General features: G+C 37.0%; 1 protein-coding gene across 1 annotated transcript; it reads right to left on the bottom strand.

Annotated features, from left to right (window-relative positions):
- Positions 1–43685: 43685 nt before the first annotated feature.
- Positions 43686–59375, bottom strand: slc7a11 (solute carrier family 7 member 11). The gene is made up of 13 exons (XM_058798905.1): positions 59361–59375; positions 54806–55341; positions 51244–51370; positions 50591–50706; positions 50343–50468; positions 48705–48804; positions 48582–48626; positions 48336–48459; positions 47666–47769; positions 46727–46823; positions 46250–46399; positions 45347–45524; positions 43686–44925 (listed from the first exon to the last, which is right to left on the bottom strand). Exons 2-13 carry the CDS (start codon positions 55089–55091, stop codon positions 44870–44872), a joined length of 1509 nt encoding a protein of 502 aa, XP_058654888.1. The 5' UTR covers positions 55092–55341; positions 59361–59375; the 3' UTR covers positions 43686–44869.
- Positions 59376–72089: the final 12714 nt, after the last annotated feature.

Raw genomic sequence — 72089 nt, 5'->3', positions numbered from 1 at the left:
GTCATGTAATACTGAAAATTTATTTCCATACTGAAATCCCAGATGGCCAGACAGTGATTCAGCTAAAATATTAGTGTCTGAGACACTGTGAGCACGGAGACTGTAGTGTGCACAGCAAATTTTTAAATGCTTAGCTTAAATATGTAATGTTAATTAAATAGTGCTCATAAATGGTTGTTGAGATAGTATTCTCAAGTGAAATAAGTAGAGGCATGGACCCGGAAACAGCAGTCCTTACGTCACGACTTAACAAGAGGATTCTCCCCAAGCCTTCAAACTGACGTTAACAGAGCGAGAACGCCATTCCAGAGTGGAAGCAAATTTTTCAGTTTTTTATTAAAGATTACGACTGCAGACAATTTTTTTCCCCAGTGTATTGCAGTTAAATTGTTCACCACAAGACTAGTAATGTGCATTAAAAAGTTGTTTCATGACAACTAATCATTTTCAATACCATTGGCAAAACTACAACATACTGTATACTGCCATATAGATATTTTAATATTTAAAAAAGAAAATTGTCCATCCATTTTTTCAAGGCAATCATTATTTCAAGCTTTGAAACTGGTTTAATCCAAGTCTTCTAAAAAGACACATTCACTTTATATGATGAACAGCTTTTAATATAGGCCTTCATGTACATACATATAAATATTGATCAATTACCATTACAAAAATGTAAATCTTAAACATTTGCTCATTCTGTGTATTTGTGTCTTTAAAATAGGGTAACTTTGTTGCAAAAGCTTACAACACAAGGACGCTTGATTTCAAATTTGATTTCAAACTGAATTGAATTTACAAAAAAATGACAAGTACAGTCAGTAATAAAATTATAAAACAAATGACCTCAATTCAGTTGAGGTATTCGAAATATGACATTACATTTTTATTAGCAGTGATTTAAGAGCCATATATTTTAGGCCTATTTATTTAGGCTAGATAAATGGAACATCAGATGGCTTTGACCTATAATGTCTGTACAATGTAGTGATGCAGTTAGACAGACTAGGATATTTATATGTATAAATCAGACAAACATCCCATTCCAAAACATTTCTAGCATAAACTTACATTGTAAAGAAATTAAAGGTCCATCTTTGATTGTTGGAAGACTTTCTGGTGCATTTCACGTACAGACAATAAAATTTCTAGTAGCATTTCCATCGGTCAGGCGTGGATCTATTCTGAATGGGTAATAACTTTCGACTAAGTCTAATCTAGGAGCAGAGAGAAATAATTTCTACTTTAAAAGCACTGAGAGATCGCGATAGCACACAGTCTGCGCACAATATCGGAGTGAGAGGACAAGCAGTTAATTTGTATAAATTAGGCCTATTTGAAACCTCGCATCCAGTTTTCTGTGACTACATGACTGTTCTCATGGTACAATAAAGCGCTCGCCACATTTGCGTGGAAATGATTAAAACTATGCGGAATACCTGCAATCCCGCGCGGATATTCAGACTCTGTAACTGACAGGAGGCTGATGCTGTCAAACTCGCTGTCTGAGAGGATGTGTATCGGTGTATATACGGTAGATACTGTGGAGAATGAGTAATGGAACCGTGTCAGATAGTTAAATATCGATAACAAAATATAGATATTTATGATAACGCTACCATGTAGTTTGTTTCTCCAAACTTTGAGTCCATAAATCACGCTATGCTCCCTCACTGTCCGATCAGCTGCTCTTCACCCGCTGCAGCGGCGGCTTTTCCCGGGACTCGGTTCAGATATCAGGGCTTTTATTGGTCCGTTTACGATCGGATATCTTTATTGGCTACTGAAGTTTCGTGAAAGGTTTGAATATCAATTCAAATTGTGGGCGTACTCAGTAACGAACTATGATTTTAAAAGTAATGAAGTAGATTATTTTGCTTAATTTGTACTTAAGTACAAGTAAAAGTACAGCTTTAAAAATATACTCAAAAAAGTACAAGTACCCGAAAAAACTACTCAATTACAGTAACGTGAGTAGTTGTAATTCGTTACCTCCACCACTGCCCGTCACACTCAACCCCATAATTTCTCATTGTTACAGGGTTGTAAACTTGTGACAGGGTTGAGTTAGTTGCTTCATTTATTAATAATTTTAATGAAAAAATATAAAATAGTCATGGTTTCAGTAAATATATATACTTCAAAATCATGACAAATCATATTTTTGTTTTAAATCGAATTTTTGACATAATATGTCCACTTAAACGTGAACAAGCATCATACATCAGAAATTGTGCCCATATTTTCAGCAGAAGTGTTGGCCATCCAGATATGTTGACCCAGAAACAAGCGGACAATATGAGAGAGAAACAAAACCGAAAATTAAAATTTAAGGCAATGTATCCCTTCAAATGTGTTACAGTCTTCAACCCCATCACGCGTGTCACATTCATATTTTTAGAAAAATATAGGGAAGACAATTAAGAACAAAAGTATTTCTTGCTGATTACCATCTGACATGTTAAGGGCTAAAACAATAAAATTGTGGTTTTAGTCAAAATTTTAATTTAAAATATTTTTTACAAAAATAAAGAGACTGTAGACAAACAATTTATGTATTTTTAGGTTCAGTCCTATAAAATCGTGAAAATGATGATAAATGTTACATTTGTTATTAAATTGTTATCAGGGACACAAGAGCAGTTGGTAGATGTTTGTTTTATAACGATTTCTGTGTAAAATCCTTTTTAAACCAATCCCAATTTTGTCCGTTACGGGGTTGAGAAAAAAAAAAAGCTGGAAAAAAACTCAAATTGATAAAAGGTCTTTAATGCCTGAGGTAGGAAAATATTATATTTTGAATATGATATATTAAAATATGAGGAATTTTTTCTTTGGAGGTTTGATATGTGCCTAATGATGTGGGGTATTTAGAAGTTGAAAAACATGTATATTCCAAGTTGAAATGTTACCGAATCCCAGGAATGACCCTCCTGTCATTGATCAGAAGGTCTGTTCCTATTTATTTATTTTTTTTAAGTAGGAGCACTAGTGCTCCTGAAAAGAAATGTAAACATAGAGTCCTCAATGTAATATTAAAAACTAACTGCAAACATTTGTGCAATATGTACAAATTCACACACAACGTATCTGTAATTTGGCCAGAATTGCAGGTGCTTGTCTAAATATACAAGAAAGTGCACCCCCCCACCCCCCCCACCCCCCCCAGAGCTAGAGTCCCCCCAGTGAATTCTGGCCATTTCCACCACTGATTAAATTATATTAATTATATTATTGTCACACCTTTGGACTGTCAGTGTGTTTGCTTTCCTCCTCATGTGCTACGTGACCCAGTTTCTCCCTTGTTTGAATGTGTTCATTGATTCCAGGTGTGTCTTGTCAGTTTCCCTCGTTTAGTCATGTATTTAAAGTGTTGTCTGCCCCATGTTTCCTTGTTGGGTCTTGAATGTCAAGTTGTGCTACGTGTGTCTCCAGCCAGCCCTGTGTTACCCTTGGTTTGTTTATTAAAGACTTTTGATTGTGAGAATTTTCCTGTGTCTCCGCATTCCTTGCTCCTTCGCTCCAACGCAGTAGCAGCATTGTGACAATTATATTATATTATATTCACCACAGTTATACTGCATATTCATTATTGCCACTTAATGTTTATATTTTTATATGATTTATGTAATTTTATTTTTATTTATTATGTATATATTATTCATCACTGCTACTTAGTGTTTTAAAAACAATATGTGAGTTTTAAAGCTTTTCTAGAGCGCTTGAATCTGTGACTGAACATTATTCTTTTATCATTTTTATATGTAATAATACATAAATATGTTATATATTATCTGTACCACAGTTATACTGTATATTCATCACTGTCAAGTCAAACTTTATTTATAGAGTACAACTTTAACACAGCCATCGTTGATCCAAAGTGCTTTACAATAAAAGGTTAGATAAAAAGCAACAGAGACAAAAAAAAAAAAAAAATGTAAATCAAAATATGTATATATACACAAAAAAACAAACAAAAAAAAACCTTCCATCAAAAGTACCGTACACAGCATCACTCAAATGCAAGGGTGTAAAAATGAGTCTTTAAATTTGATTTTAAAACGCCGAGCGATGGAGAGGCTCTGATAATGAGGGGTAGACTGTTCCAGAGTTTAGGGGCGGCAACAGCGAAAGCTCGGTCACCTTTTGGATTTACAGCGAGAACGAGGGACAGATAAAAGAAGCTGCTTACAAGATCTTAATCACCTAGTGGTGATATCAGATATAATCAGGGGGTGACTTTTGCCATGCCTTGTATACAAAAAGAAGAAAATCAACTCTGAATTTGATAGGGAGCCAGTGCAATGAAGCAAGAATAGGAGTAATATGCTCTTCCAGCCTGGAAGAGATTAATGCATGATTCTAGATCATTTCAAGAGAGAAAATGTTTTACTTTCGCAACAGATCTGAGGTGGGAAAAGCTACTCTTTACAACCGTGTTTACCCGCTTATCAAATTGTAGTAATGGATCGAAATAGACCCCTAGATTTTTTACATGGTGTTGTAAGTTGTTACTAAGGAAACCTAACCTACCTGTAAGAGTACTATTGAGTGCAGTGGGGCCTAGCAGAAGTACCTCAGTTTTGTCAGCGTTTAGTTGCCAAAAATTATTAGCCATCCAAGTTCTCACATCGTCAGAAAAGATGTTGTAAAGAAGAATCATTTTAAAGTTTGATTGGAAGGTAAAGTTGGAGATCATCAGCATAGCAGTGATAGTTAATTATTATATTTTTTTGGAGAATGGAGCCTAGGGGAAGCATGTAGAGCGAGAACAATAAAGGGCCAAGAATAGAACCCTGTGAAACCCCGTAAGGGATGAGCGCAGAAGGTGAGGTAAACGACCCGATATTTACTGAAAAAGTACCCTTTAAATGAGAGGTGAACCACTGTAAGGCTGTGCCTTGAACCCCTACAACAGATTTGAGTTGGTTCAAGAGGATGTCATGGTCAATAGTGTCGGAGACTGTACTCAAATCTAAAAGTATCTGAATGGCAGAAGCCCCCGAATCAATGGACAGCAAAAAATCATTCATAACTTTAAGCAAGGCCAACTCTGTACTGTGAAGTGCTCTAAAACCAGATTGGAACTTATCCAGAATGTTAAAAGCATCCAGGTAAGATGTAAACTGTGAAAGCACTGCTTTCTCTAAAACCTTAGAAATAAATGAGAGTTTAGAAACCGGCCTGTAGTCAGTTGCCACTTTTTTTTTTTTTTTTTTTAAACAATATCCAAGTAAATTTGTAATACATTTCTAGAGCGCTTGAAAGTCCAACTGCATCGTCGCCAGCTGTCTCCGATCACAGGTCCGTCATTTGAAAGTCATCTAGAGGATAATTAAAGTGGTCACCATTAACACACAGAAATCAGTGCAGTAAAAATGAAAAGGTAAAAATCTCCTAATTACACATCACAAGGAGGTACAGAGACATACGGTAATTTTCTGTAATCTCCTTGATCGCATAATCAACCCAATTGCCACAATCAAAATGAATCCAACCGTTATAATTATGATGTCTTTTTGTAGGGATATTGTTCATAATTTCGGTGCTAATAGCACGTCTCACCTCTGAAATTATTAGGGAAAAGAGGGAAGACAAAAGAGGAAAGAAAGGGAGACACTGAGATCTGGGTGGGTCTACAGATGACCTGCCACCTCTGCTCTGGGTAAAATCCCTAGATTCACTCACTGAAACACAACTTTGTGCTTCTAATTCCATAACTCAGCAGCGGAGCAGAATGCAAAAGCAGCTTGATTATGTTTGCCACTAATTTGTGCCTTTACTAATGCTGGCTGAATTTTTTATGACAAATTATACTTCAGTCACCAGGGAGACAAGCTAGCGAATCATCTCTTTCCTCTTATGTTGGAATGAGTATTTTAATTTGATTGAAAAAGAAAAAAAAAAAAAGAAACATAATTTAGTTGTTTTTCAGTGCACTGGCTTGAGAAATTACAATAAATAAATAAATAAATAAATAAATGAAGAAAGAGGTCCCCAGCTGAATTTTAATCACGGATGTATTTTAATCATTTCTGTTACAAATTTAAGATCACAATAACCAAGGGTTGTAACAAAGTTCTCTGGAGAGAGAATTGAGTTATTTCTATTTCAGACGTAGATTAAAGTACTGTATATGTGTGTGCATGTTTTTTTTTTTGTTTTTTTTTTGTCTTTCAAATAAAACAGGCTTGACACGACAACTTCTTAGAGACAATAACCCCCTCCCCATCTCTATTGCTGTTTCCTCAGTGAAGAGTAAAATAAATCAATAACTTCTTTTCTCTACTTTTCTCCCTCAGGAAACAAGGTCTCAAGTGAGCGATTAAGGAGGTTTAAGGTTCCACAATGAGCAGAGAGAGGGAGCACAGACTCACAGCTGGTCCACTAAAGACAGACATCTGTTTCTCAGTGACAAAAGGAGAGCTGGCTACTGAAAGATAGAGACAGATCGATCTGGATCAATGTTAGATTGGCTAAGAAATTATTTTACCATGATTTAACAGTGGGCATGTTTTATAGATCAGGGGTCCCTTAGGACGGAGTAGTTTAACCTTAAAGATGTAGTTTAGCCAAAATAAAAATTCCATCATCATTTACTCACCCTCGTGTCATTCAAAATGTGTATGGCTTGCTTTCTTCTGTGGAACACAAAAGAAGATATTCTTAAAGGATGACAAAAAAAATAAATAAATCTTCTTTTGTGTTGCACAAGAAGGAAGAACTTCATACAAGTTTGGAATAACAAGACATGAGTAAATAATGACAGAATTTTCATTTTGGGCTGAACTATCCCTTTAAGTAGAGGAGTTGCAGTAGACTGTGCTCTTATTCATTTAAGCAAAGGCTTAATTTAGAGTTTTGCTCTATTTTTAAGTTTAAATACTAAGTTAACTTGTTTACCGTGTCTACACAATGTTGAAGAGGAGTTTCACAGGCTCTGAATAAAGTGTGTGTGAAAGAGTTAAACAAAATTATAGGTAAGTGGAGGAGGAGAGTGATTATAGCAATTAGCTACTAGTTTTTTCTCGCTCTTCTTCTCTCTCTGTGTTTCAGGTTCAGTTTAAGTGTGACAACTTCTTTTAATTCAGAATAAAGCTACATTTGTATTGCTAACATTTTTATTTGAACATTAGGGGGAAACATGCAGCACACCCCCTTGCTAATGCAAAAGCATCTAGACAATGAAGAGTAGAAATAAACAGTATAAAATATAAATTATGAAATTAACTAAATTAGATTATATATAAATCATTATAAAATGATTATTATAAAATAAATAATTATTAAGTTTAGTGATTTAGTAAATAACAAAAAAAATAAAAATACTAAAAAGAATCAAATTAATAGAAAAATAAGATGGCAAGACAATTCACCTATGACAAGAAGGACCAACGCTATCTTACAACCAATTCATACGTATTTTACGAGATGGCTACTTCATACGAATTCATACGACCTAACTCGAACGATTTTGTACGATTTGTCTAAACCCCAGTGACGGGTAGGTGTAGGGGCGGGGTTAGGTGTAGGTAATTTGTACAAATTCATACGAATTGGCAACTTGTAAAATACGTACGATTTAGCAAAAATCGAATTAATTTGTACGAGTGAGGTCTTACAAATTAGCCACCTCGTAAAATATCTACGAATTGCCGTGAGATCGGGCTGGAAGGGCCAGTAATGACAAAAATGGCAGATTCCTCATTTACTGTGAGATTACTCTCTCTCAGTCCTGCGTCTTTAGCATTTAAACGAAACTCATCTCAAAGCATATTGTTACACCTGGCTCAAAGATGTAACATAAAGGGAGACAACACAGCGGAATAACTTCAAGCATAATATTTATTACAACAAAAATTAACCAAAAATGACAATCACAAAGTCAGTATCAGTAAAATTAATCAGTATGAAATGCAAGTGAATGGATGTACAAAGTGAAGTGTGGTCGGCGCTAGTGAATGGATGCGAAACAAAACATGCTACAAAATTGAAGCGCAGCTCTGGCAAACTGCTCAAGCAACAGGGGAGCAGCGGCCCCGATGAACTCTGGCACCATGTTTAAATAAGAGCTATGACAAGCATCAGGTGTGCTCAAGTCACGCCCCAATCACAGAACCTGCAGAAACAGAGAAAAGAAACCAAAACACCCAAACCAACACAACTCAATCCTAACATTATCATCCAGTGTTTTGCTGAACTCCATCAACAAGCTGATTAGGATGGAGATGATACCAGATTATCTAATAGTGTAATGAGCTTCTCTTTTAGCTTTAAACAGAGCCCTGTTTCCTGATAACAATGGATCTCAGCTCTTAAGTAAGCTCTCTATGTGCAAGGTTACTTCTTCTGCCTTCCCAAAAATGCTTGAGAATGTGGTTAAGAGTTGCTGTGTGTTCACAACTTGTTGAAATGTCAATTGCTTGTCATTGTAATTGTTAATTGGGCGTACAATCTTGCTTAACATTGGAAATACTTTTATGAAAAATAATTTACCTTGCTTGGAAAAAGTCTAGGTTATTTTCCAAAATATTCAACCTCATTATCTACATATTTACATATATGCCCAATTGTTGCTTCCATCATTTGCTGTGAGTTTGCAAATTCTCCAGGGTCAGAGAAGAGAGCGGTTACCCGCTGAGACCCTGGGATTGATTCTGCCAGTGACAAGAATATTGAGTATAACGATGTTCACAGTGTTGCAAAGGATTGCAGAGTGCACAACAGGGAGGCAGAAGCAGTGCTTCAATCAAGCAGTGATCTGCTACCCAAATTGATAACGGGTGTCAGCCGTACGGCACCATGGTGCAGGTGAGGTTGTAGGGGAAGGAAGACAGCGTGGGAAGATGTCTTGCCACACGGTATATGGGAGTATTTAATGCACAGCAGCAAGTCTGATAAATATGTTTATCAGCCTGGTAAGCACATTAAACTATTTTACCCCTAAATATATCACCTTTCTTTTAAATGTACCGTATTGACCCGAATATAAGACGATGTTTTTTTTCTTGGAAATACATATGAAAAAACGCGGTCGTCTTATATTCTTGGTCTAGACTTTGGCATGTCAGTAATACACCCACAACAATAGGTGGCGCCAAAAACGCATAAAACGAGTGTGCCATGAAATATGTAATGTATGTGTGTTGTAAAGATCGCAAGTGAAAACAAAAGAAAAAGAAAAGCTTACATCGGCACGAGTCCTGACTGTCATGTTAGCCTGATGGGAACAAACTTCCTCTGTAAGTGATTTTAAAACATAAGACAGTACCCAGATTTGAAGACTACAATAAGATTTCACTTCTACTGTTAATACAAATTTTGGTAGGCTACTACCAATGAGATGGATATCCTAAATGTTATATAGCCTAATTCAGATGGGCTACCTGTTATTTCAATGGTATATCAAAAAGTGTATATTTTTCAATGTCATTGTTGGTACATTTTACCAATATTTACCATACTTTCAAAACAAAAATTAAAATAGGAAAAATATGCAATTTGAAAATAATTTAAGAAAAAATGTTTTACAGAGAGAGAGAAAAAAAACAAGATTTGGTTTTCAAAAAGCCTTTTTCCAAAAGGTACATCTGGAAAAAGGGGGGTTGTCTTATAATCAAGGTCGTCTTATATTCGGGACAATACGGTAATTCATAAAGTTGTCTAAAACTGCTATACTGTTCAAATGGGTCAGTATGATTTTTTTTTAAAGAAAATAATACTTTTTTTTTTTTCAGCAAGAATGCATTAAATTGTTTAAAAGTGACAGTAATGACATTTATTTGATAAATAAATTTGCAGGTTCCTGCCTCATTACACTTTTATATGTATGAAAGTTTTCAAGTTTTTAAGCTGTGATGACTTTGGTGCCTATTATTCTACTATGATAGAAATATATATATATATATATATTTTTTTATATATATATATAATCTGTGCTAACAATGCTTTAGAGATTCCACTTTATAAAGCTACAATTTTTGCCTACATGAAAACCCATTGCAAAATGCTGAATAGTAATACATTCACATCCACCTCTCTGAGTTCAAATTTCACTACGGCAGACAAATGACATGACATCGATAAGCAGGCGCTAATTGCCTCAAAAGATGGAGAATAATTGGTGGATTTCGCAACATTTAAGCGTTTTCTTTGTACTGTAGCTTGCAAAAGCACAGCTAGAGAACAGATGAGCGCTCAGTGAGAAGCCGAACCCATCGCTGCTAAAAACCACTCAAATGGCATTCAGAAAGTGAAAACACACACGCATTCACACGCTCATTTTCTCTGTCGCTGTGTTTACAAGCCTTAATAGCAGCGAGCGTGTGAACACACCACAACGAGGACTTTACAGCCTGATAAAACGTGTTGCTTTGGCAGCGAGGCAGCTTTTTGGACTGAGTCTCATTACCAAGTACAAACCCCAAAGTAGCCATGATCCTTGGAAGACCACAACCAGAACAGACTTATCCGAGGTAATTAGCGCACCGGGTAAACACTCAGGGGGAATTACTCCGTCTAGCGCTCTCAGTACGGCGCGATGCAGCTTTGGAATGAACTCCAGGCCTTCTGAACAGCAAGGATTTATCCATACTTGTACAGATTTGGTTCCATTGCCTTGAAGCGTTTGACGAGAATGGTCAGAGAATCTGTAATTATAAGAAAAGATTGGTTCAGGCCGACTGAAACATAGCCCATGGGCATTAATTGAAGATTAACAGGCTCTACTATATAAGGTTGTGCAGAGTTGAAGTCAAAATAAAGCGGGAAAGGATGCAGAGAGGTGAAGTGAGAAAATAAAGCTGTTTTTTCATAGAAAATACACGTTATGTGTTGAAAAGCAATCGTCGAGTTTCAGTGCTGCCGAACCACAGTAGGTCTCATTAGTTGTTCTTAGTATAAGCGCTTCCCTCCACGTTACACCCCACTATGACAACACCATTACAGCAGCGCCGGTGATAGCAGGAGACACCTCAAAAGCTTGCTTTCCACCCCCTCCCTGCCAACTTTCCCCAGGCTGTCATTCAGGAGTAAGACAAAAGGAAGGAAGGCTTTAGAGAACGAAGGCAAGAGCTCCGCTTCTGTCGTTCTCCCCTCAGGCGGTGAGGGTGTAATTCAGTGTGAGGCGATGACACAGCCTCCCTGTGAGACCTGGCTCTGTCAGCATTAAGGGGTTTTCTGCAATATTCATAGCAGCATGCAACAGAGAAAGCTCCGCATTTCCACACAGCGCAACTTCATTTAATACACGACTCAAAGCGGCTCTGTACTTTGTGCAATACGGCTCAACATGTGGTATAGCTCTTTAGAACAGAACTGCGAGACTCTCAAATTGAGTGAGAAATGCTGTGGGATTGAGCGTATAGACCTTATTAGAAGAAGATGACACTTTTGTTTCGCTAGTTTTGACATTTATTGCATTTTGTATTTTGGTCATCAGTTTCAATTTACTGTAGTTCACAGATGTAAGCCAAAAGTCAACATTAAAGTTTAAGATAGCTGTCTTTGAAAACCGGTAATGACGGACCAGTGATCTGAAATTTGATGGAGATTTATTAATGGGGTAGTTCAGTCATTTACTCACCCTCATTGTTACATGCAAACCTGTAATTTAGATATTTTGAAGAATGTTAGTTGACTTCCATTGTATGGACAAAAACACTTTTATTTTTCCACAGAAGAAACAAAGGAACCTGTATATTGTGTTTTTGAGTGAACCATGAAATCAGACCTTCCAGCATTCATTGAAAATCTAAAGTTATTTTATCAGTAAATATGTGATTCAGTTTTTTCGATTTTGTCTTTTAATTCATTTTCTTTATTTTAGTATTTGTTTTTACTTTTAACTTTGTGACAATTTACATTAAAAATCATAAGATTTGGTAGCATTCCTAATTTTATGTAAACTGACTGATGGATAAAAAAGGTGGGTTTCACTTTATTTTGACACTCCCTTTAACACATTCTATTGACTATACCTAATGTTGTACCTACATTTCTACTAACTCTCATTAGAGTGTTAGTAGTGTATTAGTTGACTGGTAGGGTTAGGGTTAGATTAAGTTGACACGTTCTTGCAAAGTTACTTATAGTCAGTAGAATATCTGTTGGGAGACCAACACAATAAGGAGTTAGTAGATATGAAGCAGACAGTCTATTAATACTCTTATGAGAGTTTGTTGACATGTAGTTGCAACATTACTTAGTGTCAACAGAATGTTCAAAAGGGACCTTCAAAATAAAGTGTTACCAGGTGTTGATAATTGCAAAACATTGAAAATATGCATTTTCACAGATTTTCAGGGGATAAAAACAGCTCTTAAAAAACATTTGTTGTGAAAATTAGATATTCTGATGTTCTAGGAGCTTATGACTATTAAATATTCAATGGACTGCATTTCTATCACTCACAGCCTCATTTCAATTTGCATCAAATTAAATATGACATCTGCTCTGACTAAGCAACCATCGTAAACAGCAGCAAAACTCAAAATGCTGTACAGCTAACCCAGATCTCAACGACAAACGGCTACATCTCACTGCATTCTGCTTGTTCTGCGTGACACTGTTAGTTCCTGCATATCTGCAGTCTTCAACAAATGGTTTGGGTCACCAGATATAGATTCAGTCAGAGGCCGATGGGAGTGTGTTTGTTGGGGCATATTGGGGGCTAAATAAGGACGGCTCTTGGGACAGGACAGATGGCTATACTAACTCCCATCATGAAATGGGGTATTGAATGCATTCCTCCCGTGTATACGCTCTTGTGACCCGCCTACATGCACTCACATTTGACAAACACAAAGATTCTGTGGAGAACTGCTTTGGTATTTAGAATCAGATGAGTTGAATTATTAAAGCTATAAAAAGAAATACTCAAACTCTCAGCAACTCTTCAATGAGAGCGAGAAAGAGCTGAACATGTCAAGTCACTGATTTGTGAATATCACTATCACACTTCCTCTTTTATCGGTATTAGATACGGACATATATTTAATCCGTTTCAAAGCAGGAGTGCTGAAATTGTGTTAAACTTGATTAAACGTGTTTGCAATGGTGAGAACATGCCATACGCACACTGTCTTACACTTGAAGTGATTTGTGACTTTAAAAATTTACTTAGATGTTATTAATAATTCCAATTGAACCCAAATATCAGAGTGGACGTTTTACTCTGGGTTTTTGCACTGATTTTATCCACATGTATAAGTCATGTGGATCTGGTTGGCTACTGCTTTGACCAAACGAAATGTTGATGTATTATTCAAACACTATGTGGGCATGAATCTTCTCCCTTTTTTAGGTAAATGCAGCTCAGGTTAAAAGTATTTGCCATTAAAGCTGAATGACGCTGGTATACTCTCCAAATTCAACTCCACAGAGATCTGAACCACTCAAAAAAAGCCACATACTGGCCTGCCAGTTACAGATTGGAACTCTATGTGGTTCCTCAAGCTCACTGTGTTATAATTACGACCTGGACATTTGCACACACCCACTTAGATAATATAGACATCGGGATACTTCATCAATATGAGCCTGTCCCGGCCACTGATAGATGCATTCTGTAATTATACTTGTACCATCTCAAGTGATCCCGCAGTGTGTGACGGCATGCAGTGTGCATTAGTGAAACCTAATAGACATGCTGAGCTTTCTCTTCCTGTCTCCTGTGTATATTAGTCTCTCAGCAAGGTCTGTTTGTGATCAGACCAGCACTTTGCTTACATTTAGTTTCATCTCAGACCCTTCAGTATGTACCAGTGTCCCCTGACATGCAAACATTATACACTACACACAGGCATAGGGGAAAGTGGGGTAATTGTGCCAGTGGGTAAGTTAGGTCAGCCCTTTCTCTATGTAACATTTTTGTCATGTTACTATATTTCTAGAGAGTTTCCACCATATTGAGTCTAAAATAATACTCAAAGATCTTTTAGTAATTAACAAAAATTTAATTAAATTATAATTAATTAAGAAATGTATGAGATCATGAAGTCATGCTTATCTAAGAGAAATAAAATTATGATATCATATTATTTGAATATGCACTTTTCAAATTAATAGTTTATTATCCTCCAAGCTGGCACAGAATAAAAAATAATAAAACTAATAAATGAATAAAAAGACAGAAAGCATTGCACAACTTAGACTTTTTTTCTTTTCTGTAAATGTATACAAAAGGCAGGAAAAAAATGTTTTATTCCAAATTAAATTATATTTTAATAATGTACCTAATGTGCTTAATTGTAAAATAATAAAAAGGAATAAAAATATACTTAAAAAAAATTATTAATCATCATGATAATCATAAAAATGAATGTGAGGCAGTCCCAGAAAGTTTTAATCACTATGATTTCCAGAGGACTGACAGCATAAAACTTATCTCATTAGTAAACTGATTATATTCAAATGGCACAGTCATTTGCTTCCATCCACAATGCATCTCTGAAAAGGCCAAAAATATGATTTCTTGTAATGATTTTTGTTCATAGGGAGTTTCTTTAAATATAATTAAGTATATTTTACCTCCTTTTCTTCAAGCCTAGAGGACAACTTAAGTAAAAAAATGTCAGGTCTTGCCCCACTAATAAGTCTTACAGTGTTCAGAGATTAAAACAAGAAATGAAAAAGTCGTTAGAAAGAACATATAGAGATAAGGGTGAATTATTCTCATTATGCAGATTTGATGATCGCAACTCATTATGCTATCTGAGAATCATACTAATTATCCTTCAGCTGTCTCCCTCTCTCTCTTCCTTTATTCGTATCTCTCTATCTATCAGATACTGTCACAGTTTAATGCTTCTATGTAGGAAACAAGTTCAGGCTCATCAGCAGTACACCCCATCATGAAGCGCAACATTACATTTCTAACTAATGCTTACACACACAATCAGAGGGGTGCCTGCTTTACAACCGGCTTTCACACACTGACACACTGCAGTCTGACAGCAAAGCAGACGGTCCGCTCTGCAGGATATCCTGAAACACAGTCCTCGAGATAGAAGATGACTGTACGCTACCATGCGCACACATCCATTAATACACACAAAGACGCAGAAAACATAAACCCCAAAGTTTTACAACTCTAGCTGAACTATAAGTCTAATGGCAGAATCAAATCCTAATGGTGTAATTCCAGTTCTGAAAGTGGCAACTGGGCACTACACTTCCAAGTTTTGTTTAATTTGTTTAATTTTGTGTTCATTCTTTGGATTGGATTCAAAAAGAATGCATTCATGTAAATGCTTGAATCTGACTATTTCCTCTATCCGATTTAAAAATACCAGTGCCATGGTGTGTGCATGCTTGTGAGCTTTTCATGTCTCATGAGCGTGCATATGTTTATTATCATCTTACAAACAGAGCTGCTTGTCCCAAAAACATTGTAAGAATAAGTAGATCCAACAAATTATTGGCATCAATAATCTCTATGACCTATTTAGGCATACAATACTTTTGAGAGACGCAGGTCAGTAATCTGAAATTGAACTGGTATCATTTGGATTGACAAAAATGAATGCATGTAAACATGCACTTGCTGAGGCCAGTAGTAGACTTGGGAATTTTTTAGGGAGTTTACTGGAATGGTTTTGACAATTCCCTGAGCAATATTCTCATTACTGAACTAGGGAGTGGATTGAGACGCTCCCATATTTTTCACTTCTAAAATGCCTTTATTGTCCATTTAATGGCCTCTTTGAGTTTTCTTGAGTCCCTCTCTGCTTTCTCCCATACAATCTGTCCATCAGTGGAGAGGAAGGACATACCTGAGATGAGGGCCATGTTAGGGTGTGTTGTAAGGCTGAGCCCTGAGCAGAGCTCAGCAGATGGTACAGTCAGGACTGTCACTGCTTCTCCCCTGATGCGCAATCACTTCAAGCCACATCCCTCAACGGTGTTCACTCAGAAACCAGCCCGGCAGACAGCATTAGCATGACAAGATCATTACAACCTGGATGCATCTGCGTACATTTTCCAAGGACTTGTTATTTCTTACACACACACACACACATACATATCCCTGACCTTGTGCTTTCCGTTGTACCTAATTTTCCTGTGTCCTACTTTTTCTAAGGTCAATGTTTTCACTCTTCACACAATGTTGGGTCTTCCTTATTCATTTAAAGTATGAGTAGGGTTAAAAATAGACCATCAGGGTCCTTGAGAAAGCTCTTGTTCTAGAGCTGAAAAAGCTTCTGAAAGGCATGCACTTGACCATTTAAAAATGTTTAAAAATGTGTACAGTACTGAAATATATTTGCATTAATGCATTTAGTAGACACTTTTATCCAACATGTCTTAAAAACATATGCATTTTGTCAGAGCCAAATAGTGTACTATGCCAGGTTTATTAAACTAGCCTGCTTTGATTTAAAATACTGCCATTTTATAATGTCGAACCATTTAGTTGGGTTACGGAGGCATTTTGATTAGAAAGAAACCTAAGTTAAGGGTTTTTCTTAAAGTTTAAAAGGATTTGTGGCAGTGCAGTCTCAATATTTCAGAAGCATCATATAAGAGGCATCAGAGGCGCTCCATTTTGGAGTGCTTTGACATTTCCTTTGAAGTAGCGCCATGGGGAAGCCCACTCATAATGATGTAATTCCTTTAAAGTTTTATTTAAGGCAGAGCGCCATTCCATTATTGAACTTCTGTAATTTCTTGATATGCAGCAAAGCATTCACAAAGAAACTGGTCATGCTATAGCTTTTTATGAATTTCTCAGTTCCTTTTAACAAGACGATATTCACAGCATCTTTTGCTTTGGTTAGTTTTCTATTTACATGCTTTCTTTCATTAAAGGTCAGCATTTAGTTACACCTAAAAGCAAAACCTAATGCTAAGCCCCATTGAAGAGTTAATGGAAAAGGTTTTCACAGAGGTTCAGACATCAGTCTCCATTTAAAAATGTGGACAGGTCGGCTTATCTCATCTCCAAAGTAATTTCAACTTTCGAAGTTTGCTGATATTGAGGTGTTAGTCGCACTCCTTTGATTTCACAACTCTTACACTTTTCACGTGCAACACAGATTGCATTTGTGAATAAATTCACAGGGAATTTAGAAATATGTCAGCAGGAGTGCCACAGAAATGCACCGAAATGCTTTTTTCACAAAATTCCCATTCCTTCATCAGGGCTTTGGATCTCAGTTAAAAGAGTCTGCTTTATTATTTGTTCCAAAATGCAAGAACATGCTTAGATGTCTGTGACAGCCTTAACTTCTGTATATCCCTTGAGACTGATAGAGCAAGAAAAGATAAGAGAAATATAGAGACAGAGATGGCATAAAAGCACATACACACCTGTTTATTTGCTCAGTTTCATCAAAGAAGGAAAATGGGAAGTGTGAGAGATGCTGACTAACTTAAAATTTGCTCAAATTTATTTTTTTGACAAACTGTCAGAAAGGCACAGTTGATTTTAAGGACAGAAGTTGATGAGCACAACAACCTGTGCTTGGGTATAGAGCTTGGCAACCGACGTCACTGCGCAGTGCATTCTGGGACGTAAACAAGAGGGCGCCGCCATATTGTGAGGCCACATCGGGCGAGACTTAAAACAACCACATGAAAAACAATGTTGAAAAGTCGATTAAAAGAACAAAATGTACTATACAGAGACAAACTTCTAACGGACGCAAGAAAACGATACCTGGAAAAGATGGCCAAACACCCGCACCTATATTTTTGCCTGATTTTGATTTAGATAACCGCACCCGATCGTCACATTCAGGGTTCGTATACGGTCATGAAAAACCTGGAAACGTCATGTAATTTTAAAACAGCAATTTCCAGGCCTGTAAACTTTTGGAAAAATAAATAAAGCCAGAAAGTTTTGGAAAAATCATGTTTCACAATTCTATGTACAGTAGAATTATGCTTAATCAGGTCCTGAATTTCGGTGTGGGATTGCGCATATATTCCCGCAGCTTTCGACTTTAAAATGAGGGAAATTCCTGCAAAACATTTATTCAATATAGCGTGTAGGTTAGATGAGTAAATAAATTCACACAACCAGTCATTTAAAAACAGCGTGAGTGATTCAGCTGCACCTCGTCTTCTCTCTTGGACCTTCTCTTCACATCTGCTGCACGCTGCGATACAAGACTTTAGCTCGCGTTTCGGTCCAGCTGACAGAATTGTCAATTGCCTAATGGGTCATTGTTGCATCGTCACAGAAATGTATTATTTGCACGACTTTTTAAGTCTTTTATGAACAAACAAACACAGCTTGTTGCGCTTAAGTGGCCAAATACACACAAAATAATGTCAAAATGGTCGTCCTGGCGAGTATCCTCATAAGCATTGTCAGTTTTGTCTTAAGTTGCGAAAGAAAACGCATATGTATAAGTATTGGATCCGTGAAACAGGTCTTGTGACAGAAGCCTAATAAAGCTGTGCCGTCTGTCATTAATGTTAATCAAACAACAAAAGACAGAAGAAATCCCTCACTGCTCTTGACTAAATAATGTTTTGTTGAATAACTTTAATATGTTGATTTACACTTTATTCAATTTCTGTATCCTATTTAAAACAGGTTCATATTACAACTTCCTCGGCGCGTCTCAACAAGTGGCCTCACAAAATGGCGATTTTTCCCATCAGCCACCGCGGCGCTAGAGTAGTGACGTCACGCCCCCATCCCCTATTTTACAAAAGGAATTTCAAATGAAATTTCAGAAGGAACATTTCATCATTAACCAAATGTTGGACTTTCCACAGCCCTATACAAATTTAAACATGTAAACTCAAAACATTTAAAAACCATAATCATTTTTTTATCCTAAGCAAATAAATAAGCACAGTGTGTAATCACACTAGCAGGTGCATGTACAGTAATTGACTAAATAAATAAAAAAATTCACGAAACTGTAAAATGTGTTTTTCATGTTTTTCATGTTCATGTTTTCTTTCTGTGTAATATATTTGACTTTCTTTTTTATTTTCTATTTTATTTTTATTTTTTCTGTTAATGTACCCGTGGCTGACTGTATCTTTAAAAACTAATTAACCAAAAAAAAAACCTTTTTCCTATAACTATAAAAAATATTACTATAAAAAAAAAAAAACTCTCTTCGTTCATACGGTCATTCATGTGCGGCCCCTGACGTTGTGGATGTATGGAATGCAAATTACCGTAGCGTTTCACTGAAGAATGTCGGCGTTATTTAGCGGAAAATGCATAAAATTTACTTTATAAAGAAAGTAAACTTATGAGAATTAATTCATATTTCTCTGAATATGCTCACAGGCTCACAGTTTGGACTAAAAGCCCTAATGGAATTTATGACATGAAAAATTAATCAGAACTCGCATGACTGAACAGGTATGTGCTGCTACTTTATCACATTCTAAAAGTACTCAGTTGGGTTTTAATTTTGCATGCTGTGATTTGTAGGCTACTCGTGATACAAATTATTATATATGTGGCTGTACGATTTATGTCATTGATAATGTTTTTTTTGAAGATGTTATAACATCACAATGATGTAGGCCTATATTTGACGGTTCAGCATGGAGTAAATGTAAACAAGCCTCTTGTCTGGGGATGTAGATCATGTACAGTACGCTGAAAGGATCGCACCTTATATTGAATTGCAAGAAAAATACCTGTTTAGTCCAATTCACTAACTGTAACCTATGTATGAAAGCCCATTTCCGCTGCATAAATACATGCTTGGTATTCATAATTATTTTAATTTCTTTATCTCACTGTGACTTTTTATGTCATAATTATGACTTACCAAAGCATGTGGCAGAAATGTGTTTCCATATTTGCAGTAGGCCTATAAACTGGTTCTTTTTAGTGAATCAAAAACACACAGTGAGCCACCAGCTTACTTAGATTCACAAACAAATACAACTTGCATAGGCTTATACCAATGTAGTCTGATTTATGAACAAATGAATGAATGAATGCATTTGCCTCATTCATGACTCATATGATCTGCTTAATTTGACGTTAAACACAAAAAGACTCACAAACTCCAGTTTGAATCAGTCTGGCAAATTCTTCACAGAATGAACTCACTGTAGCCTATATGGGAATGAAATGGTGCTCTTGACTGTTTTCAGTTGGAAAGCAGTGATGAATATAAGGTTGTCAGATCAGTTTATCAATATGTTAAAAAATATTTAATTGGTTGAAGTATAGTGAATCTAGCTACATGTTAACGTTTCAACACTGCAAGCAATACATCGACAAGTGAATCTGTGGGGTAGGTGTTATGTTGTGGTAGTACTGTGTTTCCCATTCTGGCATACCGGAGAAATTATTCCATTCAAACAAAACATATGCAAGAAACAATCTGTAGCGACTGTCATTATGAATTGCAAGTTATCTAATGCATCAGTTTGTCTGTTTGTATAGCACTGCATGTCATTCCATCAGCCCCTAAACTCTTTTCTCTCTTTCTCTATCTCTCATTCCCTCCTCCTCACATACAAACATCCCCGACTCCTCCATCTTAAGTTGTCTCCCATTTTTTAATCGATTGCTCTATCACAGAACAGCTGTTATGTTGTGTGATCCATGAGCTCCTCTACACATTAGTTATGCCACACACAGACAGTATCTGGGTGTCCCTGAGAGCAAGACAGCCCAATCCATCGCTGCCGACTCAAATTCTCTCACTTCACTTATTCAGCAGAGCACATCACCGTGAGCTGAGCCTGGAATTGCAGATAAACCTTCCTCTGTTTGGATGCATTGTCTGTATTCCTGTAATGTCAGGTTGTTCTGCTGTGTCAATGCTGTGTACTGAATTAGTTGCTCTGTCTGTTTTGACTAGGAAGTCACTGCGAAGAAGACACACACATTGAACCTCAGTTGTGTACTTCAGATTCTCTGCAAGCAAACTGAATGTGGATTTTTTTCTTTTTCTTTTTTTTTTTTTTCTAATACTGATCAATTTTTGACTGAAGAATGCAACATGTATTCCCAGAGTGTCTTTCTCTCAAAGTTGATACGAGTTTCCTACTTATTTTGGAGTCGGTTCTGCTGTAGATTTTCATACAGAGTGTGTTTTCTTTGCTTTTTACTCTTAATACCACTTCTTGTGGTAAACATGGGCATTTGAGTTGGCTACGTTTTGAATCATGAATTCTTAAGTATGGAGATTTTCTTTTCAACTACTCCTCTGTGCTTTTGAAGAAGTGCAGGCGTCCGTCTTAACGCTCGCTCCCGGGGTACAGAGGTCTGGGGTTTTCTGTATTCTCCTGATGCCTAAGTCCTTACTTGGGGGATCTAACTGCATTTCTGCTGCCCTACTTTGCAAAGCTGTCCTAAATGTGTAATGATGCCCTCGTGTCCTGCAAGATTTCTGTTTAATTTAGGAAATCTTAAATTCATTTAGCACTGCATTGGGAGGAGGGAAAGAGAAAGGAAGGAGTATGTAAGTGCGTGTTTGTGTGTGTTCTGAGCAGTGTGAGCTTTTACCAAGTCAAATGTTCTTCAGTGATAAGCACATGTTTAGCTGCAGGACTGTGAGGGGGCAGAGCAACACTGGTGCAATCCTGATAGCGGAGACACACTCAGGGATGCAGCTGTTTCTCAAGAGTTTATGCATGTTTGTGAGGTAAAGAGAGAGTCTGTGTTATATGAGAGGAATTGTCGTTTACCAGATTACCACAGTCGAAAATCATCTTCCAACTAAATGTACAACTTCTGCAGAAAATATGAATGGTGTTTATCAGTGCGGAGCTCGCTACCATGATGCTAGACTGCTGTGATTGGTTGTCAGGGTGCTGGCAGGTGGTTGTTGTGCTATCTCTTTATTTGAATATTTCTTTTAATAATTTTAATTTATTTTAATGTCATTTATCGGTAAACCTGATATTTATTTAAATATTGATATTTAAATGATAGCCTATTAAATAGAAAAGTGTGAACATTTTAGTAAAAAAAAATATTGGTCAAACCAATTTATTGACCTATTGCTCTTTGGGCCCCTCGAGGTGAAAGTGACCTCTGTGCTTTATACATCGCTACACTATTCATAGTAGACAATTAACCTTTTTGCCTGCGAAATTTAAAGCTATAGTCCGTAAGTTTTTTCGGTAAAAATGATCTGAAATCAATAATTGAGCAAGTACATGACCAGCCAGTGTTCAAAACTATAGCCTTACTTTAGCCCGATTCACAACGGTTAGCTTATAATAATGTTTTCTAAATTTGAGCAAAAGGCTGGGCGATATATTGAACGTGATGATCATGAGCATCTCGTCAGGTCATAGCAGTAAAGCCGGTTAGCAGTTTAGCAGTAAATCTCCATCATCTGCTTTCAAATGGAGCGGCATTTAATACACAGAGCCGTAGTTCACTGACAAGCTACGCAATATCGTGTTCATTATCGAAGGCGATTCATCTGCGATAATGAACACGATTTTGCGTAGCTTGCCAGTGATCTACGGCTCTGTGTATTAAATGCCGCTCCATTTGAAAGCAGGTGATGGAGATTTACTACTAATCACGGAACTGGTTTTACTGACGAGATGCGCATGATCATCACGTTCGATATATCGCCCAGACCTATTCGAGCATGGCACTGCATCATTACGTCACGTCTGTAAACATAAAGAAGTTGTCCAGGCAATTAAGCTATCGCATGTGAGGGTCCTGCAGGTGGCGGATCGTTTAGCCTTTTCTCACAGCAGCTATAATAATTAAATATATCATTTTGATGGCAGATTGTAATCCAGAAAGGATTATGTGTTTATGAAACACATGTGAATGAAATTAAATTATATTCCAGTTTTAAATGTGCTTCTGATTACAGATAGCCTGGGATTACACAAGATTTGTATTTTAAAGAAAACCAGTTCGAAGGAAGCATAATCTGCTTTTTGGGTAAAAAGATTTTCTTAATATGAATTTCGAATGGCATGACAATTAGACTATACTCATAGTTACAAAATGCTGATGTTGTTAACATTAATAATTTGAGAATAAAGTATAACAATAATGATAATTTGCATCGTTTGCAAAAATAATAATTCATTTGTAAAAATCTCTCGTAAGTGACGAAAGAGGCAAAACTTACGGACTGCAGCTCTAAGATAAGTCTTTTTTTATTAGGATTCATTTATATAGCAGTTTTATTTTTAGCGTCTGTACCATCTCTATTTTTTAACAAAACTGTATAAATTAAAATATAAAGCTAGAATGTCTTCATAAAGGGCAGCGCATTTCCACAGACAGTAAGTTCTATGATGCAAGCCTGTGAAAATTTTAGTTTTCATTTTTCCTTTGGGTTGACCTTTCCAATGTAGTAAAACATTTAATGTGATCCACTCTTAAAAGTTCTCAAAGAAACATCAAGTGTCAAGTTGGTTAAGCTGGCCACATATTCCCATCCAGCCTGACTTCCCATTGGCCACACAGCCCAAGTTCCACTTAATATGAAAGGCATGCAGTTTTGAAGTGCAGATGTGAGCCTGTGAGGATCATATCCTGTTGTGTTTGGAGTTCTGTTTGTGCGCATTCTACATTCCTCCGGGGAAACTGCCCTGCGCTGCAGAAGGGCTGTGGAGAATGAAATACCGATGTTCTAGTCACACACATACAACCATATATTTTATGCGCTTACTTGTCAAAGTTTCGCCGGTCCCAAATTCATCTCCCCTCTGCCTTGAGTGAATTCTTATCTCGGGAGACTTGGGTGACTCTCTTGGCACATTTTTTCCACGGCTTCATGTTTCACAGTGACGGTTTGACAGCCGATTTCAAAGCCTGTAAATCCCCCAGAATGCCGTTTGCCTGGTGCTTTGAGTGGGCATGAAGCATCTGCACGCCGACAAACAGCCAAACAGACACTACAGCCTAGGGATGGAGAGAAGGAAGGAAAGATGAGGCTAGAGAGGCTCTGTTGGCGCTGGAGGGGATGAAGGGGTGATGGGGCAACGCATCACTCCCCCAACACTTCCTGACAGCTCACTTGCCGTAGGGACGTGGAGCAAGGTTGGAGGGTGCCCCACTTTAACACCCCCACAGAGCCCTAAACCTGAGTGTATGGATGTAAACACGCACACACACACTCACTCAGGGGAACACTCCTACTCATCTCCAGATCAGAAAAACAGTGAAAAGAAAGAACAAAATGAAAGAAGGGGAGAAAGGCTGGAAAGATTCAAAACATTTTCTGTCTCTTCGTCTGTCTGTCAAAAAGTCTGTGTGAAGGTTTGCCGCTCTCTGATCCCAGAACAGTTACTGTTAAAGGAATAGTTCTCTTGAAAATGAAAATCTGTCATTATTTACTCATCCTCACGTCGCTCATCCAAACCTGTATGCCTTTTTTTTCTACCATGGAACCCAGAAGGTGAATTTCTGAAGAATATCCAGGTCACTCTTTTCAATATAATGAAAGTAAAGGGGGATTGGGGGCTACCAAACTCCAAAATGACAAAAAATAAGCACTATAAAAGTAGTCCAGTTGACAAGTGTGCTATTGAAGTGGCTGGATTTCAGCCAAATTAATTTGATGAAACAATGGTAATTGTAACCTTCACAAAAAATATATCTGAATGATTAATTCATGAATCTGATTGATTGGGTTCTCAAGTTCAAACAGCAGACACAATGATCTGCTTGCAGAAGTTAACAGCCACTGAAAGGAAGCCACACAAAGCTATGAGCGATGGCAAACTATTTGTGTTTGTATGAGGGTTAGTCAATGATGACATAAATTCCATTTTTTTGGATGATTAAAGGGATTATTTTTGCTGTAGTGAACTGAAAAAAGCATAATGGACCAGATTATCACAAAATGGCCAAAATTTCCGTTTCGTTTATTTCTAAGTGATTGTGTAGCTCAAGCATAACTAGACACTGCTGATGTATGTCCGCACACAAAAGAGACACTGTATTGTGAATTTTAGTTAGAATGACTGTATTAATAATGTGACCTCAGGGGTCTTTCTTTTTCCAGAGAGTGCTGGTCAGTTTTAAGGTCAGTGGTTCCTCAAAGGGATTCACGGGATAAATAAATAAACTGCTTTTTTTGAGGAAAGATTGTTTTTTATCTAAAGCCCGGGACCTGGACGGAGGGTTTTCGATGTGTGTGTGTGTGTGTTGTGGATGTGTGGCAAAGACAGTGACCTGAGGGCTGCTCCCATCCGTCAGTCAGTGCCTTGTGAGTCACAGCCTTTTTAATGATGAGGGAAGAGGGCCTTAAGAGCTGTGGAAATGTCGCGTTTTAATGGCTGAACTCTTTTTGGTTGATTTGGCCCTGGGTTCTCTGGGCATGAGCATAATGATGTGAAATCCATTTAAGAGCTGAGAAAGAAGTGGCGCTCAAGAGGAAGTTCTGAGTGCCATGCCACACACACTTACACACATAAGCTCACACAGCAAGACTTTAACACTCCTAAAGCCAGTTTTCAGCCAAATAAAGGCTTAGCATGAGTCCACAGCTAGACAAATTGACCTGTATGGTCTTGATATTCAGATTTTACCAGATATCATTTAGTGCCAGCCATTAGAATGGTAATCCATGTTAAATTAGTTCATTCGGACTTCATGCTACTGTACTGTCTGGTCACTGTGGGTAATGTGTGGATGCATGCAGAATTGAAACCTTTTAGTCATGCTTGCTAAGCAGTGTGGTAGTCAGTTAAACTTTCTTTATAAATCCATTGAGGAAATGTCAGTGGAGGAAGTGGAAAACACCGTTAACGGTGCTTAAAGTAACCAAATTCCTTAAAGGAATAGTTCACCCAAAAATTTAATGTTTATCTGTTTACCCCCAGGGCATCCAAGATATAGGTGACTTTGTTTCTTCAGTAGAACACACACAAAAATATTTTTAACTCAAACCGTTGCAGTCTGTCAGTCATATAATGGCAGTCAGTGGGACCCACGGCTTTGAGAGTCAAAAAAACACATACACAGACAAAACCAAATTAAACCCTGTGGCTCATGACGATACATTGAGGTCTTAAGACACGACACAATCAGTCTGTGCAAGAAACTTTTTATCATTTTTTACCTCTGATCTACCGCAATGTCCAACTGTCCTGAGCACGTTCACAACAGCCGGCGCATGACGCGTCAACATGCTCTGGCATTGTAGATGCATGTGCGGAAGCGATCTGTTGTGCATATACAGTACATCAATCGCTTCCGCGCATGCGTCTATTGTGCCAGAGCATGTTGACACATTGTTGTGAACCCGCTCAGGACATTTGGACATTGCGGTGGATCTGAGGTAAAAAATGTTAAAAAATACTGTTCAGTTTCTTGCACAGTGTGATGGCCCACGAGGTGGCCACACATTAGAGAATGGTAATGTGTGCTTACGGGCGTACACATACACGTACCCACACATGTCAGTGCATACATTTTTATTTCCATATTAATTGAGTTAAATCCGACTGATAACAAAACCTTTAAATCATATTCTTAATTTTGTATTTCAAATAAGACGCAAATTCTGTTTATCTGTCATCTCAACACTTTATTAAATCACAGTACATGGTAGCTAATTGAAGTGCACACAATTTAGTTTGCTGTTCTGTGTATTTTGTTTGCTAATACCGTTTCTTTAAGTTGAGGTTGCCGTGCAGTGGGCGCTGTGGCAAGTTGTGGAGGTTCTCGAGCTTTCGGTGTTGGGTCCCGGGTATCTAAAGGACCATCCCACCGATGCCACCACTTGTGAGGGACCGAGCCAAAGCATAAGGGAGCATAGAAAAATAAGTTTCCAAAAAATGTATTATTTTAATCAATCAAACGAAAAGTTCACATTTGAAAAGAAAAAAAAAACTAACTTTTCACAAATCATCAAATAACTAGGCCTATTAAAGAAATAGTCAACAAAACACCACTAAACAAAGACTTGCGCTAACCAAACTGAACTCACTCCAAATGACACAACAGGACCACATTTATACAATTGGACTAGTCCACATTACTCACAAAAGGGGGGAAACAAGAAACCACAAACTACAGAGTACAATAACAAACAACAAACTTCTTAAATAGCTCGGTCCCTCACACACAGACCGATTGTTTCGTGTCTTAAGACCTCAATGTATCATCATGGGCCGCAGGGTTTAATTTGGTTTTGTCTGTGCATGTTTTTTTTTTCACTCTCAAAGCCGTGGGTCCCATTGACTGCCATTATATGACTGACAGACTGCAACGGTTTGAGTTAAAAATCTTCGTTTGTGTTCTACTGAAGAAACAAAGTCACCTACATCTTGGATGCCCTGGGGGTAAGCAGGGAACATCAAATTTTCATTTTTTTCATTTCAAACATCACTATCCCTTTAACCAACTGAATAATATAAAAATATTTTGGTTTTGAGAGAATATGATGCCAGTTGAACAATCCCTTTAAGTATAATAATGTAGGTCATTACAATATACTGTTGTTTTCAGTTTTCAGATATGAGTAACTATAAACAAAACAAAAAAAAAGAGAGATTGATTGCCATGTAGTAACAAATTTACTGTGAAATCTGCTCTGGTAAACAAACTATCATCTGGTGACAGTTTCATGCCCTAGGGACTAAGATAAATAAATTGACAAAATAAATGTGAAAAAGTCACTTGGTATAAACGGTATATTTAAAACATTTATATAGCCTCTAAAAGTAGAAATCAAATTACTGTCTTGTCCAATTTGTTTATTAATTACTTTATTAGGCTAAGATAATTTTAGAGTGGATGATTTGTTGTTTTAGTGTTCATAAGTTCCACACTTTTGGAATAAGTATCAAAACTAAAAAGTTTATTTCACTATATTAATAACTGGGTTCTTAATATAGTCTAGCATCACAGTTAGCCTTTGCGCCCATGGGGAATGGGCTACATTGCGGTGTAAAATTTACTTTATTCTTGATAATATTAAGGCAAATTACAGCATGCAACGAACTGCACATGCTAATCCAGGAAAAGCAATCAAACATATGAAAAAATATGTCACAGCTTATTAAGTTTTGTACCCTGAAGGCTAACATGCCACAATATCTTTGCAGCAGATGGCATGGTTCTTTAGGGTTTTATTAAAGCACGGAAGCAGATAACCTGTATGAAAAAAAAAAAAAAATCACAACAAACTCTGGGAGGAAATTGTAAGGGAATGGGTTTTTAAACTGAGGAAACAAATGAACATTTCTGATTTTCATTTTGACCAAGAGGCCTGAGGTGGACAAAATCCTGTCCTAAACCTGCTTCTATTGATGAAGATTGTTAGAAATGGTGTGGATCCTGTATGTCATTTGTATGTGAATTTCCATCATGGTTCTGGACCCCCTCGTCTTGGTTTGTTTTGGAGTAATGACCAGCTCACTAGACTACTAGATCAAACTCATGGCTACCTGAAATACTGATATATTTGAGTTTAGATTGAGTTTTTTTTTTTTTTTAATTAGGCCTATGTGTGAAGAAAGGAGAATGAAGCAAGGTGAAACATGGCTGTGTAGCATCTTTTTTTTGGAAGCTGGCTGAAGCTTTCTTTGAAGGTAGTTCTACATAAGAAATTATATATGTTTTGATAAATATCTGATATATGGTACAGTAACTGGTTAATGTAATGCCCCTTGAACTGTAATATGCCACTTTCAGTGACCACCAAAATAGCTAAAAATAAGAACCATAAAACCGTATTATAAAAATGAATAGGCCACATTCTATCCAACCAGTGAGAAATCACACAAAAATGCAAAATGCTTCTGATATTGTCAAAATGCTTCTTTCAACTTTGAACTCATTAACTCTGGTTACGTTTGAGCACAGTTGTAGATGTTTTGCTGTAAGGCTTTGTGATCAGAAAGTCCAACTGATGTTCCAGCTGCTATCATCTGCAAAGTTTGTGAAGTGATTTTGTTTGTTGAATCTTAAGAGAGGCTAGGCCCTGCAGTTAAACCTACCTTCTTTATCCCTAAGATCTGCACTCACATTCTGAGTAGAGTAGGATTTTGTTTAATTTACCATAATCCAAGATTAGCTTCAAAGAGCCGCGGGGCCTTCAAACATGGGAAGAACTGTCTGATGCTCATACTGTCAGACAAATGAAGTATTCAAATGAGTTTGATTTTTCGGAAATAAAACTTGTGCCCCCACCACATACACCCACAACCTCCTCCACTTGTTCTTTTTAAGCGTGCAGCACATTTTCATGCTCTCTCCTCAGTTTTAATTGGTGCCAGAAGAGAATCAAAGAGAACAGAGGGAGTGCGGCACGTTGATCGGAGGACCCTAGAAAGACTCCTTCCTGTGATCTGAACAATTGTAATTGTGTTGGACTTTTAGCTGCGAGTTTTGAAGAGACAGCTTCAGTTCAATTACTGCTGTCACAATGTCAAGCCTCATCCCTAGGTGTTTCCCTTGGCTCATGCTCTCTCTCTTTTTCTCTATTTCTTTGCCTGTCTCTCTCCGTTGCTCGCTTTATCTGTCTGTTTCTCTTTTCCTCCAACATTTGTTTCATCCTGTGTATTATTCCATATCCTGCGGCTGATGTTGTGCCTCATTTGAGGTGTGTCTTCATTCACATCCATGCTGACTTTTGCACTCTTTGACTTGCTATCCTTCTCATCAGAATGCTGATTATTAAAATATGCAGCATTTTTTTTTTAGTTATCTGCTCCCAGAAATGCAGCAAATAAAACAAAGAATTCCTTGCAATGCTTTTCAGTCACATCAGAGTTATTGAGAGGCTTTTTATTATTCAGATGTTGCACTAAAATCAAAACACAGGCTCTTAAGGGGCAACCGCTGAGAGCAAGACTTATTTGTTAAGATTCATTGATGATTTTAGAGCTCTCCAAATATCTGTAATTAAACTGAATTCCAAATTAGCACCGCAGCTTCTCGCTGAAAGCCGGATAAATACATTTAATAGAAGAGAAATGTGGTTCTCACAAGCATGAGTGGTAATGACCTTGTCTAACTGTAGTGCAATTTGAAGAATGTTCTAGTTTGCAGTGTTGTATAAAGTCATGGGTGTGAGACAGGAAGCCGCCACATTTGGCCATATGAGCAGTGACCCCTCAAAAGTGACACATTCTGGGCATTCCACTCCGCGTTGGATTCGCCCTCTCAACTTGTGAAGGTTATGACTAGATTCCAGGACTGCCTGTTACTGAGCGGCCCTTTTGGGAAGGTTAATTCTGTATCTGTGTTCGGAGTTTTTTCACCATCACAACACTTTTGAGTGCGAGTGTAAGGTCAGAAAGTCAAACGCAGGCAGCAGACAGTGAACATTTTCTGATGACTTTGGCTTTCCAGTACTCACACTTTTTTTTCCATGCAAGTTTACTTTAGATGTGTGATTACACAGCATTAAGTTAATTATATGTGATTTAGGAAATAAATCTATGTATTATTTTAGGGATTACTCAGTTTTAGTGAACTCGTCGTCCAAAATAGTAGTCACTGAGACAGTGTTTACCTTATGTAAATGGAACACCATGACGCGTCAGCTGGAGATTGAGTCCTGCGTAGTTGGGATGTTGGAGGTTGGAGTCAATTTTTTCACACATCTTCATTAAAGCAGCTTGGATTGTCAGCTGTTAAACATGTCCCACATGTTTCTATCAACATCTGGACAACACTTTTAGACCACTGAAGAGTTGGTTTCAGGTGTGTCAGAGTGACTGAGAAGAATGTTGGATTGCGTGTGAGTAAAGGGAAGTACACTTCCTTTCAACAGTTTGGGATTAGTAAGGTACATTTTTTTTTTAAAGAAATTAATATCAGCGAGGATGTATTAAATTGATCAAAAGTGACAGCAAATACTTTTGTAATGTTTAAAATATTTATCTTTCAAATAAATTATGCTCTTATTTTTCATCAAAGAATCCTGAAATAAATTTATCAAAATATTTTATACTTAAATATTTATTAGTGCTGTCAAACGATTAATCATGATTAATCACAAAATAAAAGTTTTTTGTGTGTGCTCTGTATATTTCTTATGTATGTGTACATATACTGTATGTACAGTGGGTACGGAAAGTATTCAGACCCTCTTAAATTTTTCACTCTTTGTTATATTGCAGCCATTTGCTAAAATCATTTAAGTTCATTTTTTTTCCTCATTAATGTACACATGGTCCTAAGTATTCAGACCCTTTGCTGTGACACTCATATATTTAACTCAGGTGCTGTCCATTTCTTCTGATCATCCTTGAGATGGTTCTACACCTTCATTTGAGTCCAGCTGTGTTTGATTATACTGATTGGACTTGATTAGGAAAGCCACACACCTGTCTATATAAGACCTTACAGCTCACAGTGCATGTCAGAGCAAATGAGAATCATGAGGTCAAAGGAACTGCCTGAAGAGCTCAGAGACAGAATTGTGGCAAGGCACAGATCTGGCCAAGGTTACAAAAAAAATTCTGCTGCACTTAAGGTTCCTAAGAGCACAGTGTCCTCCATAATCCTTAAATGGAAGACGTTTGGGACGACCAGAACCCTTCAAGCTGCAGGGACAGGACGACTGGTTGCAATCGAGGGAAAGATGAATGCGGCCAAGTACAGGGATATCCTGGACGAAAACCTTCTCCAGAGTGCTCAGAACCTCAGACTGGGCCGAAGGTTTACCTTCCAACAAGACAATGACCCTAAGCACACAGCTAAAATAACGAAGGAGTGGCTTCACAACAACTCCGTGACTGTTCTTGAATGGCCCAGCCAGAGCCCTGACTTAAACCCAATTGAGCATCTCTGGAGAGACCTAAAAATGGCTGTCCACCAACGTTTACCATCCAGCCTGACAGAACTGGAGAGGATCTGCAAGGAGGAATGGCAGAGGATCCCCAAATCCAGGTGTGAAAAACTTGTTGCATCTTTCCCAAAAAGACTCATGGCTGTATTAGATCAAAAGGGTGCTTCTACTAAATTCTGAGCAAAGGGTCTGAATACTTAGGACCATGTGATATTTCAGTTTTTCTTTTTTAATAAATCTGAATTTAAATGATTTTAGCAAATGGCTGCAATATAACAAAGAGTGAAAAATTTAAGGGGGTCTGAATACTTTCCGTACTCACTGTGTATATATATATTTATATATATACTGTATGCAGTATATATTTTGAAAATATTTACATGTATATATTTATAGTCATATAACTTGTATTATGTATTATATATATATATATATAATGTATGTATGTGTGTGTGTGTGTGTGTATACACACACAGACACAATAAATATGCAAAATACACATACTATGTAAACAAAAAACCTTTATTTTGGATGTGATTAATCACAATTAGTCATCTGATAGCACTGCTATTTATACAAAAAATATGAAGCAACACAACTCAGTTCATCACAACAGTCAACAGTTATTGTAAAGAGTATTCACAATAATACTGTTTTTCTTGTATTTTGATCAAATAATTGCAGTCTTGGTGAGATAAGAGACTTAATTCAAAAACTTAAAAAAACAAAAAACATACCCAAGCTTTTGAATGTTAGAGTAACTAATTTTAGTGATGGTACTGTACTTTTCTAACAAGTAGTGGTGTTTCCATTTTATTTTGTCGGCAGTTTAAACCCAGTTTTCTTTTTTTTTAACCAATATATCTTATGAAATGGCTCAGTGTAGTTTTATTAGTTGAATTTATTGCTACATTTTAATGATTTTTTTTTTTTTTTGTGCCTATTAAGTGCTCTAAATCGAGAATTAAATAATCTCATAGTTATTCGTGTGGTCGAACTAATCGAATAGTCTTCACTAGGGATGTGCGGGTCTAGTCGACTAGTGGACTAAACGGTACAGCTCCTGCTAGTCGACACTGAAATCAATAGTCGATTACACGAGAGAGACAAAAATTACCATAATTTTAACGTTACATTTAAAGCATTTTAACAACAAGCTAAAATAAAACTTTTGAAAAATAATAAATATCAAAATATTTAAATAAATATTTTTAAAAGCGTATCTGAGTATTCAATACAGGCATGCGTTAGCTTGAAGACAAAGCCAGCTATACACTACAACCCATCGCTGCGGTCAGCGATCCCATCCTCGCCGTCTATTCCTCTAATGAAGACCCACTTCTGCGGTGGTGCGGGATTTCCAGGCTCTTTTCGAAACTGTCTGCTTGCTTAGTTATCTCTCTGCGTGCCTGTGACTTCAGTTCCTGCCGAGCGGTTATTTTTTTCAAGTGCAGAATCGCAGTCCCGTTTTTCGCCAGACCACGTTAGCATGTTAAATTCACTGAACAAATGTGCATGGTCTGAGTAAGTAAAACGAGCATTGTTTTGTTTTTAGACAATATAGCCAACATGAAGTACATTTTTAAAAGCCGTTTTAATGCTATTCCTTGATAAACTTTTTTTTTTTTTTTTTTTTAAATATGTTGGCTAACTTTATATGAAAATGAAGAATTCTGTCAGTCTATTTTCCATTTCTGCATTGCTCCAGCTGATCTGAATGAATAAGCTATGCACTGGTTCATGTTGAGTGTATGCTCTTCCTTATTTTCTGTTTAACGACCGCCTAAAATTAAATGATGATAACGCGAGGCAAGCATACGGCATAATCGTGGCCTATTTTTAGCAGATTTAATTGAGGGATTTGACAGTGTGATGCAAAGATCAAGTATTTCAAGTATATGCTATACACGCACTTTTGTTTTTTTTTTTGTTGTTTTTTTTGCCATTTTTGGGGGGGTTTCTAGCTTTTAGACTAGTGGACTAGTCGGATACAAAACTTCCTTTTAAACGACAGTCAAATTAGTCGTAGTGCACATCCCTAGTCTTCACAACCCTTGTTTACAAGCTCATTGTGTGCCACAGCCATAGAGCTGCTTTCCAGTCCACACTCAAGGATCATCCGCATCAGTCCCATGATCATCATGGATGTGGCCATCGTAAATCCCAGATGAGCCTCAGACACACAAACAAACCAGCAGCAAAGCGAGCAGCACAGAAATCTTCGACTTCTGTAGACGCGCATCAGAATAGACGGTGTGTAATGGCATTTAAGCAGTGACTCTCTTACTAGACGATGCATTTTTCATGATATTTTTGTGTCATTAGAATCAAGGTTTGTTTTCAAAGTGCCATTTCAGTGGTGTGTGTGTTTGTTCTTGCGGTCGAGCTCAGGTGGGCTGATCATTTGGAAACAGGTAACTAAAGCAGACACGGGGCAGTTGGGGGGCAGCAGAGCTGCACTAATACTTTCGGACAGCCAGGTGAGGGCCAGCCAGCCAGACTGCATCCCCAGGGTGGGCTAGAACAGAGAAAAGTGCAGGACAGGGACCGATAGAAGCACAGAACATTAAAAGTCAGACAGATAGCATATTAATATTATTTTTTAATGATATTTTCATAAGCTTGGATGTTTCGTACTTCCCTAGTGATGTGAGTGAGTGTTTGCTCCATGACAATAAGAATCTCTGCACTGATATCTTTTCTCATTCTCCAGAGGTCATCCATATAGTAATATAATTTCTGCATCTGACATTTAATCCATTCAAACAAATAACCCGAGTGGGCAAATCTATTCCTACACATCTTCATCTATATGTAGCAGTAAAACACACTCACACAACAAAAAAACACACAGAGAGACACATTACAGATCAAACATATCTCAAATGAGGCCTGGGGTATTTTAATGACCCCCCGATAAACATAAACCTTGTTTATCATCTTCATCACATTTTGTCTGTGGAGAGAATGAATCTGTAAGCACACACGCATTCACAGTTTCACAAAGAATCTGTAAGTATTCCGGGGATCTCGTTAGAATGTGTGTCTGTGCAGTATTTTATCACACGCTAAGAGGAGTAAATACCTGTGGTGTGTCATGTATGGAGTATTCAATTCATTACCTCTGTAATGAATATAAATCTGTGTATTTGTGTAGGAGTCATAGATGTCTAGGAATAGGCATTTATTAGAACTGTCAGTTGATTCAAATTTTAGTAGCACTTTACTGTAGGGTTTAGTTTTATTAGTAGGCCTATTCATTAGTATCAGGTATCCAGAACATTAGTATCAAGTATAATGAACTTACAATGAACATTTGTGTAGTGTAGGTTTAAGTTAATGATAATTAATAAATGTTAAGTTTAAATAATTCATCATGAAGATTATTTATTGAAATTTTAGTTTATTCAGCTTAATGTTAAAATATTATAGTACATGTAGAAATTAGAGGGTTAGTTCACCTAAAAATTTACATTTTGTCATTAATTACTCACCTTCATGTCGTTCCAAACATGTAAGACCTTCGTTCATCTTTGGAACACAAATTAGAATGTTTTTGATGAAATCCGAGAGCTTTCTGACCCTCCAGGCCCAGAAAGGTCATAAGGAGGACATCGTTAAAATAGTCCATGTGACATCAGTGGTTCAACTGTAATTTTAGGAAACTACGAGAATACTTTTTGTGCACAATGAAATCAAAAATAACAACTTTATTCAACAATTCCTTCTCTTCCGTGTCAGTCTTTGATATGCGTTTACCAGAGTACCACGACGCATGCATGTGGTGCTGCTGACATAGGGGCCGGCTATTTTAATGATGTCCTTTCTACCTTTCTGGGCCTTGAACGTGGTAGTTGCGTTGCTGTCTATGCAGGGTCAGAAAGATTTCGGATTTCAACAAAAATATCTTAATTTGTGTTCCGAACGAAGGTCTTACAGGTTAGGAGCGACATGAGGGTGAGTAATTAATGACAGAATTTTCATTTTTGGGTGAACTATGCTTTTAACAGAAGGGCTGCAACGATTAGTCGACATTATCGACAACGTCGACGATAAAAAATTATCAACAAATATTTTTGTAGTCAAGTAGTCGTTTGATCTCATATGACCTAATGCAAGAGTCTGCAAGACTGTAATTCAGCTCTCCTGGATGCAGTTCAAGAGAAGAAGACACAGCACTTAAGAGCAAACGCAGCCGAACAAACCTGAAGCTGCTTAGCGGCATTTGGATGAATATGGCTGCATCTGAAAACTTAGGCAGCTTACTTGCTGCCTCGCTGCCTTATGAGACAATGACTTTGCAGGCAGCGTTTTTGCACAAAGGCACCTCACGAAATTGATTTCGGACAGGCTTCTGAGGCAGCGTTTACCTTTACAGTATTAAACATGAAAAACCAGAATCATTGTCGATTTCAGTTAGAATTAAAACTTGATTTTCTGTTATAAAGCAGCTCTCCAGTGTGGAGCTAGCTAGTGATAAAATATTTTTATTAGTGGGGAAAAAATATTATTTCATTAGAATGATTGTTTGGTTTGCAAAGATCAAAGTTTGATCTAGCTCAGGACTGTTTTGATTATCATAACCCTATAAGGTATTTTAAAAGAGATTATTTAGTGAATAAAATAGTGTATCCAAAAATAAAACGTCATATCACTTACCTTTATTTAGTTTCTTATCCATATGACTTATAAAAGGAGATGTTAGGCAGAATGATGTGTCTATACTTTTTCATATAGCTAATTAAATGGTGAATGAGACAGTTTCTCTGTCGGTCATCTATTTTGTGTGCCAAATATATATATTTGTATAATAATTGTGATTACATAAGTTATATAAGTGATTACCGTTATATATTTGTTAGAATACGCATAACTCAACATTTTATCTAATTGCAAAAGCTGAATAATCAGTCAATGTCTACTGATTAATCAGTGAAATAATCGACGATTAGTCGATTAATCGTTCTAATAATCGTTAGATTAATCGATTATTAAAATAATTGTTTGTTGAAGCCCTATTTAACAGTATAAATAAATGCAAGGTTTGGTTTTTTCATTGTTAGTTCATGAAAATGCATTGGCTAGTGTTAATGAAATAAACCTTATTGTAAAGATGTAATTGAAATGATTACATGATCAGACAATTATTTAATCAAATTAATCTCATTTGCTTGCAAATATTAATAATGACAGAATAGCACCCAAATTAACATAATTCTGAGACATTGCATTATTGTGCAGACAAATTGCATATACTTGGGTTTAAAATTGCTTTAGAAGTTGATATATTATTTATTTTATCATGTAATTAAAATCCATTTTGTAGTTGATTTTTGTTTATCAGTGTGCCTGAGACTTAAGGAACTGTTTACTGTTCTTATGCTCTGTTTGCAATATTTTTAATTGTTGGTCTTTGTACACATGCAGATGGACATCTTTGACCTACTTTTTTAAGACATTGTGTCATGTTAAAGTGGTTAAACTCTGAACAATGTTTGAGACCTCTACATTCTGTTCCGTCCTGTTGCTCTCTGTCCATCTGTTGTTGTTGTTGTTGTTTTAACTAAATTAACGCATTTTTGCAGATACATAATGGCAGGATGCCACACATTGCTAAAGCATGCAAGATTCCCATTGTAGTTATGAAGATGCAAAACCTGCATAGGCTGTCAAAACAAGAGACAGATTTTAATGAAGATTTATAGTGCTATCCTCATCACTCGGTGAAGACAGTAGACGATGCACTTCATCATTTTAAGAAACCGATCTCAAGGGGCCCATGTCCAGTCTGAAATGGTTTCAAAGAACTTCACCTTTAATGTATCACTGAGGTCCATTACAGTTTGTGATGTACTCCAGGAATAAACACAGATTTTTGCTGATCTATGCTTGGCAACAGCCTTTGGAAACACATTGCCCTAGATACTAAAAATGGAAGATAATGAGTTTGTTGCTCACCTCTTAGGACATCATATCTAAGAACACGGACTTTTAAGACCTTTTATTGGATACCTAATGCACCCAATCAGGTCCTAGAGGATGTCCATCCATGTTCTCAATTATACTGATTCTGTGCAGTCATACAGCAAAGACAAGAAGAAAATAACAGTCATTTCGGTTATAACTACCTTTTCCAAACTAAATTACTAAGACAGAAAACGAGATTGTTTAGAGATAGATATAATTTTGGTCCCTCCACGTGGCTTCCTATATCCATTGCATTGTCCTTGTTAGTTCACTTAGGTCATGGTTGCTGTATTATGCAATCTGGAATTTGCAAATTAGTGGCTTTTTACTTAAAGTTTGTAATAAATAAGCATATAAATAGGTGTATTTGTGTGTTTTCAAGGAGAACATTACAAAATGAGGTCATGTCTTTAGGTGCTTCAGATTTATTGCCTTGCAAAGATAATTACACTGGGATATTAGGATTTATTTTTCTTTTTTTCCCTTCAGTACTGAAAATGCATAGATACAAAAATTATGGTTGGTTCATGATTCATTATTTATTATTTTTATAATATATTCAATTCATACTATTGATACTAATTTGTCTAAATTATTATAATTTTTTTTAAATAAACTAAAACCAATTGACATCACATTATAATGTACACTATGAAAAATGGATATTCATTTTGAGAATTGCTAAAGATGATGGCAAAATTCTGAATATTTATATCAAATTAATTGGCCAGTTTATATTCAATATACATTTAAAAATCAGTAGGCCAATAACAGATATGGTACAGATATTGTCCATCTCTACTCGATAGATTACATACTGAAGTAATGAAAACTAAAAATAAAATAAAATGAAAAAGTCATTTTTGATATCTTTGAGAGCTAGGCTCAGTGTGACTGCAGGTTAACAGTTGTCCCAACTCAACATCTGTGGCCACCAGTGGAGAAGTGTGAGAATAAGATGTAAAGAGACATGTTGATTGGAGCTGTTTTAATATTCATGCACACATTTTGAGTTAGTCATCCTTGAGAGATGGAAAGAGAAAAAATAGCGACACATGCACAAACAGACCATAATATCTAAAGGTCTGTAGACATGTTGAGGTTGAGTCTAAATGAAGGTGACAGGTGAAGGCTTTGTGGTCCACCCTGTAGACGACTGCCTAAGGGTGATGGGGTAGGTGGAGAGAGTATCTTCAGAGAGAGTTCAAAATAAATGAACTTTGCATGCATAACCAAAAAGTATGTGAATTTTTCCGAAGACAGTAAAAACAATGGGAGCATTTGTCTGAGGATACTGGGAGGTTACCTGCTGTCGCGTCACTCCAATAGATGACACATGCAGAATAGTTTTCACATGATGCCTCTTTTGTCTAAACTCGCACAAATGTGTGTCTCATACTTCAAGCATTTGTTTCAGAGGCTGGTTCTGATTCTGACTGTATTCCTTAAACAAGATTTTCAATAAATTTTGTGTTTGCACATGTGCGTGCATGTATGCATGTGTGTGGATGTCTCTGATAATAGAGGAACTTTCTGTGTCCTTTTCATGATAAATGAGTACTGCTGTGCACAAGCAACAGGGATAAATAATAATGCAATATAAATAATGCACATGCTGCGGTATTCACTGTTACATTGAACACATGATCCTGCAAACACACAAATAAATCCTTTTATGTATAAGGAAGCACACAAACATAATAAATATTTTAATATATAACAAAGACGGAAAGTTTGAAGGTTAGGTATAGCACATGGGAAATTAGCTTGGACATTCAACATCACTTTTGATTGGATGATACACTCTCAGAAATAAAGGTACAAAAGCTGTCACTGGGGCGGTACCTTTTCAAAAGGTACACTTTTGTACCTATTAGGTTCAAATATGTACACTTTAAGTACTAATATGTACCTTTAAGGTACCAAAATGGACCCTTTAGGTACAAACATGTACCTTTTGAAAAGGTACTGCCCCAGTGACAGCTTTTGTACCTTTATTTCTGAGAGTGTAATATGTAGTGCAGAATGGGTCATTATTATTTTTTCTGCGTTTTAAGAAAAACTACGCTTTAAAATGTGTATTTCTGCATAATTCAACTTTTAGGAGTAGGCCTACGCTAGAGTGAAGATGACCTTAAAGCTTGATATGGACTTAAACATGGGTCTTTTTCACAATTGTAATACCCTTTTTGCAGTTTATTGTGATTATTAAGCTTTAGAAAATGGCATGAATCTTAAAATTTCAATCTTCTGTGTTTTTATTAAGAAGAATTTATGCCAATTGCATGCATAATAATTTTGTAAATATTTTACAGAATTTAGCAAGTCACACTACAGGACAGTGCTGTCACTAGTATGTCATATCCTTATGGATCTATATGTAGTACATACTGTATATATAATGCACACACAAAACAAAACAGCAGTTATTCTGCAGGTGCACTGTGAGTGTGCAAGTTGTTCTAAATAGGTTTAAGGTCTTTGATACCATCAGAATGTTTAGTGTCAAACCCTATTGCTGTGTATGTAAACTACTATATAAGAACTCCCATAAATACAAGCATGACATAAACATGTTCTTCCTCTATGCCATTAAGATCGGGTGAGTCCATCACAAACAACGCACATGCACGCGCACACACACAGACACCCCAAGGCTGATGAAATGTCAGGGAGGCGTGAATCACTCTGTAAGAGATGGAGTGTAAGTAATTTCGGTGACTTTGTCTGACAGTCACAGCATTAAAATGTACAAAGACACACAGATTTATACAACGGACAAATGGACATTCACAATACAAATGTGCTAGTCATGCACCAAGACAGAAAGTCATAAGCTCTGTTACGCAGAAAATATGGAAACAGATCATGATGGAGCATGCGATCATTGGTTAGTCACCCTGCGTCTCTTTTCATATTGTCACCACACACTCATAATACCTTAATATTCTTATTTGAGACGGCATATATCTTAATGTAGTGTCAAACAGTCAAGCATGGTGCTCACAACACCGAGATCATGGAGAATGCATAAATGTAAGCAGTTTAGATCTAGCATTTCACAACTGACTGTGAATTATGAGCAACCTTAAAAAGATCAGATTTGTAAGGATGGTTGAGACTGGATCTGTTATAGTCACAAATGTGCATGTTAATGAATGCATTTACTTAAGCTAGTTCCACATGCGAAGCGTGCACATGTTTGGCGAGCTGTAATAACGTGGGCCTCGCTATCTCATTTCATGTCCCATTTCTCCAGTTGATGTAATTGAGATTCCAGTCTTCCCAAAAGAAACCCACTATAGAGGGTTGATTGTTACAAATAACAGGCTTCTGCATTTGTTGCCATTTTTAGCTGGGCTGTTGGATGCATGGAAGAAGACCAAAAATCAAGATTTGTAAACTTTGATTTACAAAAACCCACTTTGATTGACCACTAATCTAAATACTGAAAGCAACACATCCCTCTTCAGGCCTGTGGTGGTTACGGCCATGGATGGATGGTTTATTAGCTGTAAAAGTGTCTGAAATGTGAAGGCAACCAGAGGTTTTAAAAGAGAGTGTGGGAACGTGTAAATCAGTCCCACTGTCTTATTGTCAGGCAGAATCATGACCCTGTCTGCATGGACCGAAGGAGCCGTTGATCTTCGACGTGAAGCCGATCACGGAGATGAACGAGTGTGCAGATGCGCAGATTAGAAAATGCATTATAGATCACAAAGTTATTTGTTGTTGTGAGCAGCAGCTGCTGTGTCTAACTGATCGATGGAGATCTCACAGTACACAACCTCTTCTTAGCTCTTTCATGTACGGAGGCCTGATTGTTGAGCTTTACTCTATCGCCCCCATGTGACAGCAGCTGGAACTGCAGAAGTAACCTATGGAAGAAAGACGAGAGGAAAATGGTTGAGAAGCCAGCCTGTCATCATGATAATAATATTTATCTAGTTAGTTAGTTAAAAAAAAAAAACTGTCCAAGTGTGCACATCCAATAGGCAAAAAGCTCAATGTGGGTGCGCTACCACACAAGAATTTGAACCAAAAAATCAAAGTAGGCACACCACAGCTCCAGAGATAGGAAAATATTTATGTTCTCACCACAGGTGACGTTTCAAGCTTAGACGCTCTTCATGATATTTAGTTAGTTGCCAAAAAAATGGCTGGCGAAGGAAATACTGACAGGTGAAGGAAAACACTTTGTCTCCACATTCCATCGTTTTGCACCTGTACTTGTTCCAATCATGTTAAAGTCCATTCTGATTCCTTCTAGTCATTCTGATTCTGTTCCTTTTAGTGATTTCTAGTTTAGCATGGAGCACTATGTTCCCCATGTTCCAGTGAAGATTGTAGGGTTCCCAGCATAACTCTACTAACCAAGCTGCGCATCTCCATCCTCAGACTGTGTGAATGAACTGGTATGTGCAGACATGCTCCTTCTTGTTGTAATGGCATTATGCCTATCTCTGGAGCTGGCCTCCTCTTGATGTTGTTGTACTGGGCAGTTGTCCAACCATGGCAGGGATGTATGTTCACTCAAGTGTGTTTGCGTGTTAGTCTGTTGGGCCAGTGCCATGATCTTGGCACTCAATCCCGGTTCACCAGCTTCAACTTATTCACAAAGTCATTTGAGCTGTGTTGCCTGCGATATGGGAACCCTGGTGGTGCCAACACACACACACACACACACATATACTGGTGCTTAGTATAATACACAAGCATAACTCACATTGATATTGTTGTGTGGGTGAAGTAAGATTTTCTTCCTCGGCCGTCTCTGTTTTCTTTCTTACTGTATTCTCATCTTCTTGGGGAGGCTCAGTGAGCAGTTGAGGTGTTAGAGGGGTAATGCAATCATCCTAGTGGAATGGATCAATCATTCTGCTCCTAGATCCGTTCAAATGCCAACAACTTATCTGCACACACAAACACTGCGAGTTGGGTTTTGCATGCTACTGTTATTTCATTGGTCTCTTTCAACAACTGCAGACTCTGTGACGTGAGACCTGTTCATTGATCAAAATCTTCACATTGTGACACAAGAACACATTTTCTGCTTTCAACATTATATTCCCTGTCATGTGCAATCTACGGCCCCACTATACACTAAGACATTCTAACCACTTCTAGGTCATGTTAGGACACCACATGGTCCAGATTACCACTCTGAATATGATTAGACTGTAATTCTCAAAAAGAAAGCAGTTTGTGCTAAATTTTGACTTTTATAGGCTTAGTGAAGAGTAATCTATAATTAATCTATAATTGCACTGGTAGATGGATTGAGTTTTTTGTATTGAGTGTGTCGACATCCAGATCAGCTAATACAGGACTGTAAAGTGTGACTAAATTGGGCACAAAAAAAAATAACATCTACTCTTGCATCTTTGAATCTTGAATATAACATGTAGATATTTGTGAAAACGTAAGTGATTTCATCACAAGTTATCATCATTGTTCCTTGTTTCCGTTGTTTTTGTCAGATTTGCAACCAATTGACTTTTATGAGAAGGTTCTTTGTAATGAGTTGGACAAAATGACTCAAAAGGATTCAACTGCACTTGTGAGTTAGCAGTTTGAATTAGACTCAATCAATGAATTCTTTATAGCCATTATCGAGTTCACAACTGATTTAACAATGAGTCAGTTTTTGGTTATATCCAATTCAAAGTGAACCAGATATCTTCGGTTTGTCCATTTATTGATTGGATGTTCATATGGTTGTAGGCCTATGTCATGAGATGTGCATGTTTACAACAAAGATTTGTTGTAAAAAAATAATACTGATATTCTAAAAACATTCATATATATATATGAATGTTTTTAGAATATCAGTATTAATTTTATTGAAATTGAAATTAATTTTATTAATTTTATTTAAATAAAGTGCCTCTGAACAATCATCTGTTTTTGTTCAGCTAGGTTTTTGTTCAAATGAGAGCAATTCTCTAATTTGTCAACTTTTTTTTTTTTTTTTTTTTTTTTTTCTTGTAATCAAACATCATAGAAACATTTTCTTCAGCAATAGCAAAGACAAAGACAAAGGCAAATAGATTTATTTAATTTGATAGAATTGGTCATACAAAGTTTGCTCGTAGCTTTACAAAAGTTGTTTCTACTATAGTAGTCAATATAGTTGTATACAATATGCTGTACAAAAATGTACCAGTGAATGTAAAAGTGTCTCAAACACTTTTTTTCTAAAACAGTATAATAATATAACATAATACTGATTTAATTAAACCCAGACATTATCAAGTAGGCTGGTGTCCTATCAGGATATACAGTAGGTGGGTGATTTAGTATTTAAACACACGCAGTTTTAATGTGCAAAATCATTACTGACAATTCACTTGGGAGTAAACTGGTCATAAATAAGATTCATTTTCAAGCTGAATGGGCGAGTAAGTTGTTAATAGGTTTAAAAGCAATTCTGGAGCGATAATCAACATAAATTAGTGCTCTGTGGAGTTTTCCTGCATGGTACAATAAAGCAGCATTACAGGCAATAAAAATATCAGATTATCCAGTGTATCGTATACAGAAATATCACTGTAGTGTATATGATATGCAGCTATTGGTCAGACAAGACCCTACAAAATAGCCATACTGTCTTAGCCATTATTCATTTTGTACATGTACAGTCATGTCTGTATAACAGAATTTCAAATATCTCAGCCATTGAGGAGAGTGAAACAGATTATGTCCAAATCCCTGGCTGAGCCCATTCTTGAGTCACACCTCAGTGGAATCACTTGTTATGACGTATGTGACATTGACGTGTATAAAGATATAGCAGTGTAAATTGAATAAGTGGAAGAGGAAAGTTGGCCAAGGTTCTAAATCTTCAGTAAAATGCATGGACTTTATGTCAGTCATGTTAGGTGATTCACAGCATTGGAAAATGAATAATGCGTTGAAATGACAGTTACACGTCTCTTTCTCAGGTGGACTGAGGCAGGGACATCTGAGATATGGTATTTCATTTTGGATATACGACAGCAGTAGGTCTCAACTGGTTTTGCTTCAGTTGCATTTTATTATTTGCATTTAGGATTGTTCTCTCTCTCTCTCTCTCTCTGCTGTCACTCAGGACACACTTGCAACCCCTTTTTTTGGCAGTGACCCACCAGTTGAGAAGTACTGTACTAGATACATGAATTAACAGATACTGTATAGCCTACACACACATACAGTACATGTGCAAAGAAAAAGGATAACGGTCAGTGTTCGGCAGGAACCACTTCTAGGATGATCTGTAGTGATCTGTTCACGGAGTCTGAGAAACACAAGAGAAACAAACATTAATAACCAACCTCACTAATTAGCATATGTATATGATATGGAAGGGGTCATCAAACTTGATCCTGGAGGGCTGCAGAGTTTAGCTCCAACTTGCCTCAACACACCTGCCTGGAAGTTTCAAGTATACGTAGTAAGACCTTGATTAGCTGCTTCAGGTGTGTTTAATTAGGGTTGTAGCTAAACTCTGCAGGACACCGGCCCTCCAGGACTGAACCGCTGAGATATGGTATGGAATATATTTCCATATATTTCATCATTTGTGCATAATGATTATTGTTTTTATTCATTTCATTTCCTGTCGGCCATCATTATAAGAATCATTAATGTGTTACTAGACAAAAATTCATATTCAGAAGTTTTATGCTGTTGCCATTTACATTTATGTAACCTCTGACCTGACAATTTCTGGAACCATTTGGGTTTTCTTTCGAAGTGGATGAATATGTAGTACGCAGGGATGCCTGTGAGAGAGATGGCGAAGCCAATCCCTGTATTAATTGGATCCGAATACAGAGAAAGGAAGACCATGAAGAAACAGGTGAAGGAGAACACAGCAGGGATGAAAATAGGGACCTGAGAAAGAGAAAAACACAAAGATAAAGTGGGACTTTTTCTTTGCACTTTGGAAAGTGCAATAAACCGCATGTGTTTTCCAGTTTTAGACTGTATTTAGGTCTGTTCCTCATAATGTTGTGAACAGATCATTTTCATGATCCTTTATTGTGCTTGTGTGCCCTTTTATTGTGACCTGTACAGTTGGTGTTTTGCAGAAGAAGAGTTGTCATAAGTGTGAATTCTCATTTCCTTTAAACAACATGTTTGTTGCACTCATGGATATCTGTAAAATCTTCCATTTCATATCTAAAGGGGATCCACAGCTGTATCATAATTTAATTTACATGTTTACACCCAGCCTCTTCTAGTTTAATCAGCTAAACTTTTTCATTACGACAAATTAAATGCTTAGATAAGACTACAGGAAAAAACGGGTATTCAGTGCATCAAAAATATAAGCTCAGTTTGTTCATGGTGACTTCACAGTATATTGGGCGCTTTTTATCCAAAATAACCACCAGTTGACCAATCCCAGAGAAAAGACCCCTGGAGCAACCTAAGATTAATTGGACACAATAACAAAGTGACAGAGTACAATTGAGATCTCAATAGCTTGGCTCACCTCTGCTCCTTAGAATTAAATCTGCTGTGTTTTCCTAACCGCTAGATATTTAACCGTTATATTACATTAGAGATGTATGAGATATGAGATAATAGGCTGCCAGCACAGAAAAGCGGGTCACCTTAAACGGTCGTGGCATATCAGGGCGTGTGTAGCGCAGGTAGATGAGGCCGACCACAGCCACGCCGATGAACAACCAGCGCAGGAAGCTCATGAAGTTCAGCAAGCTGTAGATGTCCCCTAAGAAGAGGATCAGTAGTGTGATCGGATACTGAAAGAAAGATAAAGTAGGCATGTAGACATGAAAAATGCATGCTGGCAAAAAGTGGTCCTGTAAAGTGAAAGTTTTTCTGTTCCTTTTTGAAGATCTTCTGAGCCTTTTGACAGTGGGAACATATTTATTTTGAAGCTTTCAAATGTGTATAAGCCTGGACTGCCATTATGAGTAATTTCTTATGTTTTTTATCATCACTGAACATTGATACTTGAAATGCTCAATGTGTGGAAAGAAAGGATGCTGCAAATGGTTTTGTTCAGCTGTACAGGAGTATAAGTTCAGGTGACCATTGAGTGGGACATGCGTGCGTCTATGACTCACCAGGACAATCACAGCAGGTAATGGCGTGTGTCGGCGTATGTGAATCATAGAGAGAACTTCAGGAAGCTGACCTTCTCGAGAGGCCACGTAGAACATTCTGTGGAAGAGAGACACAATGTTAAAACATCCACTGTAAATACAAACCTAGATCTACAAAACATCAATATTCTGAAACTTTGAAAGATATTCTTTGAACCCCCTAGTGAAAAATAAATATGCTAAAATGTATTTGAAATACATTTATTTCATACTAAGTATACTACAAATACATTTGCATATTTATGTACTTAATAAAAATACCCTGCTGTTGTCCTCTTGGTACACTAAACTGGTATAATTAAAGTCTGCTAAATTGAAATTACTTCTAAACAATTAAATTACAAAATTAGTTGTGCTGAAGTCCAACTAAAGATATACTGAAGTATGAAAGTTAGGTACACTTCAATATCTTGCATTTAAAGACCTATATTATTTAAAGATCATACAATCGTAATCAATAGTGACATTAAAACACATTTAGGCTTAATATTAAGAAATGTGCATTGTGCACAAGTAGTCATCCCAGTAAAGTTTAATTATTTTTATATCGTTAAGTCTCGAGCAGAGTAAATATGTCAGTAAATATGTAATTAGATTTGAACTATACTTAGTATAAAATAAATATATCTTAAATGTATTACTTACTAGGGACTAAAGATTTAAAATATGCCCAAAAAACTCAATTTAATTATTGATTTTTCATATTCTAAGGGTAATTGTCAACACACTCTTAAAGCAATTTACAGGTTTTCTCCTGAGATCGAATTGGTACTTTTACACTAAACAGATATTCTCCAAAAATCATTAAAATTGTTTCCTGATTTCCCTAAAACTTTCATAACTCTATTTTAAAACAAAAATTAGGTAATGTAATCTGAGACTCAAAACTGGGACACATACCTTGAGATAGCAAAAAGGCATCCATTCATGGACCCAAAACAAGACAGAGCCACAAAAACCGGAACTGCGAATGAGAAGTTTCCCATCAGCTTCTCTGCAAATGTCTGTTGGGAAAGATGAATGGAGGCGAGAGAAGAGATGAAAAGAGAGTGAGAAAGAGGAGCTCATTTTGTGAAGCAAAATAGCAAAACAACATTGATCCTCAATTTTTAGACTTGTTGGAGTTTATGAATAATCAGTGCAGTAAAAAGTCTTTATATTTTCCATAAAGAGTAAGCTTGCATAGAGACACGCAGGCTATAAATGAATGCATTACAGACGTCTAACGAGATGAGAAAGCTTTTCGAGCATTTCACAGCCTAGCAGGAGATCTGTGCACGGATTCTGGTGCTGTCAGTTATTTGTGAGAGGTATATGATTTCTCCAGCAGAGAAACAGACAGGCATTTAGAGCCACTGGCTTTATGTAATCACATTTACTTTGCTGAGGCGGAAGGTGTTGACTGCTACAGTCACTACAGCAAATAGCTTGAACTCATTTATAAAGCTGGTATCTCTTTCTTAAAAGAACCAGTTACTGCTGCTACATGAAAAAATGTTCAAATCTTGGATTTTGCCACTTTTGTTGTTAATGAATAAGATGTGTGATAGAAGCAGACGGAGTGACCCACCACAGCTACGGCATTGGAGGCTAACAGCTCTTCTGCTGACATCACAGTGTAATATGCCACGTTTGTCAGTGTGTAACAGATCATTACTATCACCATGGAGATGCAGATGGCAAGAGGCACCGTCCTGGGGAATGGAAATTAACACCTAAGTCATCACTGCGGTTTGGTTTTCCATGCTAGAAACAGCTGAATTAAACCATCAAACCTCTTCTGCAGAAATTACATTTGTTATATCCAATCACTAACCTCTCAGGATTCTCCACCTCCTCAGTCACGAAATTCAAATAAAACCTGTACGAGACCAAAAAAATGTATTCAAAGACTTTATAGGCATTATGGGATTTGTGTGGAATTAGAAGGTGGGCTCACCAGCCGGCATAGGCGTACATCCCCGAGTAGAAGGCGAGAGGAAGTCCTGTCAAATCTATGGTGTTGACTTCAAATGCATTTTCAAAGTTTTTGGTCTCCCCTGCAGAAGAAATCAGTGACAAATGATTAGCATTTTGGTAAGCTAATTTTTGTTTTTCCTAATTCCGAGTTCACACTGCACGATTTTCAAAGGCGTCAGATCACTGTTGTTTTCACACTGCACGACTGTCTGGGGTAGCATGCGGCTGCTGCTTTGTTCACATTGCACGATGGATCGGCGACAGGAGGTTTCACACTGCATGACTTTACAATAGGAAGAATCGCCAACAACTCTGTCTGGTCCGCAAACTACATTTCACAACCAAGCGAGAAGTGATAAGGGAATAACGCAAGATCACAGTTCTCATGCGCAATGGTAGCCCGGAAGAAGTTTGGTATACAAATGGTCTGTACACTGATTTGCAGTGGGAAAAAAAAAAGATTGTGGAGGAGGAAATGGTTGGGGAGAACTTTCCTCCCCGAACTTCCCGCTGCCCTGTATCTTGCTCTCTCATTGGCTATAGGACATCGCTGATGTATTTTTCAGTCAGAACTCATTTCACACAGCAGGATTTTGAATCGCAGACAGGTCCAGATATTTAGCATGCCAAATATTTCCGATTCTCTCAGATCGTGTCTTCGATAATACACACTACGTGATTGTCACTTGCGTGAACGAGCGCCGATTAGCCTCCGATTTCGCAAAACCCGTCGGCAAGTGAAAATTGGGGCTAAAATCATGCAGTGTGAACTCGGCAAAAGCCAAATGAGTGGACCCTAAATTAGTAATAATAATCAAAAGTTATATAAATGGAAATGTAATATGAAATTAGAAATTTAAATAAAGAAAAAATCTTACAGACCTCAAACTTTTAAACGCTGGTGTGTATAATTGCTAGTGCTGTCAAATGATTAATCGCGATGAATCGCATCCAAAATAAAAGTTTTTGTTTACATAATATATATGTGTGTACACTGTGTATATTTATTATGTATATGTAAATACATACACATATATGTATATATTTAAGAAAAATATGTTATGTTTATATATTAAATATATATTATACATAATATAAATTTAACTTATTTATAAGTTAAACTTAAACTTAAAAAAAAAAAAACTGTATCTTTCTCTTTATTTATTCCTTCCCTTGCTAGCTTGTACTTATTTGAACAATGCCTGAGACTTGGTGTTGCAAGCACTTCCTCTGTCTGATTGCCTCTTCAAGATGAATCGCTTTATGTATTCCCCAATTGTAAGTCACTTTGGATAAAAGCGTCTGCAAAATGACTAAATGTAAATTCTATAAATATATACATGTAAATACATGTAAATATTTTCTAAATATATACTGGATGTTTGTGCATTTATATATACATGATAAATATACACAGTACACACACACACACATATTATGTAAACAATTTACTTATTTTGGATGCGTTTAATCGCGATTAATCATTTGACAGCACTAATCATTTTTAAATATAATAATTTAATTCATTTTTTATTTTACTACTGCATTTAGCTTTTAATCAAGAAACCACAGCTTTTTTAGCGTTATGTAAGCGTAATAAAAATAAATAAAAAAATACCTTTGAAAAGTTGGTATAATCCTGGAACAATGATAATGGCCATAGCGAGTAGCTTGCTAAATGTGAGGAAGATTTGGATTCTGGCAGTCCAGCTTACACTCATGCTGTTTAGATACATTACCATAGCTGCAGTGAAGAGGAATACATAATAATTTATAGTTAATATTGCACACATTAACCCGTACACACACACTGTCATCAAGCAGCATTATTTTTATATATGAATATATAAATTATATAAAGCTTACTGATTCCGATTGTTGTGGCCAATTTAATGGCAATTTCAGGAACTCCACATGGCATGAAGATGGGCTCTAAAATATAGCGGCCAAATGCCAGAGCGATCACAGCCAAACCTGCAGGTCTTCAAGATGAGAAAATAAACGCTGAGCACTGTGTCCTGCACTAAATATCTCGTAATCACTCAAAAACATGGGTGTTCTGATGATGTTTTTGATGAATCATGATTGCAGTAGAACATCTTATCTTCCATTTTTCTGTTAAAATCATAGAACGAGTCCCACATATACCCTACAAAGTCTGAGGTGAAACTTTGCCATGAACGTGCTGTATTCTCTTTCGTGTAATGCTGATTCGCTTTCAAACTACAGCTACAGATGTTAATCTTGATGGTGTTGTGATTAAATATGAACCTGCTGCATCTAGCCCTTGAGCCTTTGCGTGAGAGCCATCATGATGGCTTGTTCATTGTCATAAGACACTTCATCTCTGGTTTTTATTCTATGACTACTGGAGCCCAGCAGTAATATTGAGAGATCACCTTCATCTGGGAGACTTTGCTTGTGTTTATTTGGGGCGCTGAAGGGATTGCGTTTGTTTATTCTGGCAGTTCTCCAGAGAACTGACAATGAAGACAGAGGATGAATGAAGATTTACTGACCTTATGGCAATCATGTCGACCCACAATCGCACAAAAGCCACTTGCGGACCAAACGCCTCCAGAATGTACGTATAATGGCCGCCAGACTTTTTAATACAGGTACCCAGCTCAGCATATGATAGAGCACCTAAAAGGGACAAAAGGGAGAAATAGCTAGGAAAAATTAAGACAAATCTTTTATACTTTGGCAAAATGAGGTGACAGTGGCTGGACAAAGGCCAGTCTTGGAGAGCGAGTGCCATAACTATTCAAGAAGGTGGCAAGATTTACACAACACCTGCAAAGCAACCCTAAAGGCACATGGTTAAGTTAGTTCATTAGGACCATCTGTTCGTTCTTTGAGAGGGCATGTTACGCAAGCTCTTTTTAGTTCTATGCATTTTAACATTTTAATGAATACTCTGTTTGAATCAAAGCCTGCTTCACTCGCAGCCCTTGACTTGTGAGCTTCAAAAGGTAAATGTAAAGAGAGCTCTAAAATACAAGGGACAACAGGAGAATTCAGAATGCAGATTTGAGAAATCCTGTTTCTGAAAGAAACTGTGGATGAATGGGCATTTTTTTTTTAAACGGCGGCTCAGCTTTTCCTCAAAGCCTGCGGGCTGCGGCACACAAAAGAAAGCTGACAAGTGTGAAATGACTCCTGACATACACATGAATAAACACACTGTCAAACAATGCTCTTCTTATACACAAACTAATTCTTCTTCAACACACACACGAAGCCATCAACCTCCACGGTGTCAGACCGTGCTCTCCTCCCCATCAAAGGATGGCGTAAGACAATATCGGCCTCTATCATGCATGGACACACACATTATGCATTAGAGAAGCCCTCTGTTCAGATTCTTCACGCGTAGCCTGAAATTCTTGCTTAGAGACGATCCAGTAAAACCTGAACTTACTAATGTAATGAATTAGGGACAGATCATCTTCAAAATAGTGTTCATAGTGGAGCTTGATTGGATGCTGTATGTGTCATGCATCAATTGCCAAGTAAGCAGATTTAGTCTTTGGATTTTATAGTGATATTATTTATTTATGTTATCGGAAGCCATTCGGGCCATTTCCCATCAATTTCTTTATTGCAGCTGTTTGATATATTGGGCTTCCTGAACCCAGTATTTCTCACTCGTATCCATGTAACCGAAGGGTTTAGCCCCTAATGTTGGCTGAAAACTATCTTTTGTCATGTCCCATTAAATATTATGGTAACATTAAAGATTATGGTAACAATTTGTAATGGCATACATTTCTTTACATTAATTAATGGATTAGGTATCATGAGCTAACAAAAAATATTTTTGCCAAATTTATTAATCTAGGGTAATGTTAATTAATAAATGTTACTACTGTTGTTATTGTTACATTTACGGTTTACATCCGGTAACATTTGTTATTGTTACATTTACGGTTTACCTATGTTTACATGTTAACTAATATGCAACTTGAAAAGTTTTTAGTACAGCATGGGCCAGTTTTACTAAACAGGGCAAATTAGCGCAAGAGCGCAATTCCAAAACAGCACCGATAGGAAGGGAAATTTCTGCGGGTGATTTACTACAATGCGCAAATTAAAGAACACAAATGCAACATCTCATTTACATATCGACCAATGCAATTTACCAAGCGCAGCGCAAATTAGCATAGTCGCAAATAAAGAAATAAAGAAGCCACAGTGCGTTGAAAAGAACCGGAGGTCAAAAAATGAAGGTTTGCAAGAAGTTTCGATAGAGCTGGTATTGCGTGACTCCTAGTTGGGGGTTCCAAGTCGCCTTTTATTTCCTGAAGCAAATTAAAAATAACATGGCTTGGCAAATGATATGTTCGGATAATGTGTTCTTCTTGCTTTCTAAATAAATTAATACATGTGGAAAAAATCCTCTCCCTTCTACCATGTGCTCTCTGTTCTCTGCGTTGCCTCCTCCTAGCAACAATAATTGCAGCCATTTCAAGCGCAAAATAGTTGAAGACATGCATTTTTTGGACGTTAAATAATGGCGTAAATGCCAATAATTCGACAAGCACAAACGTTAGTAAAACACGTTGCGTGATTCATTTGAATATTGTCCTCCCGTAACTTTTGCATCTAAAAGGGAAACTCCTACAAATACATATTCAATAAGGTCAAGCGCAAAATTAACTGTGTCCACGCCTTTTCAGCGCTAATTCTTCACTGCGCATCTTTAGTAAAACCTGACAGTACAATTTTAAGGCCAAAAGATGGTTTGCGCTGGCACAAGCTGTTAGTAAACCTGGCCCTATATATAGAAATTAGCATGAACCAAGATTAATAAATGCTGTGAATGTTAATTGTTGATTGTTAATACATGATACTCAGTACAACTCATTGATACTCAAGGTCAAATGGGTTCAGCTACAAAAAAGGTTTGGGAATCCTTGCGTTAACTAATTGAATATTATTGTAAAATATAATCAAATACTGTGTAATTTCAATCATTGATAGAAAACTTTTCAGTTTGATGTAACAGGACAAGTTGGCACAAAACTTTTTTTAATAAAGTGTTGGTGAAATAATTTCTCTGACTAAGAGTTATCTAACTAATCTAACTGTGTACACAGTGTACTCAATGAGCAACCACATAATGAGCAAGTACGCAATGTGCACAATGTGCAAACAAGACTGGTCTTTCCATCTACTATTTGAATAAATGCAGCTTTATCCACTGTGCCAAATTTTCAAATGGGCCTACTCGTTCTTCCAGATGTGATTAAAATCATCCAGTCCTCCTTTCTTTCTGTCTTTGTGACTTCAAATAGCAGTACTCTTCTAATCAGTCAGGAAAAAGGTGCGTTATGGAGAACCAAATCAACAGATGTGCAGTAAGCAGGTGTTAGAGTACACATAAAACCTGTATGGCTTACTTTCTTCTGTAGAATACAAAATGAGAAGTTTAACAGAATGTCCAAGCTGCTTAAGTCCATACAGTGAATCTGAATGTAATCATGAAAAACAAGTTTTTTTAGGATTTTTAGTGAATAATGACTTTGTTCTTCACACAAATGTATCAAATGGCACTACAAAACCTGCTTATACGGTGCATTTTTATGTCCTGTTTAGACAGCCCCTTTTCTCCATCTACTTTTATTGTGAGGAAGAGAACAGCTGAGACCTGTTAAACTTCTCTTTTGATGTCCCTTGGAAAAAAATGTTTGGAATGTCATGAGGCTTAGTAAATGACAGTTCAATGTTTTAGTCGAATGTACTTTTAAGAACACTAATTTATTTCAGGTGGCATAGTGGTGTGTGCTAATGAATGACGTCAGCAGAGCTGTTAGGTTAGTCATAATATAAAAACTGCATAAAACTGGTTAGTCAGCGTCTGTACAATTCCTCAAATTAAAATGCAACAGTTGATTTTATCAGGAACCAAGAATTCAATTGTTCTAGATGAGTGGGAGAGATATTTGGGTCATTTGTCAAAACTGTATAATCTGTGTGAAAAAAAAGATGAAAGGGAGTCTGTGTGTGAGGGCATATGCACATGTCAATACACTCATGTTTGCATATGTTAACATATGTGTTGTGTGTGACACTTACCGAAAAGAGAGAGAATCCCACAGGCAAACCACACCACCAGTGACATTCCCACGCTGCCCGAGTTCTTCAGAATTCCCTTTGGAGAGATGAATATTCCCGCTCCAATGATCGTCCCAATGATGATAGAGATTCCTCGGAGCAGGGTCACCTTCTTCCGCAGTTCTACCTTCTCCTCAGGGGCTCCGGTGTGGGGGTCTCCATTTGAATTGAGAGGGTCTTTCCCTCCAAAATTACTTGGAGTTGGATCCCTGTTGGGATGGGGAACTGACACAGTCCTTCTGGGCATCTTGTTTGCTCACTCACAAACACACACACATTGACTCAAAGCGTAGCGTGCCTCCCTTTACCAGTGGCACACGAGAGGCCTGAGTGGAAGGTGTTCTCACAGCAAACTTCTGATACGCTGTGACAAGTCTAAACAAATACAATGTGAAGTGGCTTCTCCCTCCTCTTTCTCTCTCTCGCTGGCCTTTTTAGTGTCTCAAACACTCCCCTTTTCTCTCCTTTACCGTTTGTCTTCCTCTTTTCATTTTGTCCTGAAATTTACAGGGCAATGTGTGAGTGAAGGAGGTGTTTCCTGTTATGGTTATGGTGTTTAGTGGCAGCAGCGTAGCCCCGAGTCATGATGCTTCAGCAATAGTATCCGATTCTCACCTTTCCTCATGTAACATGCAGATCACACAAAGGCATCCAGCACTCACTTAAAACACCCACTGTTTTCTCTTGTTCTTTCAAAGGCCCATTTCACTGCACTTGTTATAGACGTGTTCTGATTAGCAAGTAAGCAGACCTTAGACTGATAGCAAACTCCTGTTTCCAGGATTGGGAACTGACTGTTATCTTTTTTTTTTTTTTTTTTATACTTAATGTTGACACACGGTTTGAAAATGAATCTAGGTCAAACCACACGGCATTAGTTACTGTATGTGTGTGTGTGAGAAAGAGAGAGAGAAGGTGTGTTGGTGTGTTTTAGGGAGGGGGGGTTGTGGTTTCAGACAAAGCCATTCCAGTCAAGCCTGATACAGTGTTCTGTAAATAAGAGTGAAGACGTAGGGAGGCTGATGTAACATTACATCAGATCGCCCCAGACACACAGCTGTGAGAGATTCAGTGTTGTGAAACCATCACTTCTGATGATTTGTAAGTTCTTACACCATAGCTGAATTTTGTAACCTGTATAACTCCCACAAAAATATATGACTCTTCATTTATGACTGTTTGAATCATTATGACTGTGCAGAAATTACAAATAGTTGTGACTACACTTTTGTAATTGTTCCTCTAAAATGTAACTTCTTTTTATGAGCATGCGTCACACAGATTTGTAATAATTTGATGCCACAGGAGAATTAAATGTCACACAAATAACTTTTAAAATAGTTTTAAAAAGATAAATGTACAGTAACATTAATTGTATTATGAAAAAAACATTTTGATTTGTTTTTTTATTTTTATTTCAATATTATATATACACATCCACATATAGATTTAAATTATTTCAATATTATATATACACATACACATATAGATTTTAAAGATCTAAGTCAGTAAGATTTTTAGAATTTTCTTATGCTAAATGTTTCTTGTGCTCAAGGCTGCGTTTATTTAATCAAAAATACAGTAAAAAAAACAGTAGTCTAATATTGTGAAAAAATAAGGAAATGTAAAATTTAAGAAAGTTTTCTGAGGAAGCCCGTTTCTGCGACTAAATAAAAAATAAAAAGAAGTAATTGTGAGTTGTAATCTCACAATTCTGACATTTTTATTCACAATTGCCAGTTTACATCTCGCAGTCCTGACTTTGTTCTCAGAATTGTGAGATATAAACTCGCAATAGCGAGAAATAAAGTCAGAAATGCGAGATAAAAACTCACAATTCTGACTTTTTTTCTTATAATTCTGAATTTTTCTCTCTGAATTGTGAGATAAACTCGCAATTGCAAGTTATAAAGTCCAATTCTGAGGGGGGAAAAGACTGATGCGTTCTTAGAATTGTGACTTTAGATCTCACAATTATTACTTAATAACTTGCAATTGTAGCATTTGGACCAATCAGACACGTATATTTTCATTTGATTTAACAAATCAATTAGTTATTAGACTAACAAATAATCACAGACCCCTCACCCAAAACACATACTGGGTGCTAGTATGCCTGTGGATGACTCCAGGCCCCCGGATCCATGGCAACCAATCTAATAACCAATCTGAATGGACACACATATCTTCAGGTCGTTGTGTATATTATTACTGTTCTTGTATATGTTCTTGTGTATTGTATCCTGTTTTATGCATGCTTATGATAGATTTGTCTTCGGATGATCTAATTGAGACTGTATATTATATGTTGATACCTATGCAACATATTAGTGTTCTAAGAATCTTTAATAGTTTGTATATCAACTTCCAATCCAGTTCATATGCAAATTACCATGTTCAGAGACAAAGAGTCGTAAAACTTTCCCTCCAAAAGTTCAAGACACCATTGGCTCTTTGACACCCCAGAGGTGTGACCTCTATATTAGATAAAGCTCTCACATCAGTGACGCCTACCAGTCTGCAAATCTTTTAGATTCTGAGAATATGAGGATGTGAGCTAGAACTCTTCTGGACCCTTAAGTTTTTGTGCCAGGCCTTGCGGCCTTGACTTTCCATTCAACCAAAGGTCCTCGGACCTCAGCAGATCTCTTTCTTAGCTCTTTTTCACTTTCTACCTGGGAAGAAACTCCCAATCACCATCGAGTCAGGACATCTTTGGAATTCATCACTCTTCAAACCGGAAGAACGTAATCGTGAGTCCAAACCTTTCATCCGGACACTCGTCAATCACCAAGGCAATGCAAGTATCATACATTTAACTAAACGAAACAGAGATTTAGTATAATCTATAGACCCTGTTATAAATGGCGCTGATGGTTTTACTCAGGTGGTTAACTGACTCTTTCCATAACTGCATTCTCTGTTTTCTCTAATGGCTTCATTCACCCACTTTAGCTCCCCTTTGTATGTACACGTGAGTGAATGTTTATTCGTTTGTTTGTTTGATATATCAACCAAAAATAACAAAATAACTAAAATATAATAAAATACCTAACTACATAATACTACTATTGTTAGAAATTGCAACAAAATTAAAATAGAAATATAAACTTTTGAACTGCGGGTTTCGTCTGGTCAGAGGAGAACTGGCCCCCCGACTGAGCCTGGTTTCTCCCAAGGTTTTTTTTTCTCCATTCTGTCTCAGAGGGAGTTTTGGTTCCTTGCCGCTGTCGCCTCTGGCTTGCTCAGTCGGGGACACTTAATTTCTAGCGATTATCGCCGATTTGATTGCACAGATACTATTTAAACTAAACTGAGCTAGACAATGACATCTCTGAATTCAATAATTAAATGCCTTTAACTGAAAATTGAGTGTTTAATCTTATCATTATACATTACTGACACTCTATCCTCCAATTTGATACTGTTAAGTGCTTTGACACAATCTGTATTGTAAAAGCGCTATATAAATAAAGGTGACTTGACTTGACTGACTTTGTTTAGATTAGTTATGTGTGTTAGCGTTTAGTTAATAAAAGTTGTGTGCACAAATTACATGAGTTTCTGGCTGTGCTGTGCAAATTAATGTCTCTTTACGATTTTGACCCTCACTACATGCTCTAATGCATTAATAGGAAAGTATTTTCTACGGCCATGGAAATATCCTTTCTTATAGTTGATATGAACTTACACTGAATGTTTGCTGGACGAACAGATCAGTTGATGGCAAATTTAATTCTGCAACAGTTATTACTATCAGCCGATATAAATAATTGTAATTATTTGTATACATTTCTCTTTTGAGCTGATTTGTTACACAATTGTGTGTTATAAAGTCAGAATTGTAATATATAAACTTGCAATTATGAGAGAAAAAAAAGTCACAATTGCAACTTTATTTTTTTCTTGCAGTTGCGAGTTTATATTACGCAATACTGACTTTATTAAAAAGTTGCAATTACACCTTTTTTTTCATTATTCAGTGGTGGAAACGGGCTTCCATAGTTGTCTGCTTTTACAGTGTAATCTGTGAATATTTTTTGTGCTCAAGAAATATCTTTTATTAGTATTATTATTATTATTATTAATGTTGAACAGTTATTTTTGTGAAAACCCTGATACTTTTATTTTCAGGATTTCTCAAAATACATTTTTTTTTCTTTGAATAGAAATTTCAAAAGAGATAGATAGATAGATAGATAGATAGATAGATTCTAAGGTGTAATTATTCCTTAAAGATAGAATATTATAGATGTTTACAGTACTTTTCTTCCAAAAAAAAAAAATGTTGATCAAGCTGAGAACACAGTTTAGACTAGTTTTCCTCCCCTTGCCTGTGGCATAGATCTATGGCACATAAGAATCTTGAGCTGAAGGTCTTCTTGCTGCTCAAAGTAAACTTGTGATACTCTGTGGTACACAGTGTGTAGTTATTGAGAAGGAGAGACATGAAAGGACACCATGAAAGTAAACAAATATATATTATACACTCTCATACCAATTTTGAACAACTGACCCCAAAAGCATGCCCTTGGTCGGTCCTTGCACTTGTTTTCCAAGCTGGAAGAAGGATAGCAAGAACGATATTCTCAAGAAACATCTCTCCTGCACAGTCCAATAAACTATAATACGATGAGGGGGAGAAGAGATCGTCATGGGACAGAAAGAGTCAACAGTGAAGGCAAGAACATGTATCACGGTTTCAAATCTTTATCTGTAAGAAGAAAGCTGTGCAATTCTAACAATATTCAACAACAATCACACAGCTTGACATAAAGACCGAAGACTAAAGGATGCTTTCCCTACTGTGTACATATATTTGATAGGTCTTCTAAAGCCATTCAATAGATTTGTGTGAGGAACAAACTGTAATTTAAAGGGATAGCTCACCCAAAAATTAAAAGTCTGTTATTATTTACTCACCCTAATATCATTTCAAACCTGTATGACTTTCTTTCATTTGCAGAACACAAAAGCTATTTTGAAAAAATGTTGATAACAGAACTGGTTACTATTGAGTTCCATAAAACTTCGAGACATTCACCAAAACATCGTCTTTTATGTTTCACAGAAGAAAATCATATAAACTTGGCATGAGGATGAGTAAACGATTTATTTGGGTGAACTATTTCACTGATAATCTTAACATCTATCTAGCTGTCCTTGTCATGTTTGATACAAGCAGTGATGACAAAGTTTTGAATTATTATTTTTTTCAATCATTCAGTTGATTGATCTGAATAATTTGTTCATGAATCAAACTTGAGTTCAACTCACTGACAATAACTAGTGGTAATGCTTGTCAGCTTAGTAGAGCAGAAAATTAGCAGTAAATAACAACCTAAATTTAAATCTGTTCCTCAGACAAAGCTATTACATGATTTCAGGGGAATTTGAATGTTGCAAAGAAGTCATATGGATCACTTTTAGCATGTTTTTTGTCATTCTGATGCATTACAGTCCTTATTCACTATTATTATAAAGAGTGTCCATGATATTCACCTTTTGTGCTCCAAAGAAGAAAGAAAGTCATAGAGTTTGAACAGCATAAGTAAGTTTTCATTTTGGGGTGAGCTTTCTTTTTAAACTCCTTTTTTTTCCCATATAAGTTTCTTTATGGATATATTTACAAGTATTAGTGCCACAAAGCCCTCCTAACCTCTTAAGAAAGTAAGCCAGAAGACACAGTCCACATATTAAGGTGTCCTTCATCTGTTGGGGATTGTGTACTTTAGGCTGGCTTCAGGGAAGAAATGTGAAGAAGGTTGAGTGGTTGTCTCTCTGTAGAATCATTCTAAGACGAGAGGAAGAAATAAGTGAGGGATCAAACCCATCCTCTCCCGCAGAATTGTGGAATCTTCCTATATAAAAGAGGCTCCAGGCATGTATCCAAACATCCTTTAATCTCTCTTTCTCTGTGTGTATGTCAGGCTGTGTTTTCAGCCTGAGCAGTGAGGCCTAAGGGAAGCCTGTGGGAAAGTTAACACCTTGCTTTTTCAGTCATCCATTCTACCAGAAGCTATGACCAGACTAACTTACCGAACTTAATGATCAGGAACACTCAGGGATCCATTCCAACAAGGATGGAGTTCAGCAAGTTCCATAATGATGTCTGAAGTCCATTATCATAAAAAGCAGGGAGATCTTGTAAAACAGCGTGTAGCTGTTTCTGTGTGAAGCGGTGGAAGCTGATATAGTTCACCAAAATCACACTTTCAGGGCTCCAGGCTGCTTCTGAAGTAGACAAAAATCAACATTTGTGACTGTTTACAATTTAGTCAGTCAGGAACATTTTGTGTGTGTGTCCAGTTGCTGTTATATCAAATATCATCTCTTAAAGGGGTCATCGGATGTGACATGCACTTTTACAAGTTGTTTGAACTGAAATGTGTGTTGGCAGTGTGTGTACACAACCACCCTATAATGATAAAGCTCCACCCAGTGTTTTTTTTTCTTTTTTAATCAAATCAAGCCATTCTCAGATGCCTGTCTGTGTGACACCACACAGACCAAGGACCTCCCACAATTATTGATTGACACTTACGTTTTACCTTAGACCCACCCTGAGTGAGCTGTCATCAGTCCGCCATTGTTTCACTGCCAGAGCAGATGTAGACAAGAATGTCTCCTAAGCGACTGAGGTGTTCTGTTTTTGGTTTCACTTTATTTTGATGGTCCCTTTAACACATTCTATTGACTATATGTAATGTTGCACCTACATTTCTACTAACTCTCATTAGAGTGTTAGTAGTGTATTAGTTGACTGGTAGGGTTAGGGTTAGATTAAGTTGACACGTTTTGCAAAGTTACTTATAGTCAGTAGAATATCTGTTGGGAGACCAACACAATAAGGAGTTAGTAGATATGAAGCAGACAGTCTATTAATACTCTTATGAGAGTTTGTTGACATGTAGTTGCAACATTACTTGCAAGAATGTTCAAAAGGGACCATCAAAATAAAGTGTTACCCTGTTTTTGGATGTAATAATGAACATAGCAGTCGTCATATCTGAGCCACTGAAGACACAGTGGATTACCTTTGTTTTTTAAGGAAATGTGCCCCCGATCTACCTAAATGTGTTTATGTTTGTGCAAATCATTAGTTATCCAGCCTCACCTACAGAAGAAGTGAGAATAAGGTTCTTTTCTGAAACTTTGCAAATCGCCTTTCCTCATAATGTGCTGGTTAGCAAGCTCCGCAGCTAAAGTAAACAGTATCATGAGAACGGCTCGTCACCCCACGGAAGAGAGGGGTGGGGTGAGCGGAGCTCATTAGCATTTAAAGGAACATGCACTAAAACGGGTTGCTGAAAACAGAGCTGATTTTGACAAGGTAAAAAGGGTGTTGTTTTACACTACCATTGAGAAATTCAGGCTTGATGAGCATAAGAGATTTATTCAAAAACATTTTTAAAATTCTGCTTCCAAACTTTTGAACGGTCATGTATATATTTCCGTACCTTTCATCAAAACACAAAAGTGATTATTATTTTTTTTTTTTAGCTATTCACTCATTAAACTACCCTAGTAAAAAAGTAATACATTTAAAATACATTTATTTCATACTAAGTATAGTTCAAATCTATTAACATATTTACTTGCATATCGCTCGAGACTAACTGATATAAAAATTTGAATTAATCTTTATTTGGAGGACAACTTGTGCACAATGCGCATTTCTTAATGTTAAGCCTAAATGTGTTTTAATGTCATTATTGATGAGGTTTTGAATGATTGATGAGAATTGTATGATCTGTGAATAATATCAGTCTTTATATGCAAGATATTTAAAGTGTACCTAAATTATACTTGCAATAGTTCCACTTTAGTACAATCAAATATACTTCATATCTTTAGTTCATATTTAGCACTACTTCCACACAATTAATGTGCATTAAGTACAAAATTAGTTGTTCCAATTTAGTATACCAAAAGTACAATTGCAGTGTATTTTTATCAAGTACATAAATATGTAAATGTACAGTATTTGTAGTATACTTGGCGTGAATTTTAGTATATTCATTTTGGTAACACTTTATTTTAAGGTGTCATAATACAGCGTAATTACCTAATTAAGTACCTAGTAGTAGCCGTTGTACTTGCATGAAACAAAATGTACTAAGTTAAAAATGTACTACTACAATGTAACTAAGTTATGGAACAGCCTGTAATTACAGTTTGTAATTATGTAGATGTAATAGGCAGCTACTCTTACACATATGAAACTGACCGAGTCTGTTACACAGCTACTTGTACACTTAAGTACAATCTTGATGCACTTTATTTTAAGTAGCTTATGCCTGTGTAATATTCTGTAATTTTAATGTAATTAGAAAGGAATTACATGTATTTAAGCTGTGCATTGGTGGGTTAAATCAAACTAAGGTGCAGCTGGATAAGGTGTATACTATAGATACACATGAAGTACACTTAAGTATAATCTCGATACACTTTATTTTAAATAGCTTATGTCAGTGTACTTACATTTATAATTACGTTGTATAAAGTCTGCAACACACATGTAACAATATTTTGGTTACATAAGTAGCTGTGTAGTGGACTTGGTCTGTTACATATGTGTAACAGTAGCTGCCTATTACATCTACATAATTACAAACCGTAAGTACAGGCTGTTTCATAACTTAGTTACATGGTAAGTACATTTTGTTTCATGTAAGTACAATGGCTACTACTAAGTACTTAACAAGGTAATTACTCTGTATTATGGACACCTTAATATAAAGTGTTACCTTTATTTTTCACTATAGGGTAATGCTGAAAAATTCTGTAAGTTCGCAACTAAATAAGTAATTTGGCTCCTATATGTTTCTGTTTGGAAGCCAATGGCTCCCTTGTCTTTTTTTTTTTTTTTTTTTCTGATTTCAGAGCCCTGATACAGAAAGCCTTTTGCCTTTAGTGGTATTTGGACTCAGGCCATTGTGTTAAATCAAAAAGGAGGCCTATAGCACTTTCCATGTGTTCAGTAGTCACTGCTATATATTGATCTTATTACAGTCTGCTGTCCAGACCGCACATGTGCTTCCTTCCCAAGGTCTATAGCCCCGCAGGTTGTGTGGACGGAGACCTGTTAATACACCAAGAGGCTCAAGAGCTGCAGTGACATGCTTCCTTTGCTTTCACTTGCTTGTAATTCTCCTGTCATATCCAGTCCCCAGCATACCACAGCATAGGCTACCATTTAAAAACACGCTCTCATTGCCCACATAAGGTCGGTCAAGATTCAAGGCTGTAAACTGTAAATAAACGCAATGGTTTGATTGAAAAGTTCCTTTATTTCCCAAATGGATCAAGACTAACTGGCTCAGGATGTGCTGTATCCATCCAACTGATGAAATTTGATGTAAGAATTATGTTCCACTGATGTTGTTAGTATAAACTGAACTGCATATAAAACTAGTTTTGTTTCAATCTCTCCAAGGTGACTGTCACTGCGTTTCGCACATAAACCGATTACAACTTTCAACCTCAATACATCTGCCTTGTTTGCGGTCCAATCCATCTGTGACTTTCTTGGGGACTCGTACCCCTGCCAATGTCTCCTTATACATGAGGAAATAGAAGGAGATTGATGAGATGCAAATGAACGTTCTTTCCTCCATGGAAATAAAACAGACAACATTTATCTACAGTCGGCTAGATGTGTTTATGAATAATCAGTGCAGTGAAAAGGCTTTAAATTTTCCATAAGAGTGAGCTTGTAAAGAGGCGCGCAAAGTGAAACAGGCTATAAATGAATGCATTACAGACGCCTAACGAGATGAGAAAGCTTTTAGAGTATTTCACAGCCTAGCAGGAGATCTCTGTGCACGGATTCTGGTGCTGTCAGTTATTTGTGAGAGATATATGATTACTCCAGCAGAGAAACAGACAGGCATTTAGAGCCACTGGCTTTATGTAATCACATTTACTTTGCTGTAGAGGAAGGTGTTGACTGTTTTGATGGAGACTGAGCACAAATGTCTTTTTTTTTGTATATTTGTGTGTATGTGTGTGTGTGTGTATATATATATATATATATATATATATATATATATATATATATACAGTGAGGAAAATAAGTATTTGAACACCCTGCTATTTTGCAAGTTCTCCCACTTAGAAATCATGGAGGGTCTGAAATTGTCATCGAGGTGCATGTCCACTGTGAGAGACATAATCTAAAAAAAAATCCAGAAATCACAATGTATGATTTTTAACTATTTATTTGTATGATACAGCTGCAAATAAGTATTTGAACACCTGAGAAAATCAATGTTAATATTTGGTACAGTAGCCTTTGTTTGCAATTACAGAGGTCAAACGTTTCCTGTAGTTTTTCACCAGGTTTGCACACACTGCAGGAGGGATTTTGGCCCACTCCTCCACACAGATCTTCTCTAGATCAGTCAGGTTTCTGGCCTGTCGCTGAGAAACACGGAGTTTGAGCTCCTCCAAAGATTCTCTATTGGGTTTAGGTCTGAGACTGGCTAGGCCACGCCAGAACCTTGATATGCTTCTTACAGAGCCACTCCTTGGTTATCCTGGCTGTGTGCTTCGGGTCATTGTCATGTTGGAAGACCCAGCCTCGACCCATCTTCAATGCTCTAACTGAGGGAAGGAGGTTGTTCCCCAAAATCTCGCAATACATGGCCCCGGGCATCCTCTCCTTAATACAGTGCAGTCGCCCTGTCCCATGTGCAGAAAAACACCCCAAAGATGATGCTACCACCCCATGCTTCACAGTAGGGATGGTGTTCTTGGATGGTACTCATCATTCTTCTTCCTCCAAACACGTTTAGTGGAATTATGACCAAAAGTTCTATTTTGGTCTCATCTGACCACATGACTTTCTCCCATGACTCCTCTGGATCATCCAAATGGTCATTGGCAAACTTAAGTCGGGCCTGGACATGTGCTGGTTTAAGCAGGGGAACCTTCCGTGCCATGCATGATTTCAAACCATGACGCCTTAGTGTATTACCAACAGTAACCTTGGAAACGGTGGTCCCAGCTCTTTTCAGGTCATTGACCAGCTCCTCCCGTGTAGTTCTGGGCTGATTTCTCACCTTTCTTAGGATCATTGAGACCCCACGAGGTGAGATCTTGCATGGAGCCCCAGTCCGAGGGAGATTGACAGTCATGTTTAGCTTCTTCCATTTTCTAATGATTGCTCCAACAGTGGACCTTTTTCACCAAGCTACTTGGCAATTTCCCGTAGCCCTTTCCAGCCTTGTGGAGGTGTACAATTTTGTCTCTAGTGTCTTTGGACAGCTCTTTGGTCTTGGCCATGTTAGTAGTTGGATTCTTACTGATTGTATGGGGTGGACAGGTGTCTTTATGCAGCTAACGACCTCAAACGACCTCATCTAATTTAGGATAATAAATGGAGTGGAGGTGGACATTTTAAAGGCAGACTAACAGGTCTTTGAGGGTCAGAATTCTAGCTGATAGACAGGTGTTCAAATACTTATTTGCAGCTGTATCATACAAATAAATAGTTAAAAAATCATACATTGTGATTTCTGGATTTTTTTTTAGATTATGTCTCTCACAGTGGACATGCACCTACGATGACAATTTCAGACCCCTCCATGATTTCTAAGTGGGAGAACTTGCAAAATAGCAGGGTGTTCAAATACTTATTTTCCTCACTGTATATATATATATATATATATATATATATATATATATATATGCAGTACGTTTACTTCTACATTTCCAGTCTATTATAGTCTTAGTTACTGTTTTCAATGTAAAAAAAAAAAAAAAAGTGTCATTTCCATGCCTTTTGATCTCGTACTGAATGGTTTCAGGACCAATCTAACCGCCTCATTTTACTACAGGATTTCAATGCATTGTGTTTTGTGGTGTAATAAGAAAAGCACAATATAATGCATTCTAGAGGTACTGATGTGGATGACAGTGTGGCAGGTGGGTAAGGGAGATTACATTCGAATACCTGTGCAATGCCGTACGCAGCATGTGATTACACGATTTCCTGCTGTACAGTTCTGAAAGGCTGTCAAAAATGTCCTCAGACTTTGACTGATTTGACAATACACGTCAGTAATTCACATACCTACAGCTGTGCATGAAATACGAGCAAGGCTGAAGGTAACCATTTATGAAAATTCCGGTGAATGATGATCAATGATCTGTTTGGTGTTTCTACTGCGGAGGTTGAATCTCTCAGTCATAAACCTGGCCTGATTTCCACTAAGCTTTTTTCAGAAATTATATTGATTGTGATTTTTTTTTTTTCTCCAAGAAAATGATTGATTGTGGTTTCGCGTATCGCTGCAATGAGATCTGAGAGTGTGTGCAGGGGAAGCAAGCATTAAACTTCTTTTTATGACTCAAACGCAGTGCCTAGATCTGAAAATAATGCTTCAGTTCTTTTTCTTTTTTTATATACTCATGCCTTTCCATTTACAAACAGATTTTTATGCAACACATGAACACAAAATAGCATCGCTTTTCGTAATAGAGATTGGTGTTTCAGTGGCATGAACACCGGAGGCGATGTAAGTGTAAGCATTTTCCTGAATACAATAAGTTTCATCTTTAAAAATAGATCAAAATATATCCACGAAAACATAATTCACAATCTTCCTAATTTCTAATTTATATATTTGTACCTCGGGACAGAGGTTCTCAACCGGTATTGTAGTTGCAGCAGGGGAAAAAAAACAATGCAAATAAAAAAAATGTATCTGATCATATTAGGCTTATTACAAAATATTTGTTTTAAATAAAGGCTTTTTTTTAGTTTCTATTCATCAATGATTACAAAAAATGTATCACAGTTTCTACAAAAATATTAAGCATCACAACTGTTTTTGACATTTATATTATATCAAAAATGTTTCTTGAGCACCAAATTAGATTATTAGAATGATTTCCCAAAGAACATGTAACATTAAAGACTAATGTAATCGTGCCAAAACTTTCATTCAGAGAAATAAATTCATTTAAAATGTATTAAATAAGAAGTCAGTCAGTTTAAAGGGTTAGTTCACTTAGCTATTAGCTAATAGTTTATTAGCTATTATTATTTCTATTACTATTTTTTTTTTTTTTTTTTACAAATTAAACAGAAACACTGCACAGCAGTTAAACACCGTGGAACAAATTACATTACATTACATTGTAACATTGTGCTGCGTGAATGTACCGCTGTGATTTAATATGCTGAGATATGTCATTTTTACCACCGTGTCCGATATTAAAATCAGTGCGACACACGTTGCAAAAAGGCGTGGGCATTGTTTACATGGCTTCAAGACAGGAAATTAAATTCTTCCGTCCAGCTGTTAATATTTTTTCTTCACTGGAGCACCACCTGACTTTTCTCCTTCCATTTCTACCACTGATGCTAGATACAACTTCCCGGCGCTGATTGCACTAATCACACGCACACCTGATCCTTCGCACACACTGATTACATGCCTTACATAAACCCTGGACTTCCTCTTCCTCCCTGCCAAGTATTGTATGCACTTATCCCTCTCCAAGCGATAGCTACTCTATGGAGCTCACTTAGTTGTCTTAGTCTTGCCTTGCCTGTTTTCCCGTGTTTGATTCTAGCTCGTGTACCTGGATTATCTCTCTGCCTTGCCCCATTGGATATTGTTCGCCGATCGTAGACCCATGCTTGCCCTAGGATTACTCTTTGTCTTGTTCCTGCCATACCTGTTTGCCATTGTTTCGACCCTGCCTGTATTTATGACCATGCCTTTAAATAAAAGCTTTCACGTGGATCCGCATGTCTCACGTCTCATCAGCCCCGTTACAGTTTTGTACAGTTAAAAATTGCTGGAAGCGGATGAGACTGGAAGCCAGACCCATTCAATTTACCGAATTTGGCCTTTTTATACAGTATTACTGTCTTCAACCATTAAGCCACGTTTTTTTTTAAATTTTTTTTATTTTTTTTTTCTTTATAAAGGTTTTCTATCAGAGGAAAACACTTAACATGCATGCACGTTGCGTTCATATCCTGGGCTGCTTGCCTGCATATAGTTTGCATCATCAGTATACTGACTTGGCCTTTCAATATTACTTTCTTAATGCATTAGGCCACGTTATGTTTTTTTTGTTTTGTTTTTATAACTCTTTTCTATGGGAGGAAAATGCTTTACACAAAACTTGACGCATTGCTTTCAGATTCTGGGCTCCTCTGCTTGCAAACTCCTTTCAGAAATGCAAATAATATCCACATAGCTTTAAGGTGAATGTAATATTTTAGTCATATCAACATAAGTTATTGTTAATTTTCAAAGTGTAATTGGTCATTTAAATGTATGTTATTAACTCTTTCAACGCCATTGACGAGATATCTCGTCAATTAAGAGACAACGCTTCCCCGCCATTGACGAGTTTTTACGGCTTTCCGTGTTCTATGTGTATTACGGTAAGGAAAGCCCTAGCGCATGTCCTGAATGAGTTACGGGACTTCCGGGTCTTTAGGGTGCGAATAGAAGACGATCGGCATACATGGAGGGTCAGAGAAAATGTAGATCATATATAGATCATAGCCTATGTAGATCATGCTTTGACCATTTTGAATCTGATCGGGACGATGTAGTCCGTGAGAGAGAGAGAGAGAGAGACACAGAAACATCTGTAGTTATAACCGATCCGTCGATCTGAATAGGGGTGTGTGTGTGTTCTATCTATCTATCTGTCTATCTATCTGTCTGTCTGTCTGTCTGCATGTACAGTATATGTATGTATGTAGCCTGTGTGTGTATAATCGTATGTATATGATTGTGTGTGTGTGTGTGTGTGTGTGTGTGTGTGTCTGTTTGTTCTGTTTATTGAATGCAATTTAAATTATTCATATAATTATTTACAGGTGAAAGAATATGACATCTGAATGTATTTTGCATGAAAATGTACTACTTTGATAAAAATGCATTTTTCTCAGTTTTTTGTCCAAAATGTTGTATTTTTGATGGTACCCACCTGTGTTCAAATGGTCATAAAACATGAACACATGAAGATAGAATAAAATAGTTTTTTTTGTTTAAAAGCAGAGACTTGGTTCTTTATTTTGATATATAATATGTTCTTATATTCATAGCAGAAAATATTCTGAGGGCCGTCAAAGTTAGGTGAAAATCATCAAAAACGCTGGCGGTGGCTGGCAACTTTTTTTAAAAACGCTGGCGGTGAAAGAGTTAAAAAGGAAAAAGTATCGGTATGGGCGATACTTTCCCTGTATTTACTTGGTATCAGATCGATACCAAAATTTGCAGTATCGCACACCCCTATCATCCTGTGTGCAGCTGTCTCTGCGCAAATTCAAAAAAATGCCGCCAGAAGAAGCCTTAAGTCAGCCTTGGTTGTGAAATGCTATTGGCTCTTGTGTGTCTCGTGACCGATTGCGTCATACTACGGACGGGAGTATCTTTTTGAATGAGATGTAAACGCATTAACGGAGCGAGATCATTTTCAGCGATTAAAACCTTATGTTTTACTCTCTTCTTCTCATAAAGACTTCGTATGGCTTCAGAAGACTTGGAATGCAACACGACTTGTTTGTAATGCTTTTATACTGCTTGTTTATGGTCAGTTTTTGCAATAAATACCTGTGACTGCACTTATATTTGCCTGTTACGTGTTTTATATTGTTCAGAAGTGGGTAGGTTTAGGGTAGGGGTGGGGTTAGGTACTCCAATAAAAGTTTAAATGTATATAAAATGATTTCTATTTTTTACAAATGCATGCAAACCATTAAACTAAGACAAACAACTGAAAACAACGGAGGGGAACGTGTTGTCATTTTCCATAAGCGTCTTGACCTGACGCATAAAGCAAGCAATTGAAAGCAATGGAGTTCCTATTTTGTCATATACTGACGCTTAGGACACTTTTGGCGTCTTCATAGTGACGCAAAAGGAGTTTCAGTTTTGACGCCTTGGGAGTGAGAATGAGTTGAAAATATTGATGTGATTATTTATATAACTAGGTTTGGGCCAAACAAATTACGGGAGTTTCCTGGAAGAAATAACAAAACGGGAGGGGGACGGGAAGTGGGTGTGAAATACGGGAGACCCTGGGAAAAACAGGAGTGTTGACAGGTATGATTCGTGCACTTTATTTTACGTGTTTTGGACTGTCTAACAGAAACACAAGCTGACTTAAATGATAGAGGTTAGAAGAGCCAGGGCAATTTTGAATATTACTCCGATTGGATTCATCTGAAAGAAGAAAGTCATATACACCTAGGAGTCAGGACTAATTTTCATTTTTGGGTGAACTAACCCTTTAATTTGTAATAATATTTCATAGTATTACCATTTTACAGTAATTCAAATAAATACAGTAAATATGAGTGCAAAGAAAGAATAAGATACAAAAAAATATTGTAAAAGCTTGTAGTATAAATATGCAATATTTTATGCATTTGCAAATTTTCAGTTTTCTACCTATATTATATTAAAAATATCATCATGGTTATTTTATTACATTTCAATGTTTGATTTTAAATACTTTTTTTGTATTTTTGGCATTTCTTATTGAATTTAATTGTGAGAAGAGGGAACAGTTGTTGACTTTCAGTATTGCGTGTTGGCCTACTACAGCTGCATTGACAGGAAGAGTTCAAGGAGGTTCAAGAGTTCATTTAACACTGCTCTGCCCCAGAGCCAAGAGCCATTAACCCCACAGAACCTGTTACACCACATATCCGCTGAAGATCTCGGTCTAGGTCTTTATCTTCAGATTGTGAGCACACCATGGCTTACCTGTATAAGAAATGAGGCCTCTGAGTGCGTCTTTCAAGCAGGAAGTAGGTCTAGTGATAAATAATGCGAAGATAAGCGAATTATTGTTTCAAGGGTTAATTATGTACTAATAATGTAGCCTTAATTGCTGGTATTTAGTCCCTAGCGGGTGTACTTTTCACTGCTGTTTCTGCCACTCTTTCTCACTGCAGGTGAGATCTAATCCTGTAAACTTTTCAGTCCAAGGATCCAGTAAGCGAGCAGCGTTCAAACAGCAAGTTTAAAACAGCTCTAATACAGAAAACCCGAGATCAGAGATTGCGGAGATTGCGGAGAGTCGTTTCAGCTTGTATTTGGCTTAAAAGCACGAGTGTTTTATAATGGATTTTTCACTATATATAAAAATTGTAAATGGTATGGGGAGGGGAGGAGGGATTACATTTGCCCGTCACTGCCATGGGAGAAACAGTCAGTCAAACATAGGAATATGTACAATTCTGGAAAAATGTATCTCT

This window comes from Onychostoma macrolepis, chromosome 14 (assembly GCF_012432095.1).
Source record: "Onychostoma macrolepis isolate SWU-2019 chromosome 14, ASM1243209v1, whole genome shotgun sequence".
NCBI classification, from domain to species: domain Eukaryota; kingdom Metazoa; phylum Chordata; class Actinopteri; order Cypriniformes; family Cyprinidae; genus Onychostoma; species Onychostoma macrolepis.
Note: the sequence above shows the minus strand (reverse complement) of the source record. Positions and strands in the feature narration are given on the sequence as shown.

Coding starts and splice junctions, on each gene's coding strand:
- slc7a11 (XM_058798905.1), bottom strand. CDS start 55,091: ATGCCCAGAAGGACTGTGTCAGTTCCCCATCCCAACAGGGATCCAACT. Junction 50,707..51,243: donor GTCGACATGATTGCCATAAG/GTCAGTAAATCT, acceptor CTCATCTTGAAG/ACCTGCAGGTTTGGCTGTGA. Junction 45,525..46,249: donor ATATGCCACGACCGTTTAAG/GTGACCCGCTTT, acceptor TCTCTTTCTCAG/GTCCCTATTTTCATCCCTGC.